This window comes from Benincasa hispida, chromosome 2, assembly GCF_027475165.1.
Source record: "Benincasa hispida cultivar pf3 chromosome 2, pf3_genome.v1.1, whole genome shotgun sequence".
Taxonomy (NCBI): domain Eukaryota; kingdom Viridiplantae; phylum Streptophyta; class Magnoliopsida; order Cucurbitales; family Cucurbitaceae; genus Benincasa; species Benincasa hispida.
In genome coordinates, this window is record NC_143479.1 from 17784682 (window position 1) to 17856770 (window position 72089).

General features: G+C 31.3%; 3 protein-coding genes across 3 annotated transcripts; 1 reads left to right on the forward strand and 2 right to left on the reverse strand.

Moving 5' to 3' along the window:
* The first annotated feature begins 33884 nt into the window (after positions 1-33884).
* On the forward strand, positions 33885-35613 carry COL5 (CONSTANS-like 5). The gene is made up of 2 exons (XM_039023869.2): positions 33885-34861; positions 34949-35613. The coding sequence occupies exons 1-2, from the start codon at positions 34121-34123 to the stop codon at positions 35327-35329; spliced, it is 1122 nt and encodes a 373-aa protein (XP_038879797.1). The 5' UTR covers positions 33885-34120; the 3' UTR covers positions 35330-35613.
* Positions 35614-46336: 10723 nt separating this feature from the next.
* LOC120071991 (PTI1-like tyrosine-protein kinase At3g15890) lies at positions 46337-49852 on the reverse strand. Its single transcript, XM_039024420.2, has 4 exons — positions 49657-49852; positions 49426-49567; positions 48196-48458; positions 46337-47306 (listed from the first exon to the last, which is right to left on the reverse strand). Exons 1-4 carry the CDS (start codon positions 49704-49706, stop codon positions 46559-46561), a joined length of 1203 nt encoding a protein of 400 aa, XP_038880348.1. The 5' UTR covers positions 49707-49852; the 3' UTR covers positions 46337-46558.
* A 14351-nt stretch (positions 49853-64203) lies between these two features.
* GDU3 (glutamine dumper 3) lies at positions 64204-65210 on the reverse strand. The gene has a single exon (XM_039022611.2). It carries the CDS (start codon positions 65020-65022, stop codon positions 64486-64488), a length of 537 nt encoding a protein of 178 aa, XP_038878539.1. The 5' UTR covers positions 65023-65210; the 3' UTR covers positions 64204-64485.
* Between the last annotated feature and the right edge of the window lie 6879 nt (positions 65211-72089).

Below are 72089 nucleotides of genomic sequence, written 5' to 3' on the forward strand. Positions count from 1 at the left end.
TAAGTCTTCTTGATTATTTATTATTTTTCTTTTTGGAAATTTTTATCTTTGAAACTCATTGGTCAACCACGCTTCTAGGGTGTTCCAGATTCATTAGTGACAACATGCTGTGTTGAGATATCAATTTTCGATGGAACATTTGCAGCTAGTATATGTGATTAGTTACTTTCTTTGCATCTATAAATGCATCTAGCAACTGATTTGCTATATTTTGCAAATGAAGTATCTTATAAACTTCAAGTTTACATTGATCTATACGAGGATTTAATTAAGACAATAACGATGCATTCCAGGTAATTTCTTTTTCCAACTTTTTAATTCTTCCTCTAATGTTGAAAATTTTGTCTCTTTAAAATGATAATTAGCAAATCGTACAGTAAATACATCACCCGTCAGGTGTTCAAGATATTTAATAATTGATGAGGAATCATATTCAATATATATTTCTAACCTCCTTTCAGGACCCATTTTAGTACATTGTGATGGAGCACTTGAAACATATACTGCACATCCAAAAATTCTCATATGGGAAATATTTTGCTCATGACCATAAACTAATTGTAATGGCGAGTGCTTATGATAAAATATTGGCCTAATACGTACAAGTGACGTTGCATGCAAAATAGTGTTGGGATTGGTGTCCTAAATATCTCTTATATTCTTGTAGTTTATAAACTCTGTATAAACAAATTGTTATTATTAAAATAATTTTTATTTTATAAGCATAAGCTCAATCCAATAAACAAAGATCCTATGTTATTTTTTGTAATTTAAACATATATATAGAGACATACGAGTGGATCATGTTTAAATGATAACCTAAACGGTTTGTAGTAAATGGATAAGGTTAGGTACCATATCTTAGTGACACTATGGATACGACCCACTTTGTAGATGTTACAAGTGTTGTAATGTGCTACAAATGATTTGATCCTAATCATTCATGTGGAGACATGTGAGCGGGGGTATCCTATACAAAGAGTTTGTATAAGGTCGGACCACAAAATGGCTAGTCTCATTATATAACGCCGTTAATAATAGAGACCTACATTTCACCAAGATAACCATAGGTGGCATGACCTGAATCCTGAATGAGTTGTGAACAGTCTATGAAGGTGGTTCTTTGATTTACATAGGTGATTTACAAAAATTTACTCCTTCCCTAATGCGGAATAAGTAGATAAATTGTTCCCTTCAAGGCTAATTCCAGGGCTTAAACAATGTGGCCACACCCTCTCTTGACCCGAGAGAGATTTAGTCATAGTTGGACTATGACTTATTGTCATTAGAGAGATTAGTTGTACTTAAGGAGTTAGATGTAACTATAGAGGTAAAATGGTAATTTTGGTCCAACAGTACTTATGAGCAATTTGTGACGTGTCATCGCACTGTTGACTAGTAATATCCAAAAGGCATAAAAATATATCAGTAGTGCGAAGAGTACAGGTGTCGATCTGTAATACAGTGGTCGGTAGTTAATGGTTGTTGAATGATTTAATTAAAGAAGTTTAATTAATTTTTCAAGTATCATTGGAGCTTCAATCTACAGGTCCATAAGGTCTCATCTGTAGCTCAACGGGGATCATTGAGAATTAATTTGAATTGTTCAAATTAATTGTGGGAATTAATTATATACGATATAATTAATTTATATTAATTATATGTGATATAATTAATTTAATGTATTTGATGAATTATAATATAAATTTTATTTTGAGAGAAATTAAATATTTGAATGTGATTCAAATACTAATTGTATGGATGAGATTCATATAATTAAATTTAGTTGAAATGTGATTTATATTAGATATCATGTATTGTGGAGAGAAATAAAATTATAGGTTATGTGTTATATTTGACATAACATATAGTTTAATATATACTATTTGATAAGATGGTTATTATATATATATACATACATACATACATATATATAAGGTCTCATCTGTAGCTCAACGGGGATCATTGAGAATTAATTTTGAATTAATTTGAATTGTTCAAATTAATTGTGGGAATTAATTATATACGATATAATTAATTTATATTAATTATATGTGATATAATTAATTTAATGTATTTGATGCATTATAATATAAATTTTATTTTGAGAGAAATTAAATATTTGAATGTGATTTAAATACTAATTGTATGGATGAGATTCATATAATTAAATTTAGTTTAAATGTGATTTATATTAGATATCATGTATTATGGAGAGAAATAAAATTATAGGTTATGTGTTATATTCGACATAACATATAGTTTAATATATACTATATGATAAGATGGTTATTATATATATATATACATACATACATACATATATATATATATATATATTAAATATTTATTATATAATCTTTATTTATTAAATTAATTTTTTGAAATTACTTTAGTAGGGAATTGTAACTCCCTCCCCCTTTTTTCTCTCTTGATCCATCGTGGTAACATGAAGTAGTCTTCGTCTTCTTCTATGATTCACAAAAGAGAATTTCAATCTCTCCGTGATTTTTGCCCAAGAACACAGAAGAAAAGTTGTTTTCTTCTTCCTCTCAAAAACCCTTTTCCTCTTCCCAAAATCTTAGTAGACGCCACCACTCCTACTTATTCTCATCCTCTAAGGAGAATACAAGGAGGTTCTCTTGTGGTAGTGGCCATTTGGAATTTCAGTTTTTGGAGATTGAGATCCAGACGAAGAATTCATGATCGAAAGGAGGGGTCTCGTGAAGAATTGGTTCTTCAAGAGTAAGTTGTTTTTCTTCCCTAATTCCCTTTGAGATAAGCATTTTGTAATTTATTATTATACATAATTTTTTGTTTGTAAATTTGCAATTATGTGTGAAAAACGAAATTGGGATGATCCCGCTTTCGCATTCGAACTTCACTATTCATTTAATTGGTATCAGAGCGGGGATTTTGTTTTCCAATTTTATTTTATTCAGAATTTTATTTACAGAATTTTGGTGGGTTTCATTCTGTATTATTCATGTGATGAATGGATATTGAATGGTTTTTACAATTTTGGATGTTTCGGGATTAGGCTTTATGTTTATAGCTTTATTTTACAAACTTTATTTGTAAGGGCCCTTTGTTTTTATGCATTAATTGCAATAGAGTCTGTAAATTCGTAGTCTTGAGTCATTCGTCAGGTTTTTGGTCTTTTTTTTGGAGAAAATGAAGCCCAAATAGGAGAAGAGTCGAAGGTATTCGGGTCTGTATAGTGCCTACTGTATAGTAACGTCCTAGCGTTGCAATGCTACGAAAGGCAAAATAGAAATTTTTTTTTTGTAGTGTTGCAACGCTAGATCACATGTTGAATTCTCCGAGATGGAAAAAAATTTTCGGCTCGTGCGTGGTTCGATTTATGGCTCAGCTAGTTCACGTCTAGTTCGCTTGGTTCGATCGGTTCATTGGCAGTTTGAATGCTAGACGGTCCAATTTGTGCGGTTCAAGATCCGATTTGCCTACTTTGAACCGGTTAAGCTATTATTTGTAATAGTTTGTTTTTTGATTAATTAAATTAATATAAATATTAGATTTAATTAATTTTTAGGAGTCCAATCCCGATCCATAAATTTTTGTTTAAATTATACATTTAATGTATGGTTTAAATTATAATATATTGTTGCATGATTTATTTTATAGCATGCTCATGCATCATATAATATAAGAGTTATACTATATGTTTGCATGCATAATAACATTGCATGCATCATTTATATTATAAGAGTCATAATATATAGTTTGATGTATGTATGAATGTTATTGTATTTCATTACTTTAGTATATAATTGAAGTATGTTAAGTAATGAAATGAAGATTGCATGTAACATGTCATTACTTTAGGTAATTTTATAAAGTATGATATCAAATACAATGAATGGTTTAATTTGTTTCTTTTATTTTATAATCGTTATAATTAAATGAAATTAGAAATTAAAATCAATAATTCAAAATTGCATGCAAACTTAGGTTCAAATCATTTTTTAAAATAGTTTTAAAATATGATTTACATAGAACTAAGATCAAAAAATTTCTAATGAGATAAGAAATTAATTTAATCTTTTTAATCAATTTAATTGGACTAAAATATGATTCAGATTAAAATTATAGCAAACGTATCTATAAGGGATCTTTGTCTAAGGCTAGTTCTGTCTATGCTAGGGTATTTATGTTGGCTTAAATGAAACACCCCTATATAGGAATTGACCTGGAAGGTGAATTAGATAAATTTGTTACAAGCATGCAATTGTTGATTAAAGTTTGTTAAAATGTTTGACGAACATTAATCAAAATTGTTTAACTATCCAAAGTAAGTGTTACTGTTAGGAAAACTCAAACAATCACTTAATAAAAATAATTAGCCGTATTTTTAAAATACTCAATGGGAGGAAAAAGATGTATACGATATGTCATTTTTCAACTCATGTTTCTCCCTTAATGTTCACACCGTAAGACTCGTGTTTGGCCTCGAGGCGCCTTAGGACCCTTCGGATGGTGTTTGCATAGGTCAATATCAAGATGAATGGAAAGATTATTCATAGTAAGTGGGAGAGGGATGTCTGCCAACATGTCCTACGGTCTCTTTCATTAGTTTGCAATGTGAGATCTTCTTGCACAGCCTCGAGGCACCCTAAAAATATCCTCCTTTGAATGGTTTGTGCATTAGGTCAATATCAAAGTGAACTCCAGAAATGGATAAGACCGCTTCAGTTTTTTCCCAATTGGTTTTTCCCTTTGGTTGGCTCATTGGGGTGGAACTTTAGGGTCTAAAATGAAGCATCACACTTATGATAAATTGTTAAGCTAGTTAATGATTTATAGACCAAATCAATAATGACTAATTGTTATAGGAATAAGAGTTATCCTCGTGTAATAATTGATTGACAGTGTCTTAGATCAGTGAAGAGACAACTGATTCCCGTAGTTTTTGTTTTAAACCACTAAAGCATCATTGCAGGAAAAAAAAAAGATGTTAAATGGGGTTCATTTAGTTTTTGCTAAAATTGATTGGATGTTTTATAATTATACTAAAATCTAATATAGATCAATTCCTTTCTTTTCAGCAAAAATGTCAAATTTTATTTTTCTACTATTTTCCTTTACTTGTTTGACTGATTTTAATTATACGACTTGGAAAAATTATATTAAAAAAAATTCATTGTTAACAACCTCAACATCGTCTTGGTTAAAGATTATCCTCGAGTCCCAACCCTTTATGCAACACGAAATATTCGTGATGCATACGAAATGTTCGTGATATATACGAAATGTGGACAAAGGCTAATGATAAGACCCGAGTTTACATTTTGGCAAGCATACCTGATGCCTAGATTTTAAAGTATGGTCACTACACATCAGATCATGCAATTAATGCAAGAATTGTTTTAGTGAAAGTTCTAATATTCAAGAAAAATGTGTTGATGACAACGAAACCAGTAATGTCAGCTCCCTCGATAAACTCTAATCCATATTGAATGTCAAATGACAAATAGAGAAAGCAAATGTTGTCGAATCTAGTGAAGATAGTCAATGAGGATTGTCCTTTGAGATGAAACTTGGAATTTATGATGTGGGTTATAGAGCTGATCTCACTACTCTCAAGAAAAGGAAGAACTCTAAAAAAAATAATTCTGATTTATTTGTCTTAGATACGTGCTTAGTAGAAAATGATGATTCTGCCTGGATAGTTGATTCAGGAACTACTAATCACGTATGTTCTTCCTATCAGGGATTTAATTCCTGGAGACAATTGGTAGCTGGAGAGATAACTCTTAGAGTTGATACTGGTGAGGCCATTTCAACTGTTGTCGTAGGCAGACTTAAGTTATTTTTGGGCAAGAAACGATATATGTTATTAGTTGACGTGTTCCTAATATCAAGAGCAACTTAATTTTTGTTTCTTATCTTATTGAACAAAAGTAATCTCTATCCTTCTTTCAAAATAAAGTAATCAATGGAAAGAAACTTATATGTATTAATGCCATTAGTTACAAATGTCATGCTAAATACTGAAATGTTCAAAATTGTAACAACTGTTAAAAGACCAAGAATTTCTCCTAAAGAAAATGCCCACTTTTGGCATCTAAGGTTATGTCACATTAATCTCAATAGGATTGAGAGATTTGTGAAAACTAGACTTCTAAATGGTTTAGAAGAAAACTCTTTACCTATATATGAGTCACTCTTTACCTATATATGAGTCATTCCTTGAAGCCAAAATGACAAAATAACATTTTACTGAAAAAAGTTATATAGAGTCAAAGTGACCTTAGAGTTTATATATTTAGATCTCTACGGCCAGATGAATGTAAAAGCACGAGGAGGGTATGAATATTCCATCTCTTTCATAGATGATTATTCTAGATATGGGCATCTATGTCTAATGCAACACAAGTTTGAAGCCCTTGAAAATTTCAAGGAGTATAAGACTGACATTGAAAACTTATTAGGTAAAAAGATAAAAACACTACCATCTGATCGTGGTGGAGAGTATATAGACTTAAGATTTCAGAACTTTTGATAGAACATAGAATTACGTCCAAAATCTAAGCCACAATTACACCTCAATAAAATGGTGTATCGGAAAGGAGAAATAGAACCCTGTTGAACATGGTCAGTCTATAATGAACTATGCTCAACTTTCTGACTCGTTTTAGGGATATACAGTAAAGATTGTTATTTACATTTTTAACAATGTTCCCTCAAAGAGTGTTTCTGAAACACTTTGTAAGTTATGGAGAGATTGTAAAGGTAGTTTACGCCACTTTAAAATTTGAGGATGTCCATCCTCTGTGCTAATGAAAAATCTAAAAATTTAGAAACTCGTTCAAAAGTATGCTTATTTGTAGGCTACCTCAAGGAAATGAGAGGTGGGTACTTCTTTGATCCAAGTGAGAATAAAGTGTTTGTACCGAAAAATGCTACCTTATTAGAAGAAGACCACATGAGGGACCATAAACCACAAAGTAAAATAATTTTGAGTGAAATTTCTAATAAAACTACTGAGACTTCAACAAGGGTTATTGAGGGGGCTGATACATCAACAAAAGTTGTTAATGTCAGTTCATCTAGTCATTCACATCCATCTCAAGAGTTGAGTTTACCTCGACATAGTAGGAGGATTATGAACCTACCTGTATGCTACATGAGTTTAATAAAAGCCCAAGATATCATAGATGATGATGGTGTTGAAGATCTATTGTTTTATAAACAAGCAATGAAAGATGTTGACAAGAATGAATAGATTAAAGTCATGAATCAAAAAACAGAGACTACGTACTTCAATTCTGTCTGGGAGCTTGTAGATCAACATGATGGGGTAAAACCTATAGGTTGTAAGTGGATTTACAAGAGAAAAAGAGGTGTAAATGGAAAGATACAGACCTTTTAAGCGATCAAAACAATCCTTAAGTACCTTCGGAGAACAGGGGACTATATGCTTGTGTATGGAGATAAGGACTTGATCCTTACAGGATACACGAACTCTGACTTTCAAACTGATTGGGATTCTCAAAAATCCACATCAGGGTCAGTGTTTACTCTTATTGGAGGAGCTATAGTTTGGCGGAGCATGAAGCAAGGATGCATCGAAGACTCCACTATGGAAGCCAAATACGTAGTTGCTTGTGAAGCTTCTAAAGAGGTTGTTTGGCTTAAGAAATTTCTTACTTATTTGGAAGTTGTTTCAAATACGTCTTTACCCATCACACTTTATTGTGATAACAGTGGTGTTGTGGCAAATTCTAAGGAACCTAGGAGCCATTGAAGAGGAAAACACATTGAGCGAAAATATCATTTTATTCGAAAGATTGTGCATCAAGATAACGTGACTGTCATGAAGATTGCTTTGGAGCACAACATTGCTTATCCGTTTACAAAGGTTCTCACGGCTAAAGTGTTCGAGGGTCATCTAGAAAGTCCAAGTCTACGAGATATACGACATATTGTCTAGGGTGAAGAAACTCTTATTCAAGAGTACCTACGAGCGAAAATGGATCTTTCCAATTCATTGTGACAAAATTTCCACATATACATTCAAAAATACTAATATGCATTTATAATGCTAAATTATTGACATGCTCAAAGGAACAATAAATAAGAGATCGAGAGATTAAACCAATTGAAGTCTTGACCAGTTGAAGTCTTGTTCTTCACAGTAAATCTCATTTTCGTTGAAACAGTGAGCTATCGCTAAGCAAAACCCAATCATCTACCTCGAATAGTCTCCACACAAAAAGAAGGAAACGAGGACGACACCACCATTCAGAGCCCTCAGTATTCTTGGAGTGAGAATCCAAAGGGCGGACTTTAATCAGATTTGGTAAAGGGAAGGAGAAAGGGAGATCATATACAAGGATCAAACAAGTGGAAGATAGGCTCGTCTATCGTATAGAAAAAATACTTGATCGTTTAGGTGAAGTATACAATCGTGTAGGAAAAGGTAAGCAATCGTCTAAATGATCGTGTAGAAAAAACTAGCGATCGTCTATACAATCGTTTAGTAAATATCGGCCACTAAATGATCGCTTAGGAAATGGTAAATGATCGTATAGTAAATATCGGGCGCTAAACAATCGCTTAGAAAAAGATAAACGATTGTTTAGTAAATAGCAAGCGCGAGTGTAATTGTTAAGAGATCGCTCAACACTATCATATAGGTAAGCGATCGTTCAAACACCATCGTATAGGCACAGGTTTTGCTAAGCAATGACACTCTTCAACACAATGTCCGTGCATCTAATGCTTAACACATCGTGAGCTATTTAAGCGTCTCAAAGTGATTTTTCAACTTACTCATCCGTCATGAAAACAGAAGAGACGTCGTCCTATTACCCCTTTAACCATCCAATTAATAGACAATGAATATCATCACATCATATTCATAACCTATGAATTAATATCATATATTAATCATAGTATTTTTCTTCCACTAGATATAAATCATATTTATATCAAATTTCCTCCAAATTAATGTATCTCATACATAAAGTTAATTATATCGTATACAATTAACTAGTTCAATTATATCATATATAGTCGAACTCCCTCTTGTCAATTTGAACATTTCAAACTGACCCAAAAACTGACTCTCAACTTGTATCCAAGCTACCAAGAGGACCTTATGGACCTATGGCTCGAAGCTCCAATGGTATGATAATAACTGACTAAACTCTTTAGCCACGACATCTACCATCCGTTAACTGCCAGGCATTCTACTAAAGACCGACAGTTGAACTCTTCATACCATAGATATATTTCTTTGTCCATTGGATATAACCAATCATTAGTACGATAACCCTTCATAGATGCTTGTAAGTACAACTCGCCAATATACCATTTTTCCTCTGTAGTTACATCTTACTATTTTAGTACCATTGATCCCTCTAATGAACAATACAACATAGTCCTACTACGTGTGAACACCTCTCGGGCCATGAAAAGGTAAGTGATGCCACATCGTTCAAGCCCCCGGGATCAGCCCTTAAGAGAGCAATCTATCTACTTACCCCTGCTTCAGGGAAGGAGTGAACTCCATCTTGTGAAACTGAGTTCCCAGCTCCAAAATCAGACAAATCCCCAAAGTGATAGGTTTGAGTCGACACTCTTGCCACTCGCACCCATGCAAATCAAAGGATGGCCCTCAATGTCAGGAGTTCCTAACTCACTCAGGATTGAGGTCATGTTACCTATGGTCATCCTAGTGAAGTGAAGTCTCAGCCATTAGCAGAGTGATATGACGAGATATTAACACTTCGAGGTCAAGTCTTATACAAACTCTATGTATAGGACGCCCCCGCTCGCATGTCCCCTACATGAATGATCAGAATCAGACCATCTGTGACAAGTCACAACACATGTAACTATTCCACAAAGCAGGTCGTGTCTGTAGTGTTACCAGGATAAGGTTTCCCTTCTATATCCATATACTACATACCATTTTTATTGTCACTTAATACATAATCTACTTGTATGTCACTACATACATGCTTAAGTTACATAAAGCCAACCAGGTATATTAAGTTTATTGGTTTGTGGTAAGATTTAAAAAAAAAAAAATCTAAATGTGCAAAGTCAATAAGTGAAGTAAATATCATATATACTATACATCACAAGCGTTCTTACAACGTTGTTTACAAACTATAAGACACAAGACTTTAGGGCACAAACCCCAACATAGGGCAAGTGGGAGATGTTACTGGGGTATAGTTTATGCCTTAGTTTATTGTATTTTATACTTTATTTATATTATACATTTGACTCTCTAAGCTTAAGATAAGTAATAGATTGTTGGGATTCATTTCCTAAATCTCTCTTATATTCTTGTAGATTGTAAACTCTATATAAACAAAATGTTATTATTAAAATAATGTTTATTTTATGAGCATATACTCAATCTAATAAACAAAGATCCTAAGTTATTTAATGTAATTTAAACATGTATATAGAGACATACGGGTGGATCATGTTTAAATGATAACCTAAACGATCTGTACTAGATGGATAAGGTTGGGTACTTTATCCTAGTGACACTATGGATACGGCCTGCTTTGTAGATGTTACAAGTGTTGTAAAATACTACAAATGATTTGATCGTGATCATTCATGTGGAGACATGTGAGTGGGAGTATCTTATACAAATAGTTTGTATAAGATCGGACCACGAAATGACTAGTCTCATTATATAATGTCACTAATAATAGAGACTAACATTTTACCAGGATGACCATATGTGACATGACTTGAATCCTAAGTGAGTTGTGAACTCTTTCCTATGAAAGCGGTCCTTTGATTTGCATGGGTGAGAGTGGTCAGATTGTCGATTCAATATGCCTATCATTTTGGGGATTCGTTTGATTGAGAAGCTAGGAACACAACTACATAAGACGAAATTCACTCCTGCTCTGATGTCAATGTCAGTAGATAAATTGCTTCCTTAAGGGCTGATTTCGAGGCTTGAACAATGTGGCCACACATTCTCTTAACTCAGATGGATTTGGTCATAGTTGAACTATGACTTATTATTCATTAGAGGGATCAGTGTTACTTAAGGAGTTACATCTAACTGTAGAGGCAAAACGGTAATTTTGGCTCAGCAATACTTATGAGTAATTTGTGAAGGGTCAGTGAACTGGTTGGTTTTATATCCAATAGATATAGAAATATATTTGTAGTGCGAAGAGTGCAGTTTTCAGTATTTAATGGAATGATCAGCATTTAATGAATGTTGAATAATTAATTATTGAGAATTAACTAGTTTAATGGAGTGATCGACAGTTAAGGAGTTTAATTAATTATTCAAGTACCATAGAAGCTTCAATCAACAGGTCCATAAGGTCCCCTCTGTAACTCAACATAGATTATTGAGAATTAATTTTGAATTATTTTAAATGGTTCAAATTAATTGAGGAAATTAATTTAAACTAATTATATGTGATATAATCAATATAATGTATTTGATGCATTATAATATAAAATTTATTTGAGAGGAATTAAATATTTGAATGTAATCCAAATACTAATTGTATGGATGAGATTCATATAATTAAATTTAATATAAATGTGATTAATATTAAATACCATGTATTATTGAGAGAAATAAAACTGTAGGTTATGTGTTATATTTGATATAACATATAGTTTAATATATACTATATTATAAAGTGGTTATCATATATATATATTAAATAATTTATTAAATAATTGTTATTTATTAAATTATTTTTTATTTTAATTAATTAATTTTTAAATTACTTTAGGAGGGAGTTGTAACTCCCTCCCCTTCTTTTCTCTCATAATTGATCGTGGTAACATGAAGTGGTCTTCATCTTCTTTATAGAAGATTCACAAAAGAAAATTTCGATCTCTCTATGACTTTTGCCCAAGAACACACAAAAGAAAAGTTGTTTTCTTCTTCCTCTAAAAGATCCTTTCCCTCTTCCCAAAATCTTAGCAGAGCCCACCACTCCTGCTTATTCTCATCCCCTAACGAGAATACAAGAGGTTTTCTTGTAGTGGTGGCTATTTGGGATTTCAGTTTTTGGAGATCGAGATCCAGACGAAGAGTTCGTGACCAAAAGAAGGGATCTCGCGAAGAATTGGTTCTTCAAGCGTTAGTTGTTTTTCTTCCTTAATTCCATTTGAGAGAAGCATGCTGTAATTTATTGTTATGCATAAATTTTTGTTCTGTAAATTTGCAATTCTGTGTAAAAAAAAATGAAATCAGGACGATCCAACTTCCGCATTCGAACTTCACCGTTCCTTCAAATAGCATGTCCCCATATAGATGTAAGAAACTTAGCTCTCATAAGCAATGGTCTTGCAATTAATTGCAAATGTTTTATGAATGATTCTGCTAAACCATTTTGTGTATGAACATGAGCTACAGGATGTTCGACACTTATCCCAATTGACATACAATAATTATCAAAAGTTTAGAATGTAAATTCACCAGCATTATCAAGACGAATGGTCTTAATTGTATAATCAGAAAATCGTGCTCTTAACACTTAATTATTTGAGCAAGTAATCTTGCAAATGCAAGATTTTGACTTGATAATAAGCACACGTGTGACCATCTGCTTGATGCGTCTATTAGTACAATAAAATATCTAAATGGCCCACTTGGTGGGTTAATAGGTGCACATATATCACCATGAATTCGTTCTAAAAATGCAGATGATTCAATCCCCACTTTAACTGGTGATTGTCTAATATTAGTTTGCCTTGAGAGCAAGCATCATATGATAATTCATTAGATTGAAAAGTCTTCTGGCACTTCAATAGATGTCTGTTTGAATTCTCAATAATTCTTCTCATCATTATAGACCCTGGATGACCTAATTTGTCGTGCCAAATTATAAATATGTCTAGATTCATGAATATCAAGTTCATTGTTGCATATATTTCAATTACTCGTATATGAGTATAATATAATCCAAAAGATCACAGGCAACTCTTCTAGTATACATTTTTCATATAAGACAATAGATATGATATAAAAATACTCCATATTATTCTTTCTGTCAATCTCAATATAATAACCATTGCAACGTATATCTTTAAAACTAAGTAGATTTCTCTTTGATTGAGAGAATAATGCATTGTCAATTATAAATTTCGTTCCTCTAGGCAAAATAATATTTGCTTTTCCAAATTCTAGGTTTGTAGAACCTGATATTGTATTGACTTTTGCTTCCAGCATTGTCAGTTTGGAAAAATATTTTCTACTTGTAAGTATTGTATGTGTAGTTGAACTGTCTGCCTGATATTGATCTTCTATACTCATTTTTTAGTCACCTAACATATAAAAATAATCTAGGTTTCTTCATTAAAAGAAAATAATTACAATAAGAAAACCAACATTTGGGATATACAAAGGTTAACATCTACTAAGAAGAAAAAAATATCTGGAGATGAATAAAAAAGACAACATTAAATCTAGATATTTTCAAAACCAAAGAAAACATTTGATGTCCCATCAATTCTACTGATTTTCTCTTTAAGAGATTCAAATAAGTCAGCCACATCCAAATTTGTCATATGAGATGGGTCAAATATGTTATTATCCTAATATGCAAAATTTGCTTCCACATTTTTCTCTTTTTCCTTCAGGGATGCTTGATAGAGATCAACTAACTCTTTTGACATACAACAGGTACGTGACCAATGCTCAGTTATTCTGCATCGGAAGCATTTATTTTCAACATTTTTTGAACTCTTATCTTGTGGAGCTTTTCTTTTGTGATCATTATTTTGTATGGTTCTTTTAAAATTTGAATGATTAGAACGGCCACCACGACAATAATAATTACTTCTTCCTCTACCATGGTCAAACTCCACCACGACCATGATCTCGACCACAATTAAAATTCACAGCATTCACTTCAAGGAATGATGTCGTTCCGGTTGGTCGAGATTCATGATTTTTCATCAATAGCTCGTTATTTTATTCGACCATGGGAAGACATAAAATTAGTTCAGAATATTGTTTAAAACCTTTCTCTCGATATTGCTACTGCGGGAGCATATTCGAGACCTGAAATGTAAAAAATGTCTTTACTAGCATATTCAACATTAGTAATTATTGAAATGCCTTGAATCTGTTTGCTGGCACTTCAAACAACCTAGTACGGGGGTCTCACTAAGGTTTAGAGCAGTGCGATACATAAACTCTCTAACCTAGAGGCGTCATTCTTGATGTGATTCTGAAAACATTCTCTCGAAATAATATTGTTTTCCCTTTGCCAGTGGACGTAGCTAACACACTGTTAGTGAATCACGTATATTTGTGTGTCGAATTTTTCCTACACTACGTTCCTTTTCGTGTTCTTTAATTGTCGATTTCGCAATAAACTGGTATCAAAGACTTGTTAGGGTTTTTTCTAAATTCCAAATTTGTTCGACAATTGAAGATGTCTGGCGTGAACGTAAAGATCGACAAATTTACTGGGATGAACAGTTTTGGTTTATGGCAGATCAACATGCGATCCCTGCTAAAGCAGCAGGGGCTGTGGCCGCCACAGACGGGTAAGTCAATGAAGGCTTTCGTGGATGATGAAGAGTGGCAGACTCTTAAGGAGAAGGCACATTCGACGATCATGCTATGTTTGACTGATGACGTCATCATCGAGGTCGCAGATGAAGAAACTGTCGTTGGTCTTTGGTTGAAGTTGGAGAGTCTTTACATGACGAAATCTTTAACCTATAAGTTATTTCTAAAGAAACGTTTGTATCATCTACGTATGCAGGAAGGTACGTCTCTACGAGACCATCTTAATCAATTAAATAAAATTTTATTAGATCTGCGTAATGTAGAGGTTAAGGTTGATGATGAGGATGCTGCCCTAATTCTGTTGACATCTTTGCCGCCGTCTTATGAGACTTTCATTGACTCGTATATTGGAGGGAAAGAAACTTTGACCTTAGAATGTACAAAGTCCACGTTGCATATGAGAGAGGACCGTCAGAATGCAAGAAGTTCAGTTTCAGAAAGTCAGGCATTTGGGTTAGCTACTATAGGAAGCAAGGGATATAGGAATTCTGGTAAGCAGAAGTCGAATTAGAATAAAAGGTCTTAGAAGTCAAAGGGTTTTAGATCAGATGATATTTGTAACTACTGTAAAGAAAAGGGGCATTGGAAAACCGAATACCCTAAGATAAAAAGGAATAAGGAAAAGAAGGAAAATGGTAACAAAAGGGAAGCATCCGCCTCTGTTGCACAAGTTGAGATTGATTCTGAAGAAGTCGAGATCGATTCTGAAAGAGATCTAGCTTTAGTTGTGAATGAACAGTCACATTCTGATGATGTGTGGGTTCTTGATTCTGGGTCATCTTATCATATGTGCCCAAATAGAGAGTGGTTCTCAACCTATCAGAAAATAGATAGAGGGAAAGTTAGCATGGCTAACGGTGTTGTGTGCAAGATAGTTGGAATCGGCTCAGTCAAGATATGAACACATAATGGTGCCTTCTACACTTTAAAAGAGGTTAGGCATGTTCCACTAATGAAGAAGAGTTTGATATCCTTTAGTGTACTCGATAGTAAGGGTTACAGTTTTGAAGGTAAAGGTAGAGCAATGTATGTCTATAAGGGTTCTGAGGTAGTTCTGAAAGGCACAAAGCGTGGAACACTGTATTTTCTATTAGGTTCCACAATAACAGGTTATTCTACTGTTACATCGTCGGTCGTTCACAAGGATGATATGACTAAGTTATGGTATATGAGACTTGGTCATATGAGTGAAAAAGGGATGCAAATTCTGTCAAAAAGAGATCTTCTTTGTGGGCATAAGGTGAAAGATTTTGAATTTTGTGAACATTGTGTATTTGGGAAGCTTCATCGCAATAAGTTTTCAAGAGGTGTTCATCGTACAAAAGGGACACTTGATTATATTCATTCAGACTATTGGGGACCTTCCAAAGTTGAATCTATTGGAAGCAGTAGGTATTTTTTGTCTATAATTGATGATTACTCAAGAATGACTTGGGTTTTTATGATGAAACATAAAAATGAAGCCTTCAAGAATTTCAAGCAGTGGAAGATATTGATTGAAAATCAAACTGGGAAGATCAAAAGGCTGCGAACTGATAATGGTCTAGATTCTGTGGATTTGAATTTAATGAGTTCTGTAAAGCTGAGGGGATTGTTCGCCATCATACTGTTAGGAATACTCCACAGCAAAATAGGGTTGCAGAACGTATGAATCAAATGTTGTTAGAGAGATCAAGATGCATGCTCTCTAATGCAGGGTTGGCTAGAAAGTTATGGGCAGAAGCAGTGAATACATCATGTTATCTGATCAATCGTGGACCTCACACAGCTATTGATTGTAAAACACCTTACAAGGTGTGGTCTGGTAAGCCTGCAGATTATTCTTTATTAAAAGTTTTTTATTGTACTATCTACTATCATGTTAATGAGGGTAAATTAGAACCAAGAACTAAAAAGGGTATATTTATGGGTTTTTGGGGATGGAGTTAAAGGATATAGAGTCTGGTCACCTTCTAAGAATAGAGTCATACTTAGTTGGACTGTGATATTTGACTAAAATTCCATGTTTAACTCAATTGTAAAGCCTTTTGTGACGTCTACTGATGTGGGAGAAAGTACTAGTGTTGATAAACAGGTGGTGATGCAATTCACTTAAGTTGTGAATGAATTACAACATCAAGGTGGAGAAGATCAACACGTTACTACAGAAATTGATGTGCAACCAGAAATTAATGTGCCTAAAACGTCAAAATTTGATTTTCCTGAGAATTCTAGATCACGAGTAGATCAACCGAGTATAGCTCGTGATAGAACTAGAAGAGTTGGTGTTGGACCTCCTGTGAGGTATGGTTTTGAAGATATGGTTACTTTTGCATTGCAGGTTGCTGAAGAGGTGGATCCTCATGAGCCATCCACCTATAGAGAAGCTGTGTCATGTGGTGAGTCTGCTAAATAGCTTGTTGCTATGGGGGATAAGATGGAATCTCTTGACAAAAATCAGACTTAGGAATTAGTTAAACGACCAAAGGTGAGAAAAATTGTCACTTGTAAATGGGTCTTCAAGAAAAAGGAGAGAATATCACCTTCAGAGGGCATCAAATATAAAGCTCGAGTTTTTGCTAGAGGGTTCACACAAAGGGAAGGAGTTGATTATAATGAGATCTTCTCACCAGTAGTCAGACATACTTCTATCAGGGTGTTACTAGCTATAGTAACACATCAGAATTTGGAACGTGAACAACTAGATATGAAGACAGCTTTCTTACATGGAGAGTTGGAGGAAGAGATTTATATGACCCAACCAAATGAGTTTCAGTGTCCAGGTAAAGAAGATTATGTTTGCAAGTTGAAGAAATCTTTGTATGGGTTAAAGCAGTCTCCAAGGCAGTGGTACAAACGTTTTGACAGCATATGATTGGACTTGGCTATAATAGGAGTCCGTATGATTGTTGTGTATATCACAAAAAAGCTGATGATGGTTCGATGATTTATCTACTTTTATATGTAGATGATATGCTCATAACTGCAAAGTCCAAGTCTGATATTTTGAAATTGAAGAATCTTCTCAGTGCTAAGTTTGATATGAAGGATTTGGGTGTTGCTCAGAAAATTCTGGGTGTGGAGATTTATAGGGACAGAGGTAAGAGGATATATTTAGAAAATATTGTCTAGGTTTGGTATGTCATCAGCTAAGCCTATAGATACTCCTAGTGCTGTAAATGCTCGTTTGTCATCTGAGTTTTCACCACAGTCTGAAGCTGAGAAAGAGTACATGTCTCCAGTTCCTTATGCTAGTGCAGTGGGAAGTTTGATGTATGCTATGGTCTGTACTAGGTCTAATCTTGCCCATGTTGTTAGTGTTGTCAGCAGGTACATGGGTCAACCTGGGAAGGAGCATTGGCAAGCCGTTAAGAGGATTTTTCTTTACCTTAGAGGTACATCTGATGTTGGTCTTGTTTATGTGAATTGCACAGAGTGTTTAGTGACTGGTTATTCTGATTCTGACTATGCTGGAGATGTTGACAGTAGGACGTCTATGACTAGCTATGTATTCACTCTGGGTGATTTTGTTGTAGTTGGAAGGCAATATTACAACCTACAGTTACTTTGTCTACTATTGAAGCAGAGTACATGGCCTTGACAGAAGCTGCTAAGGAGGGAATATGGCTGAGGGGGTTAGTTGGTGATCTTGGTTTGCATCATGACCAAGCTATTGTATATTGTGACAGTTTGAGTGCAATATGCCTAGCTAAGGCTCAAGTTTATCATGAGAGAACTAAGCACATAGATGTGAGATATCACTTCTTAAGAGGTGAGCAAAGAGTTAAAGTGATGAAAATTGGTACTGCTGATAACCCTGCTGATATGTTCACCAAACCGGTTCCACAAGGCAAGTTCTAACATTGTTTGGACTTGCTGAATGTTTTGAATTGGTAGTGGTCTCCTTTGTGGGATACTTTGAGGCATAAGGGAGAAGTCTGGGAACATCTGGTGATATTGATTTATGTTGCATTTGGTACATCTGTTGTCTGGGAGAGAATTCAAGTCAAGGGGGAGATTTGTTGAAATGCCTTGAATCTGTTTGATGGCGCTTCGAACAACCTAGTACGGGGGTCTTGCTGCCCGATCAGCGAGCCGGGGTCCGAGGCGGTGCGCCCTGGTGGGGGTTCGGGGGCAATACCCCTGAAATCTATTCAGATTTTGTATTCAGCATATTTATTTATTTTCAGTTATTCACATTTTTTATTCTAGGGTTTAGAGTAGTGTGATATATAAACTATCTAACCTAGAGGCGTCGTTCTTGATGTGATTCTGAAAACATTCTCTCAAAATAATATTGTTCTCCTCTGCCCGTGGATGTAGCTAACACACTGTTAGTGAACCACGTATATCTGTGTGTCGATTTTTCCCTACTCTACATTCCTTTTTGTGTTCTTTAATTGTCGATTTCGCAATAGTAATTTTTTCTCCGCATAACAACAGTTTCGAAGTGATTTTAAATAATGCGAAGTTGTAATCACTCACTGGTTTTAAATCTTGTAGTCTCAAGTGCATCTAATCATAACGAGCTTTAGGAAGAATAACTTTTTTTTTATGATCATACTTCTCTTTTAAATTTCTCCACAAGATACAAGAATTTTTTATTATAAGATACTCCATTTTCAATCCTTTGTATAGATGATGACAAAGGAAAATCATAACTTTTGTTTTACTATAACTGGATGTCGTATTTCCTTCTTTAATAGTCTCTCCAAGATTCATAGCATCCAGATGGATTTCGACATCGAGCACCCATGGCAAATAATTATTGTTGTTAATATCAAGGGCAACAAATTCGAATTTTGTGAGATTAGTCATGGCAGCACTATCATAAAATATTGTATTTATATTAGAAATTTAATAGATATTAAATATACAAAATAACATTAAATTTATTAATTATAACGAAGAGGAAAAAAAACCGACATACCTTTATGACTTACATTTAATGGGAAAAACGATAGAAGCTCGTGCTGATAACATATTTTGAATTTGAAGAGCACAATGGGAACATGGATACCAATAAAATATAATATTAAAATAAATATAATATAATGATAAAATATCATAAAATAAATAAATATTAAAATAATATAATAACAAAAGATGAATTTCTCCACTCTCTCCAATTTTTATGGATTGATCACTAATATGTATGTGTCTTCCAAAACTCACCAAATGCCACTATTTATAGACAATTTGGTAAGTAGAAGGTGGATTACATGGATACTAATAGTGTGTAATCTTGAAACACATGGACAACACATGGGGTAATGGATAGTGATACATAGCCAATGGATACTAATAATGGACATCTATATTATACCTAATTTAACATATTTATAATAATTACATATAATTTTGTTTAAAATAAGACAATACTATTAAGTTTAACATGTAGGTACAAATTCAAACATTTGTCATTTTTGTCAAGAATATAATGGGTTGTCGCTCGGATCTCATTCTTATTAGGGTTCGTTGGCGATGGCTTTGACCTCCGTTTGCTTCCCTCCTGTTCGATCTTGAGATTCTCCAAATTAATCTACGTAAGAAATCCTTGTACCAATGTGGTGACAAGCCTACTCCACTCTAATACTTAAAATTAGTACTAGAAGTGGCTAATTCAGCTAATCACGAAAAGTAGTAAGATTGGATCTCTTCTTTGGAGATTACTTACTCTCCCCTTTAGGATGGTTGAATGAGGCTATTTATAAGCCATCATTTGACATATATCTACAATTACATGTGATGAGAATAGTGTTAGGGACATTTTTGGCACTCGAGGTTATAAGGTGTCTGTCCGGAATAGCACGGTTATCTCACGATTGGTATACATTCACTTACCCGGTTGGTCGATCCAAACCCCAAGCACTGACATTTTTCTTTTGGGACGTGCCCTCCCCAGTACACTCTAGACTTGGGCCTTGTCTTAGATAACTCTCAACATAATGTATTAACAAATTGGTCTATTTTATGTGTTGAGATTAACATCAAAATATACTTTATCATTCAACAAAAACATATTTATATGTATATTTACAAACACAACAAATGTGGTGTGGTGAGTTTGGGTTTTCTTGGAGCCAAATTGCTCTGTAGACCCCGACTCGTGACCCTGTCACAAACAAAAGACAAAGTCACACTCAAGTTTTTGTAGCATTGAGAAGTTGCACATCTATGTGTTGGTTTAACACTATTGCTACAACCTCTCATAAGCCAAGAAACACGAGTATTAGAGATTTGTTTAATTTATAGCTACATATACTGTTGCGTGGTGATGCTGCCATATTTTTCTTCAAATACCTCATTTTAGCAAGTCCTTTTTGTGGAAGTGAATTTTGGAACCTTGTGAGACATATCGTTAATATATAAGATATCTAATCCTCTAACTTCAAGAGAAGCAATAAAATTTTCAGTATTAATCTATGTTCTAATTGATAAAACAAAGAAAGTTTTATATTTACTTGGATGAAATTAGTATTACCATCAAAGTGAGTTTGGCTCAGTGGTATTGACACCGATCTAAAAGATTGGAGTTTAAATAACCTCATTTTGCAGTTGTTGTACCAACTTATTCATTTTACATGACTTAATCAACAATAATATAATTCACTTGATATTGCTAGTTGACATGAAAAAAAAAATTGATTCATTTAAATTTTAGGATACTATGGATATACAATTTCATAACTCTTTTAATTGGTAGTGATTGTAAATACTTAATTGTAAAAGATTCAATCAATTAAAGATAAACTAATATTTTAAAAGTTAGAAACCAAATTGCAAAAATACACGTAAGCATAATCACTAAAATATATAAGCTAATCTTTGTATAATTTAATTCATTTAGATACATATGACTAATAGTAAGTTAGAAGGTGAATCTTTTTGTTGAATTAAAAAATATATATATAAAATAAAAATAAAAATAAAAAGTCACGTAAACAAGCTAATAATGAATACAATGCCATACATGGAGTGTTATGAAGTATTAATTTAAAGTATAAACATGAGTATTTTATTTTATTTAAAATTTTATATTTTTAATATATCAATCATATATAAACTTGATTGTTAATACCATAAACTTTGAAAAGTAGTAAAATAAATTATGAAAATAACTTTAAAATATAATAAATATCATATGTCTATATCTAAATCATATATAAACTTAATTTTTAATACCATAAACTTTTAAAAGTAGTAAAGTAAATTATGAAAATAACTTTAAAATATAATAAATATCATATGTCTATATCTACCTTTATCATAAAGATTTTGTATCTCACGTCTCTAACTTTACTCTCACTAAAATTGCTCATATATTTTTTTCAATTTTTTTTGTTCCTCTCTTATCATATTTCTTAAATATTTTCCCTTTCTAAATACGTTGATGATATCTTAAAATTAAAAAACCTTTTTACATAATGCAACAAAGATGAATCATTATATAATACTATCACAAAATTTTTATACTCTTCATTACAAAAGGTAAGTAGTATAATTCTCGAGGGTCTTTTGGGAAAGGAGCTGGTTATTATAGTCTTAGATTATAATAATTTGTATTTACAGTGTAAATTATTTTAGTTTGGATTATAATAATATATGTTTGAGATATAAATTATTTTAGTTAAGAAGGAAACAGTTAATACTGTAACAAAAGAATAAAAAAATGATAAATGTAAAATAATGTAAAAAAGGTAGAAAATAATATTATTTTTTCTATGAATCTCAATATAATAACAATTGAACTATAATGTCCTATCAACAAATACACTTAATATATATATATATATATAGATATAGATATTTGTTTAAACAAAAATTGGAGGCAAGAGAACCGGGTTTGGTTCCTTGGTGGACCGCTGGGTGCTGCTCAAACAGATAAAAACCACTAACTACTTTTTTCTGACTTTTCCATGTACCGAAGAGCCAACGATGTTTCCGTGGCGGGACCCACCTCCTCCAGTCACTCTCACTATTTCTTTTTTTTCTTTTCTCATTTATTTTTATTTTTATTTTTATTTTCTCCCCTCGAGCAGATTGCTTTGACTTATTATTGTACTATACTAAAAGATATCAATTCAACCCCCTCCGACCACTTGGGTTTCCGAGCCTTCTATTTCGGTAACTTCGGAATGGTTTGGTTTAAGATTTCAAAGATGTTTTGAAATTAAGTATATAAAATAAGATTATTAAGAATTAAGAACAACTTTATTCGGTTGTACATGAGAATGTTATGAAAATGTTATCAAAATTTTATCATAACAAATTAACTTTGTATTTTATTTATAAAATTATTATGAATACCTCTATAAAATTTTGATGGATTAATGGATAAACGATAGATTCAGTTCAAGATTTTGAGAAAAATTAATTATTCAACTATCAAATAATAATATTAATTAAATTATTATTTATAAATATTTGTAAAATGAGTAATTTATAATTAAAGTTACTTGATTGCATAATTTGATGTATCAGTTTGATGAATTTATATAAATATGATGTATTAATTGATAAAATAATGAAATTTGATGATTAAAAAATAATCTCATAAAATATTGATCAGAATAATAATTAATTAACTACGTATATAATTTATTAATCAATTATAGTATCAATCCATGGGTTGTTTACCATTTATTATATTATATTATTTATTTATTTATGAATATATACTAGTTAAATTCAAATATTATAATTTAAAATTGAATATAATTTTCTAAATTATAAATTTAATATTCATATAATAATTAATTTTAATAATATAAAATAAAATAATGAATTCATGTATTAAAAGGGAAGAGAGAGAGTAGGCATCAAGAAAACCTACACTTTTGGATCTATATCATTTGTGGTAATAAGGAATGCATGGGAATAGCTTATTTCTATGCCAAAGCTTCAAAACTTGTACCAAACAAGGGATGTGTATCCCTTACCCATTTCCACCTTTATTCTCATCCCCATTCCCTCCATCCATGATTATTTGATTTAATCTTTTTTAGATGTCTAGGAATTAAGGATGATGGAAAATTATAAATCTGGGAATAAGATTGATGGGAATCACAGATAACTATGTGTTGATTGTGCATAGAAATACTTTTAAATTTTATGAGAACAAATTATCTTTGTATTTAATTTATAAAATTAATTGTGACAACTCTACAAAATTTTATAAATTAATTGATAAACAATAAATTCAATTCAAAATTTTGAGAAAAATAATTATTTAACAATCAAATAATAATAATAATAAAATTATTAATTACAAGTATTTGTAAAATGAGTAATTTATAATTAAAGTTACTAGAATGATGAGTAATTATAAAGAATTAAATTAAACCAAATTTACCTTTCAATAATTAGTTTATACCATAATAATTTTAATAAATAAAATAATTTAATTAATCTTCATTCATAAAACGGAAAAGCATGAGAATAAAATGATAAGAATGAATGCAAATAAAATAATAAAAATAAAAGAAAAATAAAAATAGAAAATGATGAATAATAAATAGAATAACAAAGGAAAAAATAAATAAAATAAATATGTTAAAAGAAAAAATAGAAAAGAAAAACATGTAAATGATCATATAAATATAAAAAGAAGAGAAAAATAATGAATAACAAAAGAAAAAACAGTTGGAAAATGAATTTAAAAACGGAAGAAAAAAAGAAGAAGCGATTTATTAAAAACCCATCGATTACGGTGGGAATAAAAAGCATGCAAAGAAAGACATTCTTGATGTACCTTAAATTCTCCAACCAAACAAGGATTTCATATATCCATGTCTATTTTCATCCTCTATTCCCTCAAACCAAACGGCCCATTGGGTATACATGGGTTAAATTAGTTTAGGAGGACTTTTTGGATAGACTAAAAATTTGGATTTGTCGGATTAGTTACTTAAATAACTCAAATAAGATCTTCAACACAATCCAACCCAACCCAATCTAACCCTTAAAATTTGAATTCGATTGGAATAGGTTGTTGAGTTATTTATTTTTGTCTTTTATTTTTATTACATTTTTTAATAACTTAAAATACTTTAATTTGTGTACAACACATACTAATAATTAAAATTTCATAAAACTCAAATGTTAAATATCAAGATCTAAAATATTTATTAGGAACTTCATACAAATATTATAAAAATATGTGAGTTATAATATTTATAAGTTGTAATATATATATAACTTGAGTTAGATTTGGTCAACACGAATTTTTAAAAGTGTAAACAAAACCCAATCCAATTAAAAATAAAATAAAAAATTAAATCAAACCTAATCCAAAATTAAAATTAACACATTTCAATCTTTACAATTTAGATTAGATAGTCTGAATTATTGAGATTGTCGAAATAGATATCTTGGATCTTGACATTTGATGAAATTTTAGTTATTAATATGATTAGATAGCCTGAAAACCCCTACTTGTTTATGAATAACTAAATCAATGTCATCTCATTTGGACTTTTCGCGTCAATTAATTTATTATATATGTTTTCCTTTTTCTTCTTACATCCTAATTGCGGCTTACACCTTGTTATTAAATTAAACAAACCAAATAATTAAACACGTCATACACCGACCAAAAAGTTTGGAACCACTTTAACCTTAACTCTTGTGATTAATTAAATATTAACATATGTTTTTATTGTTAATGGGATTGGAACCTATTTCCAAACATAGCCATCTGTCTTAGCCTTTCTTTTGCTATATGATTGAATATTTGTATATAAAAATGGGGGTGGGTTTTATTTAATTTTGTTTTCCCTCCACCTAACTTTCTTCTTCTTTTCAATGGTTTTTTCTTTGTGTGGAAGGGGGAGATTTGATTCTTCGTCTACATAATTGTTGTTCTTAGATTTTTTCTTTTCATAATACTATTTAAGGGTGTTAATAAGAGCATACTTCAATAGATAGATAATACACTAGCGGAGTATTTGGTACACGATAAAAGTAGAGAGTTGAGTTTTATTAATTATTGTCTGGAGAATTAAATTATTTTGAGAGTTAAATTGTTTGTGTTTGGGGTGCAGAGTTAAGTTGAGTTGATAATTATTATCGGTGTTTGGGATGTTGAATTGAGTTGAGTTGAGTTGAGTCTGAAAATTTGTATTTTGAGTGTTGAGTTGAGTTAGAGTATCTGGTGCAGTTTTTGTAATGACAATTGATTTTTTTTTCCTTTCTTGTTGTTGATTAATTTTCAATTATACACCAAAATACATGTTATATTGCAATGAAATGAGCATTCTTCCTTCTATCTGACAATCACAATCCTAAATTACTTATGAATTGATTTTTATATATATATATTAAATCTTGCTAACTTAACATTATTATAAAAGAAAAATTAACATGTTCTACACACCTTGATAACTTAACAACTTATTTTTTATATAATATGCATCGTCTATGTCAAAATAAAATTATACATAGAATATTTACCCTTCATTTCATAATGATGTTGAGGATGTGATAGTATAGTAAATTACATTCTTTTGAACATCACAAAAATAATATCGAAAGATCAAACATGTGCTTGTTCCAAAAAACAAATTCATAAAATATACATTTTTGGGTTGAAATATTAGGTGGTAAATCTAAAGGGTTCAAGCAAGTAGGCGGATGTAATACCGTTTTCGTGCATCTTTCGATACAGCGAGGAAGAAGTCCGTCTTTTGTATGTCTGTGTCAATGAAATCAATTACGTCATATCTATCATCCCTTGTTAGCCTCTCAATACCAAATATGACGTCAACTACCTCCTTCCGACGTCCAAATTTCAGCTTGTACTTCTCTGTTTGCCACGCAACGAGTCTGCCCAATCTTATGTTGGTTGTTATTTTATACTTCGATTATGGTTTCTTAAAGGCTTATAGGTATTAATAAATTCTAGTCTACTAACATTATGAGTTTTATTTATGAGTTTTTAATAAATTGTTGACTCAATCAAAACTCCTAGCATTATACCATAGTCTATCTGCTTTTTAAATGATGTGCAATCAAATTTATATTTCAAAGTTTTGCACATTATATTATGTCCAATCACTATGCCATAGTCTATCTTGTTTTCAAAATATAAATTTATATTATGTGCCATCATTATACCATAGTCTATCTTCTTTTCAATATTTTTCAATGTCCAATTTTGATGGAAAAGTAGAAAAAAGAGCAAAGGAATGACACATAGTTTTTACTATAGTCTATCTTCTTTTCAATGTTTTTCAATGTCCAATTTTGATGGAAAAGTAGAAAAAAGAGCAAAGGAATGACACATATTTTTATTGAAGCGACAAGAGGAGATCTAAAAGGAAAAATAGGGAAGACAGAGACGAACCAGAACAAATATCAGCAGGAGAAGAAAGAGCAAAGATGAAGAAGTAAACAGAATAGAAATAAAAAAAAATAACAGAAACTTGGTTGTAACAACATAACAAAAGTGGAAAAAAAATTATAAGAGATGAAGAATAAACACATATAATGATTAAAAGAGGTAGCACACACGAGGAAAATTAAGATATCAGTTGGAGAAGAAATAACAAGGTAAATATAATATGAGGAAAAAATGCAATAGAAGAAAAAACAAAAAAAAATATATTAGGGACGAAGAGGAAAAACATAAAGCGACCAAAAGAAGTAGTAGACACAAAGAAGAACCGTAAACCCTAGTCATCAAATGGAAACCAAAAAAATCGAATGAAAAAAAAAAAAAAAAAAAAACCTCACACAATAGATCTACCATGCGAACTATGTTCTTGAAGAGATCGGTAGAGGGATTAGTGAAGAACGAGAGGGGGCTAGTAAGCAAAGTATGAAAGGAAAAAAAAACCAGAAAACATACGATGCTCTTAAATCGTGACATGATGAGAGATACACAAGCTTTTTGGAATAGGATCCCAAAATCGGAACCTTTTATGCTCAATGTTATTGCTAAGAAAGTAGCATAAACAAGCCCGAGGTTCAAGTTTTATGTTCATGAGGATGAAGAAGAACAAAACATGCACACCCGAATGCTTTAAGAAGAGAGTAAGAAGGAGAGGTACCATACAGTCGTTCAAAAGGTAGGCGATTGATGGCATAAACAGATATAATGGCAACCTCACCCCAAAACTTCTCAAGACAAGATGCAGAGAGAAGTTGGGTACAGACAGAACGGAGAACAAAGACGTTCGATCACTAACGCTTCAGATATGGGGATGGTGAAGAACGGAAAAGACAGACATTTGACCGAAGAAGCTAAAATCGATGCTCGAATGGACAGGATTTGACTGATTCCAACTGATATTAAGTTGAACGGACGAAAGAGACAGATGGACGGGAGGCTGATTCAAACGGACAGAAGGCTTGAACAGGAAACTGGCCTTATGATTTGAACGGATGGAAGAGGAGGCTGGCCTTATGATTTGGACGAATGGAAGAGGACTCCACTATGGCAGACCCTAGTTTTGGCTCTGATACGAAGTTGAAATAATGTTTTATTCTATTTTTCTATTTTATCCAAATAAAAATAAAATACATGTGTATTTATATACATAGAGATACGTAAAAATATGTCACAAACTTTTCAACAACCCATAAAATCAAGTAACAACCCAACAGACTCATATATATTAACAAGATGATTTACACTTGGACAATGACAATAAAAAGTGAAACTGTAAAATATAGAAAATGGTGAAATTTGGAGAGATTAACATGGTATCAAATGTTGTTATTTTCTCTCCAATTAATATTAATTTTCACTTGTTGGATCTTCTACATAATTCAAGCTGAAAAAGTGAGAGGAAGTGTTAGTGATATAATATTAATTTTGCCTTCATCTATCCGCTTAAATTTTCGGATCAATCGACGTGATTTAACATAACTTATGTTTTTTAGTCATGGGGTTCTCAAACTTCTTAGACCAAATAAGGCAAATCCCTCCTCCAACTTACTCCTTGGATCAAATACTCTCTAAAAAATTTCACAACTCCTTACGTTTTATATCTAGCATGATTTCATTCTCTAATAAAAAGTTTTACTCCATTAAGATCTGGTTGGAAAAAACATCTCACTTCTACCACAGAAATAATAAAAAAAATAATAGAGAAATTACAATAAAATAATAAATACTGCAAACACAAGAATTTATGTAAAAAACTCCCAACTCGAAAAAAAACCACAATTCATCAGAAAGAAATCCACTATATGAAAAATTGTTACAATCACACAAAACAATTCTCTCTCTCAATCTTAATTATAAGAGCACTCTCTCAAAACTTTTATACTACTCACACCATTTTTCCACTCTCAACCTAGATAATACATAAAGAGAATTTAACTAGAGTTAGCACACTCAAACTTAAAGTATTTCTAACTGGGACGACAGAAAACCAAAGGTATAGTGTCCTTTTATAATGCTTAGAGCCCATGACTTTCTTAAACTTTTCAGTGTAGGACAAGCCCAGGACTTTCCTAAACCTTTTCAATCCAGGACAAACTTATGACTTTCCTAAATCTTTTTTATGTGGGATAACTACACTTTTAATATTTTGTCAAAATCCTAATAAATTCCACCTTGGCAAGATATTTGAAGAATCCACAGCTTCTGCAACATTCATTGACTTTATCGACAAGCGAAAATCATAATTCTCAAGTTAGAGAACTATAACCTATTCTACCATAAAAAGTAGACCACTTGGAATACCACCTTTCAAGATTTTTCTTTTTTGTCACAGTCGATAAACCTTGCTGATGTTTATAGTGCAACATCCACCTACTTGGCTCATCTGGAAATCCTTCTACCATCAACATAACTTCCACCAGACACCTTGCATAAACTTCAAGTCAACGCCCATGTGCAAACTTGTGGAACTGCTAGCATTACATCGTCTATCATGGTAAAGTGAACATATCACAATGATGAATATTTCCTTGTTCCGACGGAAGAGATAGTCATCTTTTTTTACGATGGAGACAACGTTTGCATCTGACTCAAAGTTTTTTGACAAACCTGCTCTGTAGGACAATCCTTTTTCATGTGTCCAAACTGTCCACATTCCCAGCAAACCCTTCTTTATATGAACTCTTTCTTCTTCTTCTTCTTCCACTTGCTAGCTACCAATATTGAATTCTCTTGTGAAGTACGCCCTTTACTATTCAGTATTCTTTCCTTAGACAAAAGTTTACTAGTAACCTTAGCAAAATCTAAAGTTTCCTTCTCCTACGTCAAGATTGACTTCATGTGTTCATAAGAAGAAAGAAATGACCAAATGAGTTAAGAGTGTCTTATCTTCATCTTCTTTTCTCACTCCTATCACCTCCAACTCATAAATAATGCTATTAAGAATACCTAGATGATCTGAGATTTTTGTACCTTCCACCATTCGCAATGTATGCAACTGCTCCTTCAGGTACAATTGATTTGAGATGCTCTTTGCCTGATACATTACTTCAAGCATCTCCCAAAGCTCTTTGGCTGTCGAAATTCCACCGTTAGCTATTGCACGTATATTTTTAGCCAAATTTAGCCTAATTGCATTTGCAGCTCTCAAATCTATTTTCTCCCCCATCTTCATCGCTCATGTTGGACTTCTTAGAATCTTTGTTAGAACCACTGTTGGACTCTCATGGACTACCATCACCACTTAACTCTTTAAAAGCACCACTGTCTAGTTTTCCCTTCAAAGCCTTATGTAAACCAGCTTATATCAGCACATCCTTGACTTGCACTTGCCACAAGTCGAAGTTGATCCTTCCATCAAATTTCTCTACACAAACTTTACTGAACTCATAAAACTTGACATATTTGCTTCTCTTTCTAGTAAAACAACAAATAGTGGATAACCCACACTATTTACAATACCACAACCTGTTTCAAGAATTCTTTTCTGATGTGGAAGATCAAACAATGCTGCAACCATAGAGCATACTTAGAAATTCAAGAAACTACGAACTTGACGCTCTGATACCACTTGTTGACAAAAAAAAAAAAAAAAACCATTACTACCATAGGAATAAGTAAAAAAATAATAGAGAGTTTACAATCGAATAATAACAACTAGAAACACAAGAATTTATGTGGAAAACTCCCAACTCGGATAAAAACTATGACCCACTAGAAAGAAATCTACTATGTGAATAATTGTTACAATCACACAAAATAATTCTCTTTCCCGATCTCAGTTACAAGAGCACTCTCTCAAAAATTTTATGTTACTCACACCCTTTTCCCACTCTCAAACTAGAGAATACGTAAAAAGGGAATTTAGCTAGAGTTAGCATGTTCAAACTTAAAGTGCTTCTAACTAGGACAATTGAAAACTAAAGACATGGTGTAACATCTTGAATTTTTCAAATAATTTTCATTAAATTATCTTGACATATTTGGGCGATTAGGGCTAAAACTTTAATTTTGGAGGCAAGATAATTAATTTAAAAGATATTTGTAAAGAATTAGAATTTTAATTAAATTTAAGAGAAAATTAGATTAATTTATTTGGGGGAAAGTATGATTTTAAATAGATTAAATATTTTGAATTATGTAATTTATCTCAACTATTGGATTGGAGAAGTTAATTGGTTTGAGTTAATGTGATAAGAGATTTGAAATTTTTGGATTATTTTGGATAAAGATTTGAAAATAAAGAAAATGAAAAGAATTAGGATTTTGGAAATTAAAAGGACTTGTGATTTTAAATTTTATCCTCTTTAATTTTGGAGTATGAATCCAAAATAGGGAAGATAATTAATTTAAATTGAGTTGATAAGAGAAATTTGGATTTAATTTAAATTAATTAGATTATAGAATTTCTAACTTAGTTAGATTGTAAAATTTCTAATTCAATTAGAATATGGATTCTCAAATTAATTAGATTATGGATTTTCTAATTAATTAAAATATTGATTTTCTAATTAGAGAAAATATCTTATTTCAAAAAAGAAATCTAACCTATCTATTACATTAATTAATCTAATTTAGGATTATGATTATTTTCCTCTATAAATACAACTATCCACTTCATTCCAAATTATTCACTTCATTTCAAGGGAGGTCATTTAGAGAGAACAATCCTAAAAGACAACTTCATTCCAAAGGCAACTTTTATTTTATTTTATTTTTTTTTTCAACAAGTATTCCTAGAAGTTCAAAGTAAGTGATTTTCTACTAGAACGCCCTTGAGTTGGACACTTAAGTTAAATAAAAATGTTAACTAGATGGTACCATAAAAGCATGCTAAAGATTGATTGGAATGATTTGTTAAACTATGTAATTTTAAGCTACATTATGAGCATGTTGGAAAGCCATGGACTATGACTTTATGTAAGCCTCTTTGATGGTTGTGTGCATACTAGGCTAAGGGGTGACTGTTAACGCTCCTATCTGGCTGTGTACATTAGGGGTGTTCAAAAAACCTGATGACCTGAAAAAATCGATCAACTCAACCCAACCTTAGGTTGAGTTTAAATAAATGAAATTTTTGTGGGTTGGGTTGGTTCATGGGTTTACCTAAAATGACTCAAACCAACCCAAACTTATTATTAGCTTTATAATGTATATTTTTTACTTATGATACAATCACATACATATATATATTTATTTAAGTTTTATCCTTTTTTTTGGATAATTTATTCTCCAGCAACTCCTAAAAAGTACTTTGGAAAGAAAATGTTCATTATATAAATTGAAATTGAGTTGTTAATCTTAATTCAATATATGAAAATAACTAAATCAATTTTTTATATATTAACAACTTACTTTCTTTTAGAACAAAAATAACACAATCAACCCAAACCAACCCAACCCAAATGTTTCATGGTTGGGTTGGGTCCAAAAAGTACTTCAACCCAACCCAATCCAACCCACAAACACCCTTAGTGTACATCCTATGTTAGTGAGCCTTCGGGTTCACAACTTATGACTGTTTCAATGTCCCTATGTGACCACCACTATTGGTATGATTTGTGTTCTTTCGGATTCTCACTTACGACTGATTTAATGTTCCTATGGAAGCCCTATCTATGTCAAGTCAAGTCATGCTATGTTATGCTATGTTATGTACATTATGTCAATGTTAGGTCAGGTTTAACAGTTCACCCACAATGGTCCCAGTAGAAGGTCACTTATTGAGTATTTTTATACTCAACCTTTCTTAATTTATGTTTTTCAGGTAAGGATGAGAATGGACCGGTGAGTAACGAGAGGGACCCATGATCATGCCACATGGGACATGTAAATCCCTTTTGCTCAGTTTACATTTTCAAGCTATTTAAAAGTTTTGATTTGAAACTTGATGTTGGTAATAAAATTTATCTGTTTAAGTGTTATTTTCCTTAATTATTTTAGGGGCCCTGAACAAAGATTTTACTTATTTGTTATTTATTAACTTTTTAGTTTATTTTGGGAAACTACCTTTATTGTTTTAATAAATTTTACTTCAATAGTCAAAATGTTTTGAATCTGAATTTGTAATTATGAGTAATAACTCTTGTCCGAGTACTTGAAAGAAAGCTCATGACTTTTATAAACCTTTTCAATGTAAGACAAACCCATGACTTTCTTAAACCTTTTTAATGTTGTACAGCTGCATTTTTAATATTTTGTCTAAAGCCCAAAAGAACTCTTTTGCACAATTCACATTAGCCTAATTTCTTCATTTGGTAAACATCATCCATATTTGCATGCTATCCATTCAATTATAATTCGCAATCATGTTTCTATTAGATTTTGTTATATCATTGATATCTACCTACTTGATTTTTAGATTTATTTTTTTTATAATTTTTTTAACAAATATACTGCATTTATCTTGTTTCAAGTATTGGAATAATACTTTTGTTAGTATACAAACCCGTTAAATATTAAATCAAAAAAAGAAATTACAAATACTACTCTTGAAATATAATAATTATCACACAGTCAAAATTTAAATTTATCAACCACCAACCCCATTAAACTTAAAGACATTTTAAAGTAGTGCACACATTATGATTAAAAAAAATTGAAAGTGATACTACTACTACACATACAATTGGAGTATAAAATGATAAGAAATACACATAACGAATTGAAAAGTAAATAGTTTTAGGTTGACACATGATATATGTAAACTGAGAAGAATAGATAGGTTAATAAGTTGTGTATGTGTTTAAGAGAAAGTAAATGTTAATTGAGTAATTAATTGGAGGGAGATGTAATTCGAAATTGAATGATGGGCAATGCCAACTCAATGTTGTCGATGTCGTTCGACCTAGTCACCGTCCTGTTCTTGAATCATAAATGGACCCTACGTCGGTACAGACACACGACAACTACTAATCCTTCTCATCGATTATATATTTTTCTACAAAATCAAATATTTTTAATGTGGTATAGAGCTCTCCACGTGGCGTTGTACTACTCGTCAGCACCCAGATTTCCCTTCCCCCAACTAGTCAGATAGATGATAGATATAGATTGCAGAAAAACACAGGCCCCCTCCTACTCCCTTCCCTTCCTCTCTAAAATCAAATCCCATTCATATCTCTCCTCCCAGACTCCTCTAAGCTTTCTTGGCGGGAGACACGGGAGCCTTCGCAATTCACAGCGCCATATCCACTATGGGAATTGACGGTGACAGTGTTGTAAAGGGTTTCGGCGGCGGCTGGGGCGTCGTCGCCAAACCCTGCGATTCCTGCAAGACTGGCCCTGCTGCCGTCTATTGTCGACCCGACTCTGCTTTCCTCTGTCTTCCCTGCGACGCCAAAATTCACTGCGTCAACAAGGTCGCCTCTCGCCACGAGCGCGTCTGGATGTGTGAGGTTTGTGAACAAGCTCCTGCTGTGGTCATGTGTAAGGCTGATGCTGCGGCTCTCTGTGTCACCTGCGATGCTGATATTCACTCTGCTAATCCTCTGGCCCGTCGCCACGAGCGTGTCCCTGTCGAGCCTTTTTTCGACACGGCTGAATCGGTTGTTAAATCCTCTTCTGTTTTGAATTTTCTGGTCCCTAATGAAACTAATGTCTGCGACGGTACCCATCACCACGAGGAGGTGGAGGTTGCTTCCTGGCTTTTATCCAACCCGTCTTTCAACTCTAAGCTCGTGGACGGCCCTGAAATCAAACCCCCTGGTGGTGATCATCTGTTCTTCAATGAAATGGATTCTTTTATTGATTTTGAATACCCAAACCCAGTCAACAATCACAACGCTATTAACGACAGCGTCGTCCCTGTTCAGACGAAGCCACTCTCTACGCCGGTGATTAACCATACCCACTCCCCTGAAAATTGCTACGACATTGATTTTTGCAGATCCAAGCTCAATTCATTCGGCTATCAACCTCAATCCTTGAGCCACAGTGTAATTAACCCAACCCCAGATCACAATTTAACGATTTAACCCAGGTCAATCAAACTAATTGGGTTGTTATTCTTTTAATTCCTTCAGGTTTCTTCCTCCTCCCTAGAAGTCGGAGTTGTTCCAGAAGGGAATTCGATGTCGGACATATCATACCCGTTGGGTCAAACCGTGAATAGTGGAGCGGATTCAGGGCTACCGTTATCAGGATCTGGCAACCAAGTGACACAATTATGTGGAATGGATCGAGAAGCGAGAGTGTTGAGGTACAGAGAGAAGAGGAAGAACCGGAAATTCGAAAAGACAATCAGATACGCTTCAAGAAAAGCTTATGCGGAAACCCGGCCCAGAATCAAAGGCCGGTTCGCTAAACGGACTGATATGCTATCAGAGGTTGATGAAATCTATGGCTCAGCTGCTTCGTCTGTGTTCCTGACGGACGCCCAATACGGCGTCGTACCAACGTTCTGACTATGACTTGGCTGAATCGCCCAACTGAAACGAAACCCAATCCAGTGCTGCGTAGATTATAATTCTTATTGTGCACCTTTTAATAAATGAACGATAGATTATGGCAAATTATGTGTTTGATGATGATGTAAAAAAATCAATGTCTGATGACGTGGCGGGGTTTTAGCCGTTGATTTGCAGGACCATGGGTGTTCAGGTAGAGGTTCGTTTACGCTATCACAAGTTGCTTGTTTTTTTTTTTCACCCTCATTTCCTCGCAAATATAACCGATTTGCCCTTCCAAATCTTTTTCTTCATTTCTATTCGTCAATCGCCAGATTCAACAATTAAATATTATTTATCAATTTCAACCTAATTTGAAAAATATGCTTTTTCCATTTGCATCAGATGTCTTTCCCAAAAAGATTAATTCAACGAGACATCCAAAATTATCAGTATATCTTTTTCTAAATGAGATTCAAGAGTGCAATATAACTTCACATATTATTAAACTGACTTATTAAAAAAAAAAAAAAAATATTCGTCGGTCTAATAATTGAATTCTTGACTTAGAATATATAGTTTATAGGTGGCAAATGGGGATTGGTGGGTGAGACGGGTGCGATGAATTGAAAGCATCGTTGAATAAAAAAAGGTAAGGAGATAGGAATAATAATAATAATAATAAAATAATAAAAGGGAGGATTGAGAAATTTGTTCTGGAAATTTCTTAAGTTGTGTTTGGATTTTGGATAAGTTTCCGAGAAAATTGGCATCACGTGGAGTTTTTTAACTTTTTGAGAACGGTAAAGCTTTTCCTTCACGGGTTTGTAAAGGTTGGGTTAGCTTATATTTTTCTTTTTTCATAACTTTAGAAACATACTTTATTCAAGCAGCTATCATTTCTAGGTTCTAATAATTGGTTCATCTAATTATTACAATTTAGACCATTTTGCTCTTCATTTCAATTTCCACTCACCTTTTTTAATAGTGCCAATTCCAAATTTTTGCATCCTCGCTTGACTAAATCCGAATATTCTATATATAGCCCACGAGTATATTTAAATACGTGGTGAAAATCTGGAAAATACATATATCTCAGCATAATAATTTTAAAAGACGAAGGTTTAAACCTTTAACATCCATGTAAAAATTTTATTTTAAAAATAGATTATGTCAACAAAGTAAAAGTTTTTAAAAAGTATTTTTTTACAATTCAATCCAAACGGACCTAAGAATCATGTCAATGTGTGACTCTTCCTATTTACGTATTAAAGGTGTTGCGAAGTAAAAAGTAATTGAATGGAAAAGTCAAAAGAAAATTAAAGAGCATTGAATATGATAGAATTTTGAGTATCATATAGATAACAAATAAAACAAAGGGAAAAAAGATAATATCTTGTCATATATATAGTGTATTTGTATATATCATATACAAACACATTTCAAATCATTGTGTTTCAAAAAAGTTTTCACTCGATTTATTCAACAATATTCACACACGGAAGGATTTAGAAAAGCAAACATCACTTACCAACATAAGCATAGCTCGATTTTATCAACATAAGCATAGTTCAATTGACGTGAACTAGTATTATAAACTTCGAGATTTGAGATTTGATCTCCTCATTCAGTAGGTTGTAAAAAAAAAAAAAAAAAAAAAAAAAAAAAGTCTGAAAATTTCTTTGGTTTAAGCTAAAACGCAAACAATGACTATGTTCGGAATTATTGCTTTCAAGACCATTAAAAGTCATTATGTAATAATCTTAATCACTTTGAATATTTGGTAAGATTGATCATGGACGTAGCTGTTAAAATCACATTTTTAATCCTGTGCTAATTCTCATAATTTTAAAAATTTGTTCCTACTAGCTTTTAAAAGTAAATTCTTGTATAATCCACTATTATCTCCAACCAAATTTTCAATTTTCAATTTTATTCTATATAAATTTGTACATTCAGTATATTCCTTATGCGACTGATTAGTGATTTCTATATCCTGAGTTTTCAAATGAATTAGTTCAGTGCTACCATTTTTTTAAAAAAAAAAAATTGCACTTATTTTTCTTATATTTAACGACCAAACAAAATATAAATTTAAGTTGAAAATATATATAGATATAACATGCAAATTAAGTAATTATTTAAAAATATAAACTGTAAGAAAAATAATAACACAAATTCTGATACCAAGTCTATTGAGTCATTACTACTAATCATAACAATTTAATATTGTTTACTAAACACACTATAATCTACTCTTTAAGGTTTCAACCTAAAATTTTACCAAATAACTAACTTTATTTAAGAAACAGTACATTTGTTACTAATTATTCTAAAAGTTATAACAATCCTAAAAGTAACCTACGTGGGAAAAAAATGCATAGAGAATTAACGCATTTAAGGGAGCATTTTTTAAAAATGTTAATAAACGATTTTTTAACTTCTTGAATTTACAGTAAGTTAGACAGTTGGAAAGGAGGGAAATGATAGAAAATATAAAAGAGGGTCATTTTCGGCAATGAGAAAAAAAAAAGTTGTTTTTCTTTCTGACGACCGTTTTTATTATGTGATCTCTTGTCACATGGATTCTTTTACCTCCACGACAAACAGACAGAGGGAGGCCACTCCAAAATTAAATTAATTTTTATTTTTTTAAAAAAATTAAACATATTTCATCTGTATTTTTTATAATACTTTGCATCTTTCTTTTCAAGTACAATGTTTGAATTCTTAGACAAATTCTAATTTTTTAAACCGTTGGTAATAAAGAAATTTGGAGGTGAAAGTAATATCTATAGGCTTAATTTTTTTTAAAAAAAAAAAACAAACAAAATGGTTACCAAACGAGACATTTGTTTGTTGTTTTTGTTTTTTAAAATTAAGCCAATACTACTTACACCTCTAAATTTATTTTTTTATTATCTACTTTCTACCAATGATTTAAAAAATCAAACCAAATTTTGAAAATAATAATAATAAAAAAAAAGTAGCTATCGATAATTTATTATTTATTTTTTTTTGAGTTGGACTAAGAATTTAATTATTGTACTTAGTAAAGATGCAAATCATTGTAAGGAATAGGTAGAAAATAGGTTTGCTTTTAAAAAATAAAAAAATAAAATAAAAAACAGATTTTTTTTATTTTTTTTTTTAACAAAAGAATGACTAATATTAGATCTACACTTTTTAAGCTCTCAACTAATATATTCATTACTTTAGATCCTTTATACTTCAAAATTATTACATGTTTTAATTATTATTTCAGCTCTGGTTAAATTTATGTAACACATTGAAATATTACAAAGAATGGTCCGCATTAGTTTTAACAAGGACTATGATACTGTTAAAAAATGGATTGTGTATAGTTTTATGAAAAGTGTGAAATTAAATTTAAAAAGAAAAAAAAAAGTAATTTAAGTTTAAAAGTGAAAATAGGAGGTGAAAGTGTTGAGATCGTTTGTAGCAAGTGGGAGTGATGTGGTAGGGCCTCCACCACGGTGCGTTCACGTGCGGTGTCTTATGGGCTGTGGGCTGGCCGACATGTGACATCCTCGTGGTCCCATATGCAGTCCACGTCAGCGAAGCCCAGCCCATAAATCTGCTGTGGGCCATGTCCTGACTCTTGATCAAGTGGGAGCCCTTCCCCATCACCTTGCCCTCTACATCCAAAATCCCAATCTCACTCTAATTTATTTATTTTTCATAAATCACCAACTACATTCTCAACCATTATTTCTCATATACATACCTCATATTGCATCATAACATGTTTTTTTTTAATACTCTCTCTCTCTCTATATATATATATACTATCTAAAAAAAGATATGGGAAGAAATATTTGATTTTTCCTTTCGTTTCCTTTTAGTTCATGGCCATATAGTTATATAATGTAATTTCACCTTAAAATTATTAAATAAAATAATGTCTCCCTTTTTTTTAATGTAATTCACATTAAAATAAAAAAAAATTAATAAAATAAACACATTTTATCCATCCATAAAATTTAATATTCATGTTAAAAAATGTGAATCATATTTTATCTCTAAAATCTCAAATTCACGTTAAATATTTATACTATCTAAAATGGACTATGGGGAGAAACTTTTGATTTCTCCTTTTGCCCCTTTAGATGATGGTTAGAGAGTTATCTTTCACATTTATTAAATTATTAAATGATTTTTTCCCACTGTGAGCACCTGGTATAAATTTTTTATTTTTATAAAAAACAAAATATGATACTATTTTTGGCATATTAGAAAGGTAATATTTTATCTTTATTTTTTTAACATCCCCTATAAAAGAACTACTTTTGACAAATTAAAAAGAACACATTTATCTTTATTTTTCTTTAACATCACGTATATATATATATTTCTATTTAAAAATTTATACACACAAAAAAATATAAAAAAAAAATCAAAATTTGATACTATTTTTGGTAAATTAAAAAAAAATCACATTTTATTTCTATTTTTTGAGATCACGTATAAAAGAGCAAAAAAAAAATCAAAATTTATCTTACAACTTACCTATATCTCATGGTATATCACGTTAATATAAAAATAAAATCAAATTATGATTTAAATTTTATATATATATATATATATATAAATAGGTAATTTAGCTTCTTATTTTTCATAAGGTATCTCATCTCTTTCTCTCTTTTAAAAAAAGTTGTTAACTCACTCTCCCAACTTTTTTACTTTCATTTTTTTAGTAGCATTCATATGATTTAAGATGGTAGGGAGGTCTTGTGTTCAAATCCTTATTTCCTCCCCAATTCATGTTGATTTTCCCTTGTTTAGATCTTCTATGTATTTCGAGCCCACAAGTGAGATGGAGTGTTAGATATTATAATTAAATTTACCTTCATCCACAAGCAGGTTGGTTCAAGATTTCTTGTGTTCAAACCCCTGCAATATTATTTCTTCCCTATTTAATATTGATTTCCAATTTTGGTACTACCAAGGCTTCAAAACCAAGATTATTAATTTTGCTTACTCAAACTAGGAGTTGTTCACGGTTCGATTTTCGATTTTGGGTGTTTTTCTTTTCTATTCTATTCTTTTCTTTTCTTTTCTTTTCTTTTCTTTTCTTTTGTTGAGAATATCCCTCAAAATTTAAGCAAACGGACGAGCAATTTGAGATCTAAGATCTGAATGTCAAGCAAACTTTAATGAAACTGATAGAGGAGATAGATTAAGATCTGAGGTGAAAGGGCCAAATGTGATCGACAGATGAGGTGAGATGTATGGGTGGACGATGAGCGTCTTGTTTTACATTAATGTGGTTCGATTCAATTTTAGTTCGATTTTTAGTTTTCAAACCAAACCAAACTGCATAATTCGATTTTGGTGAGAAAATGGTTTGGTTTCCGTTCAATTTCCAAAACGGTTCAATTTGTGCTGTTTTGAGCGACACTACAATAAATCGCACTTCTCCCGACACCACAAATCGTCTGGAAAGGGTAGAAAATGTGTCGAGAGATCCTCTCCCGATGAAAGATGGATCGTCGAGAGTTTGGTCGGGAAAAATCCGTCGGAAGAGGAACTCTCGACGCCTTATTCTATGCGACGGGAGTTACGGGAACTCCCAACGCGCTAAAATATGCGTGGGGAGTTCATTCAGTAGTTGAATATTAGCTTTTAAATTTTTTTAATTTATAATTTATATTTTTTAAAAAAATTTGATCTGAATAACCTGTAAAGCATCATTAATCAACTCAAACAAATTCACATAATAAATAAAACAAAGAAAATGAAATTCATACTATAACAAATAAATGAAAAGTTACAGTATCCTACAATAAAACAAAGTCGATACAAAATAAAAGAAATTTGATATCAGAAATACATGGAAGAAATAAAATGAAAACAACGTCAATAAATACAGAAAAAAAAAAAAAAAAAAAAAAAAACAATGTCTGGACATAGCATCTTGAACAATCATCCAACCTCATCTCTAAATAGCATCCTACAATAAAATAAAAACATTCAAATGTCATAATCTTTAAACATCCATAACACGTTCAAACTTCATAAACAAAAACATCCACAAATGTCATAATCGTCCAACCAAACTTCATAAATAAACAATCTAAACCAAACTCATAAGCAAGAACATAAAACTCAAATAAGTTCGTGGGATCTCTTTCTTGACCATTAAAGTACATTTCATTCTCAATCCCTTCTTCATTTGCATCTTCGTTTTAAATTGGAACTTGTAGATCGTTTATAAGATTCAACATCCCATTTTCATCGACAACATTACCCTCTATACTACTTCAACATTATGTATCGAATGAGTTGTATGACTTTCAAAACCTCTAGATAAGTTTACTAGCTTTCCATGATATACCCATTCACAGTATGAAGGAGATATTTCGTATGTTAATAGATGTCGTTCCACGATATCTAATTTTTCCCAAATTGAATTCATACAATTCTTGTATGGACATCTTATTCGTCCGAAATCATTAATATAAAACTTCGTCATATCTAAAAACTGGGATACACCTTCTCTATACTCCACTGATAACTTATTCCTTAATTCAATCCATTATTTATTCATCCTTAAAAATAAATCTTTTCTGACCAATTTGTAATCCAAAACAATAACCTAGACTAGAGAACAAAGTACAAAGTCTTTATTAAGCATGAATTTTGATTAATTTAATAAAAAATTCCAAGTTTGTTCGGAGAATTTAAATTTTAAATAATCTCTAATAGGTGATTTGACTTTTTTTTGCCCCTAATGTTATTGATTTTTTTGCCTCTAAACTAAGTCTAAAATTAAGTAATAAGTAAAAGGGGTCCATTTTTTTGCCCTTAATATTATTGATTTGGTTTGAAAACCAAAGTGTTTTTAAGAGTATAGAGTTTAGGGGTATAAAGTGTTCGGGTTGATGCTCTAAAATCTCGTGTCCAGTAATTTGTAAACAATTTGTACGAACGTTTGTGATATATAATATATGATATTTTACTTCACTTCTTGATTTTGCTCAGTTGAATGTTTTATTTTCTTTACCACAAACCAATAAACCAAAATCCCTGGTTATCTTGATGTAACTTAAGCATGTATGTGGTGACATACAAGTGAATCATGTCTTAAATGATAATCAAAATGGTCTGTAGTATATGGATATAGGAGGGAAACCTTATCCTGGTAACGCTACGGATGCGGTCCGCTTTGTGGAACAGTTACAAGTGTTATGACTTGTCACAGATGGTCTGATCCTTTTCATTCGTGTAAGGGACATGCGAGCGGGGGCATCCTATACAAAGAGTTTGTATAAGACCTGACCATGAAGTGTTAACGCCTCGTTATGTAACACCGTTCATGACAAAGATTCACTTCACTAGGATGACCATAGGTAACATGAATTTAATCCTGAGTGAGTTGGGAACTCCTGCTATTGAGAGCAGTTCTTTGATTTGCATGGGTGCTAGTGACCAGTTCGTCGACTCAAACCTACTATTTTGGGGATTCATCTGATTTGGGAGCTGAGAACTCAGCTACACAAGATGGAATTCACTCATTCTCGAAGCAGGAGAAAGTAGATAAATAGCTCCCTTAAAGGTTGATTTCAGGGCTTGAACGATGTGGCGCCACACACCTTCTCTTGGCCCGACAGATGTTCACACATAGTTTGACTATGTTGTATTATTCATTAGAGGGATCAATGATACTTAAAGAGTGAAATGTAACTACAAGGGAAAAATGGTAAACTGGCATAGTTGTACTTATGGGCATCTATGAATGGTCATTGTACTCATGATTGGTTATATCCAATGGACACAGAAATATATTTGTGGTAAGAAGAGTTCAGCTGTCGGTCTTTAGTGGAATGTCTGGCAGTTAACGGATGGTGGATCTCATGGCTAAAGAGTTTACTCAGTTATTCACGTACTGTTGGAGCTTCGAGCCATAGGTCCATAAGGTCCCCTTGGTAGCTTGGATAAAGTTGAGAATAAGTTTTTGGGTCAGTTTGAAATGTTCAAATTGACAAGAGGGAGTTCGATTATATATGATATAATTGAACTGGTTAATTATATATGATATGATTGACTAAATGTATGAGATACATTATTTTGGAGGAAATTGGATATAAATATGATTTATATCAAGTAGAGGAGAAAACACTATAGTAGATATATGATATCAAACTATAGGTTAAGAATATAATATAATTATATTAATTAATTAATTAATTGGGCAGTTATGTGATAATTGGCCGAGTTTTTCTCCGAATTTGTGCGAAAATGGGAAGTTCGAATTCAGTTCTTGTAACTGAAGAATAAAATGATTTTTTTTTTTTCATTTTTCAAGGGTTACACAAGACAAGAAAGAGATCCGAAAAATTGCTCACGGTGTGAAAGCATACGATCGCATAGCGTTGAGAGCCTATACGATAGTACCCGTCTTCAACGATCGCACACCCGTGTACTAAACGATCGCCTACGATTTCTAAACGATCGCTTACGTTTACTACACGATCGCTTAGCGCGCCGAGCGGAACTAAACGATCGCTTACCATTTGATAAACGATTGCTTAGCTAAACCTACACGATTGTGTGCCCCGATCTAAATGATCAAGCACACCCGACTATACAATAGTCTTCTACTATCTTCCACTTCCTTGTTCGTTCTACATGACTGTATTTCCTCCTTCCCTCTACTATTTCCATCAAAGTCCAACCTTTAGATTCTCACTCCGAGAATACCGAGGGCTTCAAATGGTGGTGTTGTCCCTGGTTATTGTTTGTTCGTACACTGCTGATCATGTAGACAACCGTGGTGCTGCTAGGCGACTGCTTGTTGGACGATAAGGAGCGTGAGGAGTTCACTTCCGTTCGACCGAGTTCGATTGAAGAAAGTCTTCAACTGGTATGTTTTCTCGTAGTATTTATTTGTTAAAGCATGCCAGTAATTAGTGTTACAATGCATATCTGTTTGTTAGAATGTATGTGTGGTAATTCTGTCACAATGAAATCGGAAAGATCCGCTTCCGCTTATGGATACTCTTGTTTAAGAGTTCCTTCATAAAGTTCAATTTTCCTTCGTTAAATTAGTTGAATTAACAGAGGTGAACACTATGTGATGTATCATTTTACTTATACATGTGTCAACATCTCACAAACATCATAGTAAATTTGAAATATATTTTTAATTAGTTTTAGTCAAGCAAGTCACTAAATCCCTAACCTTAAAATCAAAAGGAAAAAAAATACTCAATCCACCAAATTGCAGAAATTGTAACATCCATAATCCATAATTCACAATAACATCAAGAATCCATAATCCATAATTCACAATAACATCCATAATATGAATTATATGTAACATCCATATTCCGCAATTTGCAATAACATCCACAATCCACCAAATTGCAGAAATTGTAACGTAATGAAATGGGTCAATATCAATTAGTGCAACAAGGAAGGAAAAAAAATCATATGCTAGAAACATTAGATTTAATTTAAAGAACAACAAATGAGATAGATACTAAATGACAATAAATCAAAGCAATAGTAATCGAATTTCAAAGACTAATCGGATTTCAAATTCATGAGAAATTAAACAATGGCTTAAATTCGCAAAATGAGAGAGGGGAAATGAAAGGGATGTGAGCGAACGTGTTGAAAGCTTGCGAAGGACACCGGAGCGGCTAACGGCAAACAATGGATCGGCGATGGCAAGGAAATGGAAAAGAGACGCGAAGAGAAGAGGTTTTTAGTTTGGGTTAAATGGAAGGGTGAATGGGGAAGAAGTGGCCGGCGGCCGGCGCGAAGGGGGAAGGGGAATGAGGCAGTGACGAAGAGGGAAAGGGAAGAGGAAGGATGCGGCGGCGGCGCAAGGGGGAAGGGGCGGCGGCTAGGGTTCTAAAACTTGAGTGATGGAGAAGAAGGGGAAGGAGGATCTAGTTTTTACCAGATGGGATCTCCCAACGCTGCCCGATGGGCGTCGGGAGAACTATCGGGAGTTCCTAAGCAACTCCCAATCATTAAAAGAGGCGTCGAGAGTTCCTTGGGAACTCTGACAATTAAAGAAGCTTGTCAAGAGTTTCTAACTCCAACGGGCTTCTTTAATCGTCAAGAGTTCCTAAGGAACTCCCGATGCACTTCTTTACATGTCGGGAGTTCTTCTTTATGTTGTCGGGAGTTCCTAAGTCCATTATGTCGTCGGGAGAGACCCTATCTCTCAACGACCGAGCTCCCGATGACCAATTTAGGCGTCGGAGAAGCTCCTTTTTCTTATAGTGTGAACACCACTAACTCAAACCATCGAAACACTTTTCTAATATTTAGGTATATCCACCCCAATCACCTTGGAAAAATAAAAATTAAAAATTAAAAATTAAAGAAACTTGTTCTTAAAATACAAAAATTAATTTATCATGTGTTAATTGTAGTTGAACAATTAGATAAATAGCATTTATATTGATAGGTAAAGCTGGAAACAACGGTTTAACTCAATTAATCAAGGCATTAACACTTCTCTATTTATGTGTTTAACAAAAAAAAATTGATTTAATATTATAAATTTAAATGATAATTTGAAGAATTGTATTTTTTTAAAATGTGTAAAATTTATATAAAATATGAAATAAAACCCAAACTTTTATCAATGAACTAAAAAAAATATTAAAACAAAAAAATATTTCAAATAGATTTTTAACAGATTCTTTTATATATCTAAAACTAAATATGTGATCAAAGTTAGATTTTCTAACCAGATCCCAGTTTCAAATTATGAGTAAGATTTTTAAAGGTTCTCCCTTCTTTTCCAACGTGCTACATAAAATATCACAACTCATTACCATATTTTACCACATTTTAGTACATAGTGTATTAAAGGTGCGATGTATCCTCGTCGGCAAAGAAAGTAGGGAGAGGATCGGAGAGGAGAAATCGAAAAGAAGGAAAGTAAACCATGCTTATTAATTATGTGAAATATACTCTCTTTCAAAGATTAATGTATATCTTAAGATGTACCCAAGCATATATAATATTTGTAAATGAACCGTTAACAATATGCCTATGTTCCATGAAAGAGACGAAAATATGATCAAAGATATAAAATAATAATTCAAACCCTAAATACATTAATATAGCAACCTTCTTTCCTCTATATATATGTATATGTTCATATAAATTAATATATATGAAATTATGAATTAAACCATATACTATGCATGCATGAAAAGTTACAAAGTTTTCCTTTGATACATTTGTCACCATTTTGTTTTATTGATTAGCATTCATTCTCCGAAAATTTGGAGGTTGTTTATGATTATTGTAAGGATAATCTCTTATGATCCTCTGCTCCTCAATGGCACTAAAAACCCCATAATCAAAACTCTCTTGATCATCTCCATCTCCACCATGAAATTCTTTGGTAACCAGCTGATGGCGATGATCTTCATTATTATTAATTTCATATGGTTTAACACTTGGAATACTCATTAGTACGGGCACTTTGTTGCAATTTCCAGCATTATCAGCCATCAACCCTTTCAAACATTCCACCACTTGTTTTATTGTAGGCCGCTTCTCTGCCTCCGTTTGCACGCACATAATTGCCAAATGCATTACTTGTTCGAACTCTTTCCAATTCAGCTGTCCCTTCAGCTTCTTATCAGCTAAGTCTTTGAATCTGTCTTTGTTTATTGTCATGTTAACCCATTCTGATATTGTTCTCTTTGCTCCGCCAGGGAGTCTTTCGATTGGCTTCCTTCCTGTCATCAGCTCGAGTAAAAGAATACCATAGCTGTAAACGTCACAGCTCTCGGATACTTTGCCCCACATTGCATATTCAGGAGCCAGATAACCTAAGGTCCCTTTGACTCGAGTTGTCATGTGGCTGACACCCTCGGGTATTAGTTTTGCAAATCCAAAATCGGCTACCAATGGCTCAAAATCTGAGTCTAGTAGCACATTGCTTGCTTTTATATCTCTGTGAATTATGTGGGGTCTTACTTCTTGGTGCAAATACCTACATAATACAAACTAAAAGTATAATTCAAAATTTTTCTTGACCTAGGTGTGGCTTTAACTGTTTTATTGAATTGTTTGATGTATGAGAATTAGATACTGGAAATAAGTACCTCAAATTTGTAACTAACAATTAATTATAGACATGCAGTAAAATAATAATTATTATTATTAGTTTTTTTTTTAACAATATAGGACTTTTTTTACATTATATAGGAAATTCAAGTATTATGTCAATTGAACTATGCTCATGTTAGCATCTTAAAGTAACCATGTTTGCAAGCAAATTATATTGAATAATGCTTTTAGTACGAAGAGTTTAATGAAATGCTACTCAAAACTAGAGGAAAAAAAAGGAAAATTAGCGTTAATTGTCATATAATTAAGTAGAAATTCTAATTTTAATAACTATTTCTTTCTTTAAAAAAAAAGTTTCTGATTTTTTCTAACTAAATTTAGGGGAATGACTTATTTTCTATTAAAGTGTTGATATACTATAATTAAATTTACCATAATTCATTAGTCTAAGCTTTTGGGTATATTAGTCATTTAAAATGGTATACAGTAGGAGATTATGTGTTCAAACTCTCATAATCTCATTTGCTCCCCAATTGATATGGATTTCTACTTTTTGGGTCTTCTACATATTTTCAAGTCCACAAGGCTAAAGTGTAGATGGTATTGAAGCTTTGTTTGATAACAATTTAATCTTGAGTTATTTTCAAGTTTTGAAATTATGAAAATTTTCTCACATGTTTTTACTATGATTTTTAAAAGGAAAAGACTTAGGATAAACAAAACAAACACAATGAAATCGAGAAGTCCCATGATTGAAAGAAGGGTTTATATAGAATGTTAATAAAGTCAGAAAAGTAATGAAATAAACTTACAAAATGCCTTCAGCAGATCCAAGAGCAATTTTGATTCTTCTTTTCCAATCCAAGAGAGCTTCAGAAGCAAAGTGGCCATGAAGATGAGACAACAAGCTGAGATTTGGCATGTAATCATAAACAATAAGCCTTTGATCAGTTCCCACACAGTAACCCCTCAATCCTAACAAATTCTTGTGCCTCAGCCTCGCCAGCACTTCCACTTCCACTGCAAACTCCATTTCCGCCTTATAATTCATCGCTTTCAACTTCTTCACCGCTATCTGCACGCATATATAATGTATATAACCATATAACTTCTAATTTCCCAAATTCTACTATTATGAAATAAACGAAATCCACAAGCAAAAAGCATTAACAATAATGTGTTAGCTATGTGGTTCACTAACAATTTGTTAGCTACTTTTACGGATATTGGAAGAGAACAATTTTATTGTAAAAAAAAGAACATCAAATAATACAGAAGTACTGCCAGCTCATAGGATATTGGGGTGATGCAACACCTCGGTGTTCAAGCCTAACCAACGAGTCGGAGATTGACACTCATCGTTAAACATAAACAGATGTAAATGTGCCAGAGGAAGGGCCTAAATATAGAAGTACTCAACCACCCCAAATAAGAGAGTACGTAATCTCCAAAAAGAGAGTTCTCGACCTAACTATTAGATAACATGGGGTTCTGTCTTAAAAACCAATTGATTATAAGAGAAGTAGTTCATCTATTTTATGAAGAGTGTAAAGGTCCCTTGACTTTTCCAACGTGCACGCCTCCTCAAGATGGTGTCTCTTTTCATTTTTGGGTTCATCAATCTTGATCGGGTCAATTTTTTTTTTATTGGACTAAATACCTATTTGGGCTTTATGGACTTTGATACTATATTAGATAACATAAGATTCGAAATCAATTTGTAATGAGAGGAATAATCTATTTATCTTATAAAGAGTTTGAGGTCCCTTGATCCTTGAATTTTTCAATGTTGGATTCTCAACACTTACTTCTTTTGTGCTTAGTCAATCTAAACACCCATCATACTAACTTAAGCATTGGAGTGGAGTAGGTTTGGCATTACACTGATGCGATGATTATTTACACAATTTAGTTCGAGAACAATCAAGACTAGACCAAAGAAAAACTAACCAGAGGTCTTCTCAACGAGATACCCGCAACATCATCCAACACGAACACGAGATACAAGCACGAAGATACAAAAAGTATGATTTAAAGTATACCTGAAGGCCATCGCTGGTCTTTCCCCAATAAACACTTCCAAATCCTCCTTCTCCCAGCTTGTTGTCGTCATGGAAACCATTGGTGGCCGCATGCAACTCCTTGTACGTATACATCCTCCATGAACTGTTGCCTCCACCCAACCTTAATTTTCACACAACAAAAACTAATTTTATTTAAAATCATCACAAAAACCATAAAATTAAAGCAGGAAGATCCACAAATCAAATTACCCTTGCTGGTCTACTTTCTCAGAATCACAGCAACTGAAAGATGATCCCATGGCTTCGGTTTTTGCGTCAGGTCAGCATCTGATTGGTACACAAAACTTTCCTCTTTTAAACCGACGTATCTGTGTTTTAAACTTTGCCAATTGTAATTGTATTCAAAGCCGACCTTGGCCGGCCTCTATCGTCGGATATGCTGCCTGGGTGCTTACTATTATACTCTATGCCTTTAACAACACCAATTTTTCTTTTTTTCTTTTTTTCTTTTTTTTTAATTTCTTTTTCACTCAAATCATCATCCATCCTCCTATAAAAAATTGAGCTTAGGGAACTACCTCATTTCTGCGTGATTTCTACATAATTGAAATTATGATATAATATATCATATATTATATATATCAGAAAATGTAGATTTTCATTTTATAAACATTTAGTTACACCCAAAATTCTTTTTTAAAAAAAAAATCCCAACTTTGTGTTAATATAGGTTACATTACTAATTTATTGCTTGAATGTGTCTAGTAGGCCTGGAAGGCCAAAATCAGTACAGGGTTAGTAATAAATTAACATTGTTTAAAGTTGGAAGTTCAAATTTTTATACTTTCATACTTATGAACTAAAAAAATTAATCTTAATTCTATGCATGTTTAATAAGTATTCAATTTAATGTCTAATAAGTTTTTAAAATTTTTAATTCAGCATGCTATTAGACGTTTTTTTAAAAAAAAAGAAATTACTATTTTATAGGAAATTAAAATTTTAAGACATTCTTAGACCCAGAGTTTAATTTTAATTATGTCGATTGATCTATAATTTTGAAAATGGTTAAATAAATTAGCTAGCACAAAGTCAAATTAATGTGTACATTCTCATAATAAAAACTTTTCCATCCAGTACATATATATATAATTCTCCCACGGCGATTGGTCAAATATTTAGTGGGTGGACGATCATAATCATTTTTTTATTTAGCCAAACAACGAAAATAACTGTCATGCGATTTCAAAAATAGAAAATTAAAGAAAATTATTTATCCAAAATAGTAAAATTTTAATGTTCTTTAGTAGGGAGAAGTCTATCAATGTTTATTAGTGATAGAAAGGATAAAATTTTATAGTGTTTATAGTATTTTTTTGCTATTTCTATAAATAATTTGATATTTTTTCTATCGACACAAATTTTCCAAACTGTTACCTATTTCTTATGTAATAGAGCTCTTTAAATTTCGTTGACCGTAGATTAATGGTAAAGTATTGAGTGAAATAGTTGAGGGAAAAAAAAATTAATCTGGTATTTTTTTAAAAATAGAAATTTTAATGGATTTAAAACTAGGAGATAGAATTTAATTGTGTGAAACTTTTTAATACTTGTTAAGAAGTTACTTTTGATTTCACCGGATTCTACTTTTTTTAAAAAAATCCAAATGGATTCATTCCCAAAAATAAAACACAAAAGCCTAAACACAACTATTCAAAGAGCTTATGGTAATATCATCCATACAGTTGTTGTAGTAAAAATGAACAGAACAAAGGGTAAATTTTAAATACTATGTGAAAAAGCAGAAATATAATGATAATTTTTGCAAATTTCTTACTTTTGCATATTAAATAGCACTACAAGAGAGAGACGATCTCCCGACGCTAAAATCCACCGCCGAAAGTAAAATCGTCAGAAGATATAATATCTCTTAATGTCGTACAACAATCGTCAAGAGTTATGCATAACTCCCGACAGCCCTTCCTCATCGTCGGGTGATAAGAGTATCTCCCGACGACTAATTTTAGGCGTCGGGAGTTAGTACTAATCCCCGACGGTTACATTATATGCGTCGGGAGTTAGTAACCCTAATATCATATCTAAAATTTGGACGCCTCCCCCCGGAGCATCCTTTCCTCTTCTGCTCTCTGATCTCCTCCCTTCGCCCGAACGTCGCCCGTACAATCGTTGAACATCGTTGAACGTTGCTCCCTTCAAACCGTCGAGCGCATTAAGCTGTCGACTAATTTTAAATGTTGGGCCATCAACTAATTTTAAGTGTTTGGGTCATCGAACACCATCTTGGAAGCCGTTGTCAATTAGCACAGTCAATCTCTCTCTTTCATGGTTGTGTTTAAGGTATATGAATGTTGTGTGGGGAGGGTTGAGATTAGTTGTATTTATTTTGGAGTTTAACTTGGAATTTTTTATTTGTCTGTAAAAGTTTATGGATTTTGAATGTTGTGTGGTATGAGTTGAGATTAGTTATCTTTCTTTTGGAGTTCAACATGTGGTTTTTGTGTGTTTGTGGAGATTTAAGGTTGAGAATATATAGTCTTGGAAGTGTGTTGATTTTTTTGTATTGTAGGATTATAAGATTCATTTTATGGCTTTTGTTTGTTCGTGGAAGTTAATCAAATTTGATGGTTGTGTGGGATGGGTTGAGATTAATTATTCTTTTGGAGTTCAACTTGTGCTCTTTGTGTGTTTATAGAAGTTAATGAAATTTGAATATTGTGTGGGATGAGTTAAGATTAGTTTTCACATGAGGGACTGAGAGTTCTTCTTACATTTAATCTTCACATATATAATAATGTTCTTTAATTAATGTAATTATAGGTAAACTATTGTTTTAGAGATATTGTTTAGAGATAATGTTGGAGATGCCGTTTGGAGATGTCATCACACTTTATTCTATGTATTCGTCAAGACATCTTTGTTTTATAGACTATCTTTGCCAACTTTTCTCTCTTTTATGTAATGAAGAATACCATCGACTTTGTTTTTGTTTTTGTTTATTTGTATATGAATACATTTTGTTCTTTATGTGTTTGATTTGCTTAATAATGTTCTAAATTTTAGGTCATTCGGATTAAAATTAAAAAAAAAAAAAAGACTTGGATATTGTACTAATTCCCAACGATGGCGTCAGGAATTCTATTATCTCTCGATGACTAATCAATCATCGGGAATTTAATTTCAGAAACTCTTAACTAAACTCCTAAAACTCCCGACGACAGTAACATCTTCGGAAGATCAGAGAACTCCCGACGGATAAATACATCCGTCGGGAGTAAACCAACTCCTAACGCTGTAAAGGAGGCGTCGGGAGTTATCATAACTCCCGACGGTGTGTATATGTGCATATGGAGATGGTCTCCCGACAAGTTTATCCCGACCAAACTCCCAACACCCATTTAGTCATTGGGAGTTGATCTCCTGACGCCTTTTTTATCATTTCTCGACGATTCGAAGCGTTGGAAAAGGAGTGTTTTCTTGTAATGTACGGGTGCTCACGATACAGTTCAATTTGGTTTAGTAGCCAAACAAACTAAACCGAAAATTTTAAAATATATAATATAAAACTGAACTGAACCGTTTGTTGGATTCAGTTTTTCATTTCTTTCCCACAAAAAAAAAAAAAGGCCCAGTTTTAGTTCTTGAAGTTGATTCTTCTTCTTCTTCTTGAAGTTTGCCACAAAAAAATGACTTAATTTCAATTGAATTTAAATTTAAGAAACCAAATTAGCCAGTTCGTTCTTATAGCTGCTTCAGTCGTGCTCATTGTTTCTCAAACATATCTTGTTTTGGGAACATGGTGAACCAGAAATTATTATGTTCGTTATTTGTCATCTGTTGGTGCCGAAAATGCTCCAATTTTTCCTTCTCATATATGATGAGGTTGGAAAGTTTATTGGTAACTAGTTGACACAGAGTGATTTATCATGCTCAAGGATGAGTTGATCTCGCTGGTTAGGGATGATTTATAGATCATAAAATTACCAAAAATGGAATGAGAAGTGAGTCCATGTAAAATGATTGATCCATCGCAAACAACAATTCTCCTTCCCCATATTGAATATTAGTATGATTTCAATGTATTTATCCGCATGAACGTTATACAATTCATCTCTATGGTAAGTTTAGGGTCTTTGAGTTTTGGGATAGGTGGAAAACATTAGCATTTTTGTGTTTTATCTACTCTGGGATTGTTCTCACTTCCCCACATTTAAGCCACAATTTATGTTCCATAAAGCTCTTGACATTAATATTATTTTACTATTTTCTATGCATATATTCTCATTCATAAGTTTGTGAATGTAACTTATCGATTGTGTATTTTTATTTTATTAATATTTTTGTTTAATATGCCCAAAACTATTATTTTATATTTGTTTAGATTTTGGTTATTAATTATCCTTACGGACTAGACTTTTTTTATAGAGAGAACAAATCTTAGATGAGGGTATCTTTTTTTCCCAATAAATCTAACAAATCCTCCTAAAATATAGATTTAGACATATTTGCAAAAAAAAAATTATTTTAGGTATATTAGAAATATATAAAATTAGCTATTTTTGTAGCTAACCCTTCTTATATGGTAAGGAACTAGCCCATTCATTCAGCGAGGAATCCAAAGCCCAAAGAGATTTGGGCCCAAACCATAAGCTAACTCACTAGGTATGTATTGGGCCAACTCCATATGCATCTTCCTTTCTTTTCTTCTACAAGTCAATATTCATTTTATTTTAGGGGGAATTAGAGTGAAGGGCGGAATTTAAGATTTCATTTTGAAAAATGGTAAAATCGTCTAGGAATAAGAATTATGACAACTTAGTCTCTGATTTGTCCTTGTCTTATTCGTAGATGTTATTGTTGATGAAACTACAAATACCAAGTAATTCCAAAATAAAAAACAGGGTCAAGGTACATATACAGAGTAATTGTTCATATTTGTCGAGACAACTACCTCCTAATTTTGCTCATATAGTTAATCTCTATATTTTATTATTACTTTAGATTATATTTAACCACTTTTCGAATTTATCTCACCTTGATAAAATATCCAGATTTTTTTACCAAATTTATATTTGAAATATCTATATATTATTAAAACTTCTTTTATCCATATATTTTATTCAAATCTCTATATTGTTTTTCATAATTGTATACATACAATTTTAATAAATTAGTTGTATATTTATCACATTTTAATAAATTAGTTGTATATGCTATTTTTTTATATTATTTTAACGTTTTGGGAAAAGAAATATCACTTTCTAAAAAATTGTCATATCTTGCTCCATACATTGCCATAACATTTGTTACTTATACAAAGGTTTAATGATTTAGGTTTTCTTGTGGTTTCTTTAACAAGCTATTGTTTTTGCTATAAATTTAGATTTAATTTAAAATAAACCAATCACTTCCCCCATTTTCTCTATTTTGAAATTTAAATTTATTTTTAGTATAAAAATTAGATTTTGATAACTACTTCACAAATTGATTTAATATAAATCATTCTCTTCCTCATTTTTCTCCTCGATTCAAATTAGCTATTTATTTTGATTTGATATAACCACTTATTGAAAAATATTAAGAATTAATCAATATTTAATTTGTTTATCACCATTTGGATTTTAATTTATAATACATCTTTAGATTTTATATTATTTTATTCATTTTTTATTATTCTAAATTTGGATTAATTTTTTTATTTTATTTAGGATTTTATGGAATATTTTATACATAATATCATCTAATAAACTGTATATTTCATTTAAATTTGATAATTTTTTGTATTTTTTAATTACCTTTTATTCATTATCATCTAATTATATTATTATATCATTAATTTATCTTTTTGATAAACAAATAAGTATTTACTGTTGCAATATTGCTGTTTTTGCTATGCCTCTACAATGAGTTAGGCTTTTTCATAGGTTTTTGTGGTTGAGTTATAAATACAATGTAATTGTTGAAACTTATGAAAATAGAATTATGAATACAACAAACGAACCCCTTCCTGATTTTTCTCCTCGATTATATTTGAATTTATATTTTATTATCAAATTAGATTTTATCTAACTACTTATCGATTTTTGTAATTAGAATAAACAAAAAAAATTATCCAATTTATATTTGAACTTATTTTTTTATATCAAATTTGATTTTATCTAACTAACTTTTGATTTGTTTATATGTTTGTTACAAATTAAATTGTATCTAAATATTTTTTATTATTATTTTATATATATTGTTATCGAATTAATTTGATCTTTTTTTTCTTTATATTTTCGATGTTTTCAATTTTTCATATACAAACATGTAAGAATGACCTAAAAAGAAACATATAAATGGGAATTAAATTTTAAATATTTGAAACATGTAGGTGTGCATATATATATTTCAGTTTATTATTATTATTAATATTAATATTAATAATATTATTATTATGAGTATTCTTATTCTTATTCTTATTATTATTATCATAATTATTATTATTTATTAAAAGTAGATAACAAAAAACCCTAAATCTCATCTTTTTCATCTTCTTCACTTAGTCGCCCCCAAAATCTCATTTTCTCATTTGTAATCTCATGTCTTCGATACTCTTTCTTGAATTTCATCATCTTGGCTAGCTTTTAACGACAAGTCCCTCACCAGATTGCCGTTCGCTTGCACACATGTTTTTTGCTTTTGTTTCTACTTTAAATGTTTAAAGTTGGCTTTCAAGATCCAGTGAGAAAAATGATCACAAGTTGGTTTTCAAGATCCAATAAGCAAAATGTTCACATGGAATGAAGATTATGAGACTCCATACAACTGGTATGGTGTCAAATGCAATCATGCTTCCAATGGTCACATTGTCATGAAGTTGCAATTCCTTCACATATTTACTTGCCAACAACAACTTTACTGGTAAAATCAACTTTGCTCTTTCTCACCTTGGAGGAAGTCTATTGTTGTATACATCCATAAGTTTCTAATGACCCTATCGACTGTTCGTCATCTTCCCTTGCATAAAGAACCATATTGGGTGATTTTTAATTTTGCTTCCTGAATGTTTAGATACTATGTATTTATGGTTCTAGAATGTCTAGGTAAGTGTATTTGTGGTATTTGGGTTGTTTTTGAAGCAGTGTATTTCTTCATTTCCATTTGTACTTAATTTTATTGCGTATTTTTTATTATATAAATTTGTTTTGCTATTTTTATATTTTTGAAACTTTTTTACCATTTTTCCAAATGAAACTTTAAAATTTATTGTTTCTCTTGTCGGCCCTTTATTTTATATCCTAAACAGCACCGTTGAGATTATAGAAACTACAGCCTCCTCCTTTAGAAACTATTTAGTTTTTAGTTTTTGTTTTTAAAAGCTAAGTCTATTTCTTTACATTTTTTATAATGATTTGTATTTTTCTTAAGTAGTAGAATTTTTAGCCAAATTCACAAAACAAAAACAACTTTTTAAAAGCCACTTTTTTTTTAATTTTCAAAATTTGGCTTGATTTTTTAAACCATTGATGAAAAATAGATAACAAATGAAGAATTTTGGAGGTAGAAGTAGTGTCTAAAGCTTAATTTAAAAAAAAATGGTTATCCGACGAGACCTACAAAATGAATTAATTATAGAATCAATCCATGTTGGTGTGACCTGAAGTTGTAGATTATGGTGTGAATTATTATAAAATGAATAGCAGCCAAAGAAATGAGTGAAAAGGGGGCCTAAAAAGCAAAACATATGAATAGATAGGGCCTATAAACAAAAGAAACCATCCCTTGTGAAAGAGTTGAAACTATAGTCGAAGGGTTGTTTTCGAGACCCATTACAATGCATATTCATCAATTGTGTCGTTATAGTTGGAATGACGAATTAGTTGAATTCCAAAGTGCAATAATACATAACAATATGGTTCAATCTTAGCTCAGCCACAAATTGGTCTCTCCCAAAATGCTCGACATGCCATTAAAATTAAGACAGTTATATGATATGTCCAAATTATCAAAACTTACCCACGATATTTTGGAACAAAATGCCATTTTCCAAATTCCACTATGCTCCAAGATCATGAGTGTGTTAATTATCGAGTTAAGAGTTCATTGCAACTTCATGAGGTTATAAAAACATTGGAACAAGTTTTAATTTAAAATGGGTTGACACTGACACACAGTGGCCTATACATATACATTGCCTTTTTATTTAATGGGACTTCCCCCATCATTATTAATGTTGCCACTTTTTACTGTTTTTGATGTAATATAGGATGGAAAAAGAATCTACTCCACTACCCCATCTATACTTTTTTTTGTGTTGCTTTTTACAGTTTCAATGTCTACATTCTTCAGAATCGATTCCCCAATGACATTCATAGAATTTACAGAACAAAGTAGTCATGGCTCGAGAGAGAAAGAGCCAAAGGGTCAGATCAAAGAGTACAATAATGTGAATGGAAAAATTTGTAATACTATTTTACTTGTTGTTTTGTTGTTTATTATAACAGTATCCATAGAGAATAATGTGAGTTCCATAAAATAAGTTAATATATCGACGTGTTAAAATATACTTTATGAAAATTCTAAAAAAGAATGATTGATTTGGACTTAGGATACAGTAGAAGAAAGCATATTCAATTACAAATAATTAAAGGTTTGTTTGCTTAAGGTGTAATCCAGATATTTTTAAGAGATGATCTTTATCCAATGCAACAATCTCATGGTTTGAATAGAATTTAATGATCAAAAGGAAACAATATAATAGAACAAGAGAAAGAAATGAATTCATATTGGTTTTGAAACATCGTGTATGTAATGATGATATAGTGGATATATTAAATTAAAAGAAATTGGATGAATATGAGTTAATTAAAGAGTAAAGCAAATAAATATAGATTCATGTTTTAAACAGTGACGAACACGTGGCACTAGGCAGAGAGATCTTAAAGTAAAAAACAAAAGAAAACAATGGGCTTAACGATTGTACAAGGTTTGCCTTGTTTTTTTTTGCCATATTTTATGTTGCTGTCGTACAAGTTTTAACGATGCAAAACCTCCTCAAAACAACCACCCATCCCTCTCTCATAATATTTTGATTTCATTTTGAAAATAATATTATAGTACTCGGTTCAAAAGTTAGTTTGTTAGCTTTGAATTGGTTAAACTTTTGGATATTTGGGACGTTGAGTTGATTATTATAGTTCGTGATTACTATAATAATAGTTTATATAGTTTATGATAGTCCGTATTTGAGATGCAAATTATTTTAAACTGAGTTATAATAGTTTATGTTTTGGGTGCAGACCTCAAAATATTTTGAATTATAATAGCATTTGTTTGAAGTACATAGCCTAGATTATGATAGTTTGTATTTATGGTGCAACTTATTAAAAATTAAATTCAAATAATATATAATAAACAAGACATTTCTAATACATTTGGCTACACAATTTTCTTCTTACAGTCTCTTTTCTTTTTCTCGAGAATATATTTTTCTGGTTAACCATCTTGGATTGACTTCATGATAAATAAAGGTCTTGGATTTAAGAAAGGGCTAAGAGGAATGAATTTAATGCATGATAGTCATCTACCTGGGATTTAATACCTTACCTACGAATTTCCTTGACATCCTACATAGAAAGATGAAATGAGTTGTATTTTGAGATTAGGCGAATTTCAAAATGAAAATATTAATTTTATAAATGAAAATTTATTTTATATGATAAAACTGCTTAAAATATTTATAAATAATAGTAAATTTTCATAGTCTATGATGTGTGATTTGAATTTATAATTTTTGTTTATTTTCTATAGTTTACATGCTAAAAAATTAAATTATAGCCATATTTTTCTTATAAAGTAGTAACTATAATTTTATGAATAAATACTATGGTTAATCTAAACAATTTTAGGTTGAGTTGGTTTGGTCAAACCCGTACACATTCGTTTACGAATTAATTATTATTATTAATAATTTTAACTTAAATCCATGTACTTATTTATTTTTAAAATATCATTATTTAATTTTTATAATAACTAATATGAAAATTTAATTCATTTTAGAATCAACACTAAAGAGAATTGAGTAAAAATAAAGTATTGTAACAAACCTAACTAGGCAGTAAGGATAAAGTACTATAGGAGATGAGATTTTTAGATGGGATCGGTCCCCGCAGGTCTCTGTCCCAAATTTTTGATTTAAGAAGGATCATAATCGGGTCTCTGGTCAAGGACCAGGAGGGTATCTCTGTCCCCGATCCTATCTTCGATTAATTTTTTTTATTCCTTTAATATATATATATATATATAACTGAAATGAATCCCTGCAGGGACCCGTTTTCCCGAGGAGAATTTCCGTCCACGTCCCCACCTTCAATTGGCGGGAATGGAGGAAAATATTGCCGCTGGATGGGAGATGGGGAGTCCCCGTCCCGCTCCAGCCTCGTTGCCAACTCTAAGTGAACTAGACATCCCTTGGAGGTTTTAAGATAATAGACCTATGAGAAGATGGTATTTTCTTAACTTTTTGCTTTTTTTATTAGGGATATTTATCAATTTGATTTGATTGCAAAATTAACACCTTTATTCCATTTGGGTCTTTTTCTCTTTATATTCACAGATAAAAACGAACCCCAATTCATTTTTATTGAGATCGAACACTATTTTGACGTACTCTTTGTTCTATTTATGAACAGTTCATCGATCTAAACCACCATAATATCTTATTCCCTTTTTGCTTATACATAATTCCACTCGATTTTTTATGTTACATTGTCAAATTGCAAATTGTAAGTTTAGTACACAAATTTTAAAGTTTGTGTCTATTCAGTATTTTAACTTTAGAAATAGGTCTTAAGTTTTCATGTTTATGTGCTTTTTATCTCATAAATTTTTAAATTTGTGTTTAATAGGTCTATATATAATGAGATAAACATCTATTTGACGTTTAGAAACTGAACACATACAAACTTGAAAGTTCAAGTGTTAAATTTATAATTTAACAAAAATATAATACAATCTTTTATGTAATAAATATAGAGTATAAAGATTTGAACCTTAGACCATAAGAAAGGAACACATGTCAATTACTGCCTAGGCAATGTTTATGTTGGCCAAATTATATTAGGAGTCAAGAAATATATGCATAATGCAATCCCTTTACTTTTAAATTTATAATAATTTAGTTCTTGAATTTTAACATAAGTAATTTAGTACTTTCAAATTTGTAACAATTTAATTTTGTCTCTATCATGAAAAATCTCATCAAATTTAGTTATAATTTTTTTGATGTAATGTCATAGTCTTTACATTTTATAAACAAACTTGACTTTGAAATCAGTTTTTTTTTAATGTGTATCTATATTAGAAATTTCATTAAACCTTAATAGTATTTTTTATGAAATGATCTAAGTCGTTACAAATTGTGAAATACAAGGAGTTAAATTGATATTTATTAAATTTTGTGGAACAAATTGAACAAATTGATACAAATTTGAAAATACATAGTCTAAGTTGTTACTATAAGATGATCTAATATAGTATTTGTCAATCAGTTTTTTAACATGGTTCGGATAAAGTAGTTTATGAGGTCTTGTGTTCAATCCAATTCTAATGTTATTTCTTTCTCCAATTAATATTGATTTCTATTCGTTGAGCGTCTAAGATAATATAATAACAAATTTACTTTCACTTATCAAATATAAGTTTTTGATTAATCAGTGATTTAATAGTTATAAATTAAAATGTACAACGGCTAAGTAGTTGTGAGAAACTAAAATTAATGAGCTAAATTGTTAATTCATGAAAGTGAGTGATTTTTTAGTTATTTATTTTTCAAAGTATGATTTGCTTAAAACGTTTCATGAAGGATTAGATTAAATGATATGAATGGAACTTAAAATGTCTAACTTCTCCCTTTAAAAGGAGGCGTGTCATAAATTAAAATGTTGCGAAAAACTTTCCTAAATTTTATTGACAATTACTTCAATATTAAAGAGATTTGTTTAATTATCCAAAACAGTAAAAAAGGTCATCCTAGATACATACTATTTTTTGTTAAGAAAATTCTCATATCTCATTTAATCATGTTGAAAAAGACAACATATTTATTAATAATACTATATTGAAAAAAATCAAAACATCATAGAATTTTTATAAAATATATAAGCTACCTCTCTTATTATTTATTAATTTTGAGATGAAACTCAATAAAGACTATAAAGGGACACCATCTTACGAGCATATTGATGATCTCACATTTAATCTCACAATCACATAAAACTTCCTATTATCTAATGATATATCAAAAACCAACATAAGATTTTAAAAAGGAAAATTCTTATAAATAGAAAAATCCAAAAAATATTTACGTTTCAGAGTATTTTTAAAGATTTTTTTATATTTAAAAAGGCCTCATTTAGAAACTAAACTTATAATTTAATAAAAAAAAAATATATAATTTTATTAATATTTGAATTTTCAACTATTTTCGCTTTTTGTCACTAAATTTTCAAAACATATATTTAAATCTAACCGAAACCCAAGAAAAAACTCAACCTCTCTAAACAAACTACTACATATTCAATCATAACCAAACACCAACAAAAAAAAAACGAACCGAAGAAAAAGTAAATGTGAATAGTTAGCTGGGAAAATACAAAGTTAATTGTGTTGTTTTTTACAGTACAGTTAAACATGGTATAAAATCAGTATAATAATATAATGAAATTGAATTATATTATATTAATTCAATTCTTCATCTCATCATTCACATCCAAGTAATTAATAATATACGAAATAATCTTTAAAGGTTGACAATGAAGATTTTGTTTTATGTTTTAAGATTGTTTGAAGATTTTGTTTTATGTTTTAAGATTGTTTGGTAAATATATGTTGGAAAGACGACCTGAATTCTATCAATTTAGATATTGTGATTTAAACAGTTGAATTGAAAGCAATATTTGTATATTTTTAGTGTATCTAGTTATTAAATTTCAAATTTTAAAATGAAAAATTATATTAAATAAAGATATAAACATTTTGTTTGACCGTATGTCAGTATTTTTTTTTTGTTTGGCTAAACATGAATTTCTCATGAGAAATCCCCACCTAGATCCCCTTGAAGAGTTTCATTGAGATGTAGAATAAAATGGATAGCAAGAACGAGGATAGGGAAGTCATCCATGCAGCACACTGCTATGCCTTTGTGGACAGCTTTAATGTCGTCTTATAAATTCAAATCATTTTTTCAAAATTAAAATATGCATTATGTAATTTAATATAAGAAAATTATTTTAAATAGCAAAGCTATTGAAAATATTTTCAAATATAACAAAATATCACAATATATCTGTGTCTATTATTGATAGAAAGTGGCATTTTGTTTTATTTATAAATATATTTTTTTTCATTTTACTAAATTTGAAAACAACACTTAATATAAATTATTTATTTAATTATATAAAGTATTTTAACATAAAACATGTACATAAATGAGTGAAAAACTTTTATAGGTAGAAAAAATGTCACTATTTATAGAATAGCAAAGAAAAAAACATTGTTAGACACTAATAGGCTTGTATAAGCTTGTATGAGCATCTATCACATAGTATTAATTATAAATTTTTATGAGTTTTTATCACCTATATACACGGATAGATTTCTATTAATCTTTGTTATTCTCTATCAAAGAATATTTACTATCTTGTATAAATAATTTTTTTATTATTTTTTTTCTATTTTTGAAGATCCCTAAATAAATTAATAATAGTTTATTTTTAACATGGTTTAAATTAGAATCTAATTTGTAAATTTATTACCAATCACATTGTTTTTATTAAATCTATTGTTTTCAGATTTCCTAGCAAACAAAACCCCTTGTTTTTTTCTCTTAGAAACAAATACCAAATTTGTCCCAACAAAATGAAGAAAAAAACACAGTTTGATAAATAAATTAAGATTAGTTTTGTTCTTGAGTTGGATCGTGAATTGGCTAAAAACAATTTAGATTGACTCAATCCTACCTGAATTCTATATATACTAATAATATATATAGATCTTTGTTTAAAGTTTTGATTAGTTTGTATTAACCAATTTGTGAATTTTTAATATATTTTTTTAAAATTGTTATGATATTTATCTTTTATTTAAAATTATTTGCAGAATTTGATGAGATTTTGATTACTAATCGTATTGTATATAAAATTACACATTTTTAATGAAAAAGAAAAAATAAGTTATAATGGGAGAATTCAAACTCATTTCGGATTTTATTTTGATCCGAATTTGGAGATTGGTCTTAAAAAGACTTTCAATCAAGGGAATATAGAAAATTAGTGTGGCAGTACTATACATTTTCGTATGTGATGTCCGGACAGCGGTAATTTCCCATTCTGGTCGAGGGTTTGATTTGATTTGAATATTAAACTTAAAAGCAAGAACAGTTGAAAATTAAAATGAAGGTGACAAAACGTCGCATTACACTACCCACAGACTCAGAGAAAGGCTCAAGTTTTGCAGAGAGGTGAATTAATTGAAATCCGTTTTGGAAGGTAATTTTTAAAAAAAAATAAAAAGAAAAAAAGAAAAAGAAAGAAAAAACAGCTTTTATTAAATGAAACGGTGCATGCAGTTTCCCCTCGCCGCATCACTCACCCCACACCACCCCTCCATTTCCGCACCCTTCTACACGTGCCTTCCCTACAATTATGAATTATCCCATCCAAAACGCCAATTCTGTATTCATGATCATAATTTATTATAACTTCTTCTTCTTCTTCACTTGTGTATTTGGAAAGGAAATTTGTTGAAAGGGGCGAAAGATTCATTCCGTCTCACTTAGATTTACAGGTTTTCGAGAGGGAAAAAATATTCTTAGCAACTTAAGAATTTTATACCAAAGCTCGAATTTTGTTTCTTAATTTCAGGGTTTTCCTGATGGAGAAAAGCCCAAAACTATTACCGGTAAAAATTACGAGCTAGCTGTCCACTCTCTCTCTTTCTATATATATTAATGATGGAACACGACACACATATGAGTGCCCAACAAAAACAAAATCAAATAAATTTCTTTTTAAAAAAATGTTAATGGGTCGTCGGATCTGAAGATTCAGGAGTTTCTCTGTTTTCTGTGATCTGCTTTTCCTGATCTGTGATGCTCTGTTTCACCGTCTCCGTTAGTTCCACCGATTTTTCATCCTTGTCGCCGGTAGTACTGCCGTTGCTACTACAACTACTATTGCTTTTGGTATCCCCAAAAGAAGAAGATCTACTAGACATGGGTGTAGCCAAATACGTGGGTTTGATTTCTCCGGCCATGATAACCAAGATTTTCTCTTCAAAAACAGGGGAAGGTCGTTTCTGGGTGTCGTCATCGCCAGCCTCCAAGTCGGGCTCTCGGTTGGTAGCGTCGCCGCCGTCTAGGTAGCCGGAGAGTTTCCAGTAAGAGCAAGCAAGGATTAGAAGTGCAAAAGCGATGAGTCCTAACATAGCAGCCAAGCCACCGAATAAGTAGGGAACAGGGGAATGCCAAGGGGAGTGCTGCTGTTGTAGTTGTTCATGATGGGCCGCCGGTGCGGCGGAGTGCGGTAACACGTTGAAGGGCTCTCTGCTAGCCGCCATTGTTAGAGAGATCCTGAATTTAATGGGTTTTTTTTTTTCTTTTCTTTTCTTTTTGAAATCGTAGATTTGGGAAAAGTTGAGATGAAGAAGGTTGAAGTTGAAGTGGGGGCGTGAACCGTTATTTATAGAAACAGAGAGAGAGAGAGAGAGAGAGAGAGAGAGAGAGAGTAAAAATTAAATTAAAAAAGAAAAGGGGTTAATTTTTTTAAGGGAATGACTAATGTCGTCATAAATGTAAGAGGTGGGGCCAGATGGTGGAGAGGTGGGACCCTCCGCCCTCTGATTCATTGATATCTCACAAAACAGTAAAACGCACCAAAGGGCTGTTTGGTAATTAAGCAAATGAGTGATTATGTCAGGGACCGGATTCCTGGGACGTTTGGCAACATTAATCTTTTTAAACACCAGTTGGCCAATTTCTTTTTTTTCTTTCATAAAATCTTTCAAATTTTATAAATAAAAATAATAACATTTTTCTTAAAAACAAAATTTTCGTTACCGTACAGGACTTGTACGCCATTAAGGACATCTACACTCTTCACGGTCCCACCGTAAATGTAACGGAAAGGTTCCAATTTTGGTAATTAACCAATTTTCTTTTACTTACCTTATTCATGTCTTTGGCTTAAATTTTTTGCATTTAATTTTGAAAATGTAAATAATGTTATGTTAAAATAAAACTTTGAGAATAAATTATATCTTCTTATCTCTCTAATTAATGTCCATATTCGAGTTGAACTTTTTTATTTATCAGTCTATTAATATTTGATATAATTAGATTTAAATATAGTTTTTAGATATAACCTCGACAAAAATAAAGGTTAGAAATTCAAAATTTTCTACGACAATGATTAATAATTAGTAGATCTAAAGTATGGTAATTCCCTACTATTAAATGTTGAAATTAAAGCTATGTGAACATGAAATATTATTAGTATCACATCAGAAGGATAAACACAAAGAACGGACCTATCATGCTTTAAATTTTAATTATATTGGCTTCTCATGTGAAGACCGCACCACATAAATCAATGATCGTGGCAGTACTTTTCTAGAAATATTTTACCAAACTCCTTATCCAAATATTAATGTGTGTAGTCCCAAAATAAAAGTTATTGCTCTACCTAGGCTTTGGACCAAAAAAAAATGAAGCAAGCAAAATCATTTACTAAAATGTCTTTATGAAATTTATCAACTTGGTTATGCCCAAATAAGTATTTGTGTGGTTTTCTTCAAATATTTCGGGAGGTATAATACTTAGACCACTTCATTTTAATATTGAATGACACTATAAGAATTACGATATATTATGATGGTACAAAGTCACGAAAAAATCTATAAAATGTTGATAATATCTTCTTCGACGCATTCTTGGTTGTTATGAAAATTGCCAATAGTGTCCAATTGGAAAAGGTTTTGTCATTTCAAAATTACCAAGGGTGGATATTCCGATATGGAAAAAGGTATAATCGAGAAAAAATAAATTTTCTTATAATCCAACATGATCAAAACAAATTTTTTATTTCTTTCCTTGTATATTTAATTACATAAAATTACATTAGATCGCTTGTTTTTTTAGTTTTTACAAAAAAATTTAGAGTATTGTGCCACTAATTTAAGCATATACTTTCGATTAAGTATTCAAAAATTTAAACTTTCGCATCTCAATAAGCATATATTAAAGCAAATTAAAATATTTTTAACATATATGTATAATTAGGGTGGGACAAGCAACATAAACATTAAAGGTGGTTGTCCCTACCATAATTTGGCAGGTTTGCTTTTGAAGTTCATCGTATTTGTATGTGTAACGCAACCGAAACAGAAGTTATGTATTTGCTAACATGAACTAAGCTCTCTTTCCCACCAAACTGCTAGCTAATGCAACCTTATTGGGACTAGAATCTCTTTAGCTATTTTTTTTTTCTTTTTAACAACCATACACTTTATGCTAGCTTACTAATTATTAATCAGTGATTACAATGTTTAGGGATCATTAAATCAAATTGCAATACATATTTACTAAAGAAGAAGTAACTAAAGTGGCATTTAGGTGTGTTCACACGAGATTTCAAGATAAATTTATTTCGTAGAACTTGAACTTTGTATTTGTATTAATTTTGTGAAAAGTGAGTACAATCTCTAATACACAATATTTTGATGCTTTCAAAATAAACTATAAACTTTAAGCTACTTGATCTTCTTGAACGATCGGCCTTTGGGCTCGTTGATCTTCTTGGGTGATCGGCCTTTGGGCTCGTTGATCTTCTTGGGTGATCAGCCTTTGGGCTCGTTGATCTTCTTGGGTGATCGACTTTTGGACTTGTTGATCTTCTTGGATGATTGACCTTTAGGCTTGTTGATCTTCTTGGAGGATCGGTCTTTGGACTTATTGATTTTCTTGGATGATCGACGTTTGGGCTTGTTGATCTTCTTGGATGATCGGTCTTTAGACTTGTTGATTTTCTTGGAAGATCGGCCTTTGGGCTTGTTGATCCTCTTGGAGGATTAGTGTTCGCACGAGGCTTCCGGAGAAACTTGTTTCGTGGAATTGAACTTAAGTTGGTGTTGATGTTGAGGTTGATTTGATGCGATGTGGTTTAGTACTTGATCCTCTGATTCTCTCTCGGTTGGGTGAATGCGTTTGACTTGAAGAAGGAAAGCACTGAATGTTCTTGTAGAAGTCTTGGAAGAGTGTTTGTGTCTTCAAGGGTCTTCTGTCTTCTATGAGTGCAGCTTCAGGAGTCTTGAGAGTCTTCTGCTTGTTGATGAATTCTCTTTGGGCTCTCTGAATGTAGAATTACTTGTATCTTCAAAAGAACTTCAGTCTTCAAGCATGGTCAAAATGCTTGTATCTTCAAAGAACTTCAGTTTTCAGGATGCTTACATCTTCAAAGAACTTCAATTTTCAGAATGCTTATATCTTTGAAGGACTTCAGTCTTCAAACGTGGTCAGCTTTAGGAGTGAAGGAGTATTCTGACTGTCGAGAATTCCCTATAAGCTCTTTGGAGTATCGAATTGCTGACCCACAAATAAGGAGAACTCCTCTTTTTATAGAGTTCTCTGCTGGAATTCATGGGTTTGGGCTTGATCGGTCCATGGGCCTGACTAATTGGATTTGGGCCTTATTTGATATTTTGATCAAATTAAGCCTATTTATGGGCTAAATTGGACTTTTAGCCCAAATAATAATATTAAATTTGACCGAAGTAATTTTATTCAATCTAACGGTTACGAAGGAAAGATGTGGCACCATCGGACTTCGTCAATTTATGACTGCAACTTCAATTTGGGACAAATGTCAACTTCTAATTAGTCTTGAATTCAATTATTTGAAATTTCGTCATTAATTTAGTAAATGACGTGGCAATTTGCGATCGGTTCAAAATTTCTCATTCAACGATATTGATCCAAGTAAAATATTCATGGATCTCATATGATATCTTTTTTGTGATTATAGAAAAGTTTATATTATTTATTTAAACTATATAGCTTAGCTAAGAAAGAGGTGATGGTTAAGGATCACACGTTGAAAAGATGAAAAGATCTTGTTGACATGGATATCTTAGAACCTAAAAATAAACTAAAATCAAATTCAAAACGTAGACTAAAAATGTAACGATACAAATCAAAATAATAGAAAACGGAAAAAGTAAGATAGAATTTTTATTATTTATTTTGAAAGAAAGTAATATGGTATTTAATAATTATTGAAATGAGTGCTGGTAGAAATTTTGAGTTTGCTTTTGGTTGGTTTATGAATAAACATCCAATCCTTCACTCGACGTACACGTCAAGGACACTTGCATATTCCTTTTTTTAATTAATTATTATTATTTACTTATTTTATATATTTACCACCCAATAAGCTAAAAAAACTCTTTGTTTTATTTTAATATCTTACAAACTTGAAATCATTTTAATCTTCCCCCCACTAACCCCATCTTATCCTATTGCTTCCTTTGGATTATTAACCTAAACATTTATTTAATCAACAGAATATTTCTCTTTTTAAACAAATCCAAACCAAATCCCACTCCTTCCATTATTATATTATTTTCTTTATTTCTTCTCCTTTCCTTTTTATTCTAGTGCCATGTTTGGTGTGCAATTTCTTACCTTATTTCACTCTTTTTTTAATTAGTTTTCTTCTAGAATTGAACTATACTTTTACAGTTCAATTAAATTACTTATTAGGTTAATTTTCAATTTTCACCCTATGATTAACAGAGTTTGAATTTAATTCCTACATTTTAAAAGTTAGATTTTAATCCTTATATCTTGATAAATCCCTCGTAAATGGTCTCTACCATATAGATTATCTAGAAAAATTTAATCAAATCCTAGAAATTAAATTTCAACTTTCTCTAAAATTATAAGGTTCAACGCATTATATAAAAACCTATATCTTTGATTTTAAATTGTCTTAGTTAGAAACACTTTAAGCTAAATGTGTTGACTCTAGTTAAATTCTCTTTATGTATTCTCTAGTTTTAGAGTGGAAAAATGGTTTGAGTAGTATAAAAGCTTTGAGAGAGTGCTCTTATAATTGGGGTTGGGAAAAGAATTATTATACGTAATTGTAACAATTAAGTTTTTCATGTAAATTCTTGTGTTTCTTATTTTTATTCTTTTCTTTTGAATTTCTTAATTATTTTCTGTTTATTCCTATAGTTGAAGTTAGAGGTTTTTCTACCTATTTTTGGAGTAAAACATGTATGTCTTAAATTTATTATGGTAACGATATTAAAGTTGATATGTACAAAGCTACATCACTTTCACATATATAAATGTAAAAAGAAGATGAAGCTCCACACGAAAGTTAAAACTGTGAAGAAAAAAGGGGGAAAAAAAAAAGGTAGAAGAAGAAGAAAATAGATATAGAACTAAGCTTATTGAAAGCTTAGTGTGTAATGACAAATAAAATCAATGATACCGACAATACAATATTACTTTTAAGCAATAAAACAAAATTATGACCTTGATTTTTCTTTTCTTTTTTTAAAAAGGAATTTATATGTGATGAAATGAAGCATGTGTATTCTGATAAATGAAAAAGATAAAAAAGCATATGAACTTACATACATAAATCCAACCATAACAAAACAAATCATTATATATATATATATATATATATATATATATATATATAAAAGAAAAAGAAAAAGAAAATTATGGATGCAGCTGTTAAAGGTGGCTCAATAATTATTTAAAAAAAAAAAAAAAAAGGCTTTAGGATGGGTGGCATTCATTGTTGGACAGTCAAAAGGGGAAGCTCAGCTTCAGCAAAAGTTGATAATGGCTTTGAAAGCAAACCCATGATTTGAAGTTCAAATTATATGGTTTCTTTTTTGTGAAGGAAATTAGGGTTTTGTAATTTTAAGAAATAAGTTAGCTTAACCAATAGTTGGAGAAGAAGATGATGTTAAATTAAACCCTAACTTCTAAAATCCTCATCCACAACCATAGGAGTATTAAAGCAGTTAATTAATCTTTGAAGATAAGGTACTTAATTCATTAATATTAAATTAATATCACACTTAGAGGGAACAAAGTACTCTATTAAACAATATAACCCACAAGAATTTTTCTGTACTGAGTGAATCGAACTTCCCTTTGTTTAGTAATTAATTACATAATTAATTTCTGCAAGTGGGATTGCCACGAATTAACCACCTTTACTTATTATTAATTAATATTTTTATTGTTAATGAAGTCATTGGTACGCACCACATATATAATTGTTTTTTTCTTTTTCTTTTTTTCGTCATTTCGCTGCCTGCTTTTTAGCTTCCCCTCCTTTAATTATGGAGAAAAAAACTGTCAGTGCTCTATTTTATTAATTCTATTTTATGTTTTTAGATTCAATCTCTTTTCTATAAACAATTTTTTGAAAATTTTATTCAAATTCTGTGATCAAAATAGTATAAATTCTGAAAACAATATTTTTATATAATTATTGGATTCAAATTTTTAATTTTAAATTTTAAAATGTAAAATTATATAAATAAAGATAAAAATATTTAGAAATACTGGCCTCAATACAAATTCTTTTTAAAATTGTAATGTATTATAATTTATAAATCATAAATCCCTTATCAATCTTTCGGTTAATTAATTTAAATTATTTGAAGTGAAATTTTAATGGTTTTAAAAAAGAGTAAAACTTAATTTATTATATTCTTTTTAATTTTTTAAATTAATGAATAGATATTAATACTTGGCACAAAAAAAAAATGAAAAAATTGAGGTAAAAATGTAAATTTTGAAATTTAAGAATTAAAATAAAACAAAACTCAATGGTAAAATTATAATATCTTAAAACTTAAGAAGTAAATTAAAACCAAACTCAAAACTTAAAAATTAAAAGTGTTATATTTTAAAATATAGAGATAGATGAAAACATTAGGGATAAAAAAACGTTATTAATGGTGTGTATATATAACAGACATGACAAAGCGAATGAAAATGATATTAAAATAAAATCCATCAACATGTGTTATAATATATGATTAATTTAGACATGGATGGTATATTCTACCGTTTTTGTCTAAATAAAATTTGTTGCTTTAATTTTAATAAATATTTTGTTTCAATAGATTCTCATATTCTTTGCTTTACTCTCTCTATGGTTTATTTGATGGGGGAAGAATATGATTATATGAATACCCACAAAGAATAATATGTGCCAAGGTATATATGGAAGATAATAAAGGAGGTGGATAAGGAAGGTACTTGAGTGGAATTAAGAAAACAAAGTGAGATTAAGTGGATAAATAATTGGTTGTAATCAAATTCTTTAATTACCAATTAGGATACATGATTATCAACCTAAAAGTGGGATAAGGGCCCATGTAAGGAAATTGAGTGGAAAAAATGTTTGGAATCTCATTAATCTCACCACTTAATTAATTAATAATTAAGTTAAAATGTTGTTAGCAATTACTTGGAATAAAACTACCTCTTTAAATGAAGCTCAAGTCAACATGAATACATAAAATAAACATAATTATCGTGGTGGGATAACACCGAACTAAGTATGGTTAATAAATATATATATTTAGTT

What these genes read in the sequence shown, in the direction of transcription:
- COL5 (XM_039023869.2), top strand. Translation starts at nt 34,121, where the DNA reads ATGGGAATTGACGGTGACAGTGTTGTAAAGGGTTTCGGCGGCGGCTGG. An exon ending in CTCAATCCTTGAGCCACAGT is followed by an intron (nt 34,862 to 34,948) that starts GTAATTAACCCA and finishes TAATTCCTTCAG; the next exon opens with GTTTCTTCCTCCTCCCTAGA.
- GDU3 (XM_039022611.2), bottom strand. Translation starts at nt 65,022, where the DNA reads ATGGCGGCTAGCAGAGAGCCCTTCAACGTGTTACCGCACTCCGCCGCA.
- LOC120071991 (XM_039024420.2), bottom strand. Translation starts at nt 49,706, where the DNA reads ATGGGATCATCTTTCAGTTGCTGTGATTCTGAGAAAGTAGACCAGCAA. An exon ending in AGACCAGCGATGGCCTTCAG is followed by an intron (nt 48,459 to 49,425) that starts GTATACTTTAAA and finishes ATATGCGTGCAG; the next exon opens with ATAGCGGTGAAGAAGTTGAA. An exon ending in GGATCTGCTGAAGGCATTTT is followed by an intron (nt 47,307 to 48,195) that starts GTAAGTTTATTT and finishes TGTATTATGTAG; the next exon opens with GTATTTGCACCAAGAAGTAA.